Here is a 65621-nt window from a genome sequence, read left to right as displayed (position 1 = left end):
ACTCTAGTAGTGTCTCCATTTGGCAATATAATAGGGCATTTACAACTCTAATACAACACTCCAATTGAAAGTGTTTGGACCACTCTACTAGTGTCTCTCCATAGAAAGATAATAGGACATTTACAACCCAAATTCAACACTTCAATTGAACGAGTTTAGGGTACTCTAGTAGCATCTCTATATAGCAAGATAATATGGCATTTCCAATACTAATACAACACTCCAATTGGAGGTGTTTGGAGCACTCTAGTAGTGATTCTATATAGCAAGATAATAGGGCATTTACAAGCCTAATACAACACCCCAGTAGAAGGTGTTTAGAGCACTCTATTAGTGTCTACAGACGACAACATAAGAGGGCATTTACAACCCTAAAACGACACTCCAATTGAAGGTGTTTGGAGCAATTTAATAGTGTCTCTATATTGCAAGATAATAGGACATTTACAACACTAATACAACACTCCAATTAACGGTGTTTGGAGCACCCTAGTAGTGTCTCCGGATGGCAAGACAAAAGGGCATTTACAATCCTAAAACTACACTCCAATTAAAGGTGTTTGGAGCACTCTAGTAGTGTCTCTAAATGGCAAGATAAAAGGGCATTTACAACCCTAATGCAAAACTTCAATTGATGGAGTTTCGAGCACTCTAGTAGTGACTCTATATAGCAAGATGATATGGCATTTGCTACCGTAATACAACTCTCTCAGTGAAACACTTTAGAGCACTCTAGTAGTGAGTTGGCAAGATAGTAGGGCATTTATAACCCTAATACAACACTCCAATTAAGCACTCTAGTAGTGTCTCTATATAGTAAGATAATAGGGCACTTACTACCCTAATAAAACAATCCAATTAAAGGTGTTTCGAGCACTCTAGTAGTGTCGCTCTATAGCAAGATAATAGGGCACTTACAACCCTAATACAACACTCCAATTGAAGGTGTTTAGGCCACTCTAGTAGTGTCGCTCTATAGCAAGATAATAGGGCATTTACAACCCTAATACAACACTCCAATTGAAGGTGTTTGGAGCACTTTTGTAGTGTCTCCAAATGGAAAGATAATAGGGTATTAGCAACACTAAAAAAATACTCCAATTGTAAGTGTTTGGGGGCACTCTAGTAGTGTCTCTATATAGCAAGATACTAGGGCATTTACAACCCTAATAAAACAATCCAATTGAATGTGTTATGACTTGTTGTGACTCTATTTAGCAAGAAAATAGGGCATTTACAACCCTAATACAACACTCCAATTAAAGGTGTTTGGAGCACTCTAGTAGTGTCTCTACATGGCAAGATAATAGTTTGTTTACAGCCCTGATACCACACTCCAATTGAAGGTATTTGGAGTACTCAAGTAGTGACTCTATTTAGCAAGATAATAGGACATTTACAACTCTAATGCAACACTCTAATTGAATGTGTTTGGAGCACTGTAGTTGTGTTTCTATACGACAAGATAATAAGGCATTTACAACCGTAATACAAAATGTCCTATATTTTGGGTTGTGTCTCTACACTGTAGTTGTGTCTCTACACTCTCATTCGATTCATGTGTTGTATTTGGGTTCAAAATGTCCTATTATCTTGTCATCTGGAGACAGTACTAGGTTGCACCAAACACCTTCAATTGGGGTGTGGTATTGGGGTTGTAAATGCGCTATTATCTTGCCATCTTGAGACACTACTAGAGTGCTCTAAACACCTTCAACTGGGGTGTTATACTAGGGTTGTAAATGCCCTATTATCTTGCTATATAGAGTCACTACTAGAGTGCTCCAAACACCGTCAATAGGAGTGTTGTATTATGGTTGTAAATGCCTTATTATCTTTCCATAAAGAGACACTACTAGAGTGCTCCAATCTTCTTCAATTGATTTGTTGCATTAGGGTTCCAAATGCACTTTTATCTTGATATTTGCAGACAGTACTAGATTTCTCCAAACACCATCAATTGGAGTGTTTGTATTACGGTTGTAGATGCCTTATTATCTTGCTATATAGAGACACAACTACAGTGCTCCAAACACATTCAATTAGAGTGTTGCATTAGAGTTGTAAATGTCCTATTATCTTGCTAAATAGAGTCACTACTTGAGTACTCCAAATACCTTCAATTGGAGTGTGGTATCAGGGCTGTAAACAAACTATTATCTTGCAATGTAGAGACACTACTAGAGTGCTCCAAACACCTTTAATTGGAGTGTTGTATTAGGGTTGTAAATATCCTATTTTCTTGATAAATAGAGTCACAACAAGTCATAACACATTCAATTGGATTGTTTTATTAGGGTTGTAAATGCCCTATTATCTTGCTATATAGAGACACTACTAGAGTGCCCCCAAACACTTACAATTGGAGTATTTTTTTAGTGTTGCTAATACCCTATTATCTTTCCATTTGGAGACACTACAAAAGTGCTCCAAACACCTTCAATTGGAGTGTTGTATTAGGGTTGTAAATGCCCTATTATCTTGCTATAGAGCGACACTACTAGAGTGGCCTAAACACCTTCAATTGGAGTGTTGTATTAGGGTTGTAAGTGCCCTATTATCTTGCTATAGAGCGACACTACTAGAGTGCTCGAAACACCTTTAATTGGATTGTTTTATTAGGGTAGTAAGTGCCCTATTATCTTACTATATAGAGACACTACTAGAGTGCTTAATTGGAGTGTTGTATTAGGGTTATAAATGCCCTACTATCTTGCCAACTCACTACTAGAGTGCTCTAAAGTGTTTCACTGAGAGAGTTGTATTACGGTAGCAAATGCCATATCATCTTGCTATATAGAGTCACTACTAGAGTGCTCGAAACTCCATCAATTGAAGTTTTGCATTAGGGTTGTAAATGCCCTTTTATCTTGCCATTTAGAGACACTACTAGAGTGCTCCAAACACCTTTAATTGGAGTGTAGTTTTAGGATTGTAAATGCCCTTTTGTCTTGCCATCCGGAGACACTACTAGGGTGCTCCAAACACCGTTAATTGGAGTGTTGTATTAGTGTTGTAAATGTCCTATTATCTTGCAATATAGAGACACTATTAAATTGCTCCAAACACCTTCAATTGGAGTGTCGTTTTAGGGTTGTAAATGCCCTCTTATGTTGTCGTCTGTAGACACTAATAGAGTGCTCTAAACACCTTCTACTGGGGTGTTGTATTAGGCTTGTAAATGCCCTATTATCTTGCTATATAGAATCACTACTAGAGTGCTCCAAACACCTCCAATTGGAGTGTTGTATTAGTATTGGAAATGCCATATTATCTTGCTATATAGAGATGCTACTAGAGTACCCTAAACTCGTTCAATTGAAGTGTTGAATTTGGGTTGTAAATGTCCTATTATCTTTCTATGGAGAGACACTAGTAGAGTGGTCCAAACACTTTCAATTGGAGTGTTGTATTAGAGTTGTAAATGCCCTATTATATTGCCAAATGGAGACACTACTAGAGTGCTCTAAACACCTTCTATTGGACAGTTGTATTAGGGATGTAAATGCCTTATTATCTTGCTATATAGAGACACTATTAGAGTGCCCCAAACACTTTCAATTGGAGTATTTTTTTAAGGTTGCTAATACCCTATTATCTTTCCATTTGGAGACACTACAAGAGCGCTCCAAACACCTTCAATTGGAATGCTGTATTAGGGTTGTAAATGCCCTATTATGTTGCCATTTGGAGAATACTCTAGTGCTCCGAACGTGTTCAATTGAAGTGTTGTATTAGGGTTGTAAATGCCCTATATCTTGCCATTTGGAGACACTACTAGAGTGCTCCAAGCACCTTCAAATGGAGTTTTGTATAGGTGTTGTAAATGTCATATTATCTTGCCATCTCGAGACACTACTAGAGTGCTCCAAACACCTTCAATTGGATAGTTGTATTAGGATTGTAAATGCCTTACTATGTTGCCATCTTGAGATACTTCTAGATTTCTCCAAACACCATCCATTAGAGTGTTGTATTAGGGTTGTAGATGCCCTATTATCAAGCCATCTGGAGACACTACTAGAGTGCTCCAAACACCTTTAACTGGAGTGTTGTATTAGGGTTGTAAATGTCGTCTTACCTTGCTATATAGAGTCACTACTAGAGTGCTCCAAACACCTTCAATTGGGGTGTTGTATTAGGGTTGTAAATGGACACTACTAGAGTGCTCCAAACATCTTCAATTGGAGTGTTGTATTAGGGTTGTAAATGTCTTATTATCAAGCCATATAGAGACACTACTAGAGTGCTCCAGACTCTTTCAATTGATGTGTTGTATTAGGGTAGTAAATGCCCTATCATCTTGCCATTTGGTTACTCTACTTGAGTGCTCCAAATACCTTCAATTGGAGTGTTGTATTAGGGTTGCCAATACGCTATTATCCTTCTATCTGGAGAGACTACTAGAGTACTCCAAACACCTTCAATTGGAGTGTTGTATTAGGGTTGTAAATGCTCTATTATCTTGCTATATAGAGACGCTACTAGAGTGCTCTGAACACCTTTAATTGGAATGTTGTAATAGTGTTGTAAATGCCGTTTTTATCTTGCCAACTGAAGACACTACTAGAGTGCTCCAAAGAACTTCAATTTGAGTGTTGTAAATGCCTTACTCTCCAAACACCATCAATTGGAGTGTTTGTATTACGGTTGTAGATGCCTTATTATCTTGCTATATAGAGACACAACTACAGTGCTCCAAACACATTCAATTAGAGTGTTGCATTAGAGTTGTAAATGTCCTATTATCTTGCTAAATAGAGTCACTACTTGAGTACTCCAAATACCTTCAATTGGAGTGTGGTATCAGGGCTGTAAACAAACTATTATCTTGCCATTTAGAGACACTACTAGAGTGCTCCAAACACCTTTAATTTGAGTGTTGTAAATGCCTAACTCTCTTGCCATCTAGAGACACTACTACATTTCTCTAAACACCATGCATTGGAGTGTTGTATTAGGGTTGTAAATGTCCTATTATCGTGCCATCTGGAGACACTACTAGAGTGCTCAAAACACCATTAATTGGAGTGTTGAATTAGGGCATTTACAACCCTAATACAACACTCCAATTGAAAGGGTTTAGAGCACGCTTGTAGTGTCTCTAGTTGGCAAGATAATAGGGCACATACAACCCTAATAAAACACTCCAATTGAAGGTGTTTTGACCACTCTAGTAGTGTCGCTCTATAGCAAGATAATAGGGCATTTACAACCCTAATACAACCTTCCAATTGAAAGTGTTGGGAGCACTCTTGTTGTGTCTCCAGATGGAAAGATAATAGAGTATTAGCAACTCTAATAAAATACTCCAATTGAAAGTGTTTGGGCACCCAAGTAGTGTCTTTATATAGCAAGATAATATGGCATTTACAAGCCTAATACAACACTCCAATTAAGTATGTGTTAGGAGTACTCTTGTAGTGATTCTATTTAGCAAGATAACAGGGGATTTACAACCCTAATTCAATACTCTAATATAGAAGGTGTTTTGAGTATTCTAGTAGTGCCTCTATATAGCAAGATAACAGGGCATTTACAACCTAAATACGACACTCCAATTGATGGTGTCTGTACCACTTTAGTAGAAACTCTATATAGCAAGATAATAGGGCATTTACAATCCTAATACAACACTCCAATTGAAGGTGTTAGGAGCACTCTAGTAGTGCCTCTATATAGCAAGATAACAGGACATTTACAACACTAATACAACACTCCAATTGAAGGTGTTAGGACCACTCTAGTAGTTTCTCTATATACCAAGATAATAGGGCATTTACAATCCTAATACAACACTCCAATTGAAGGGGAAGCACGCTTGTAGTGTCTCTAGTTGGCAAGATAATAGGGCACATACAACCCAAATAAAACACTCCAATTGAAGGTGTTTTGACCACTCTAGTAGTGTCGCTCTATAGCAAGATAATAGGGCATTTACAACCCTAATACAACCTTCCAATTGAAAGTGTTGGGAGCACTCTTGTTGTGTCTCCAGATGGAAAGATAATAGAGTATTAGCAACTCTAGTAAAATACTCCAATTGAAAGTGTTTGGAGCACCCTAGTAGTGTCTTTATATAGCAAGATAATAGGGCATTTACAAGCCTAATACAACACTCCAATTAAGTGTGTGTTAGGAGTACTCTTGTAGTGATTCTATTTAGCAAGATAACAGGGGATTTACAACCCCAATTCAATACTCTAATATAGAAGGTGTTTTGAGTATTCTAGTAGTGCCTCTATATAGCAAGATAACAGGGCATTTACAACCTTAATACGACACTCCAATTGATGGTGTCTGAACCACTTTAGTAGAAACTCTATATAGCAAGATAATAGGGCATTTACAATCCTAATACAACACTCCAATTGAAGGTGTTAGGAGCACTCTAGTAGTGCCACTATATAGCAAGATAACAGAACATTTACAACACTAATACAACACTCCAATTGAAGGTGTTAGGACCACTCAAGTAGTTTCTCTATATACCAAGATAATAGGGCATTTACAATCCTTATACAACACTCCAATTGAAGGTCTTTAGAGCACTCTAGTAGTGACTCAATGTAGCAAGATAATAGGGCATTTACAACTTAATACAACACTCCACTAGAAGGTGTTTAGAACACAGTAGTTGTACAAATGACAAGATAGGTGGGCATTTACAACCCAAATGCAACACTCCAATTGAAGGTGTTATGTGTACTCTAGTAGTGTCTCCAAATGGCAATATAATAGGGCATTTACAACCCTAATGCGACACTTCAATTGAACGAGTTTTCAGCACTCTAGTAGTATCTCTATATGGAAAGATAATAGGGCATTTAGATCCCTAATAGTACATTCCAATTGAAAGTGTTTCAAGCCCTCTAGTAGTGACTCTATATAGAAAGATAATAGGGCATTTGCAACCCTAATACAACACTCTCATTGAAACTGTTTAGAGCACTGTAGTAGTGTCTCCAGCTGGCAAGATAATAGGGCATTTACAACCCTAATACAACACTCCAATTGAGCACTCCAGTAGTGTCTCTACATAACAAGATAATAGGGCACTTACTACCCTAATACAACACTCCAATTGAATGTGTTTGGAGGACTTTAGGAGGTACTCTATAAAGCAAGATAACATGGCATTTACAACCCTAATACAACAATCCAACTGAAGGTGTTAGGACCATTCTAGTAGTGTCTCTATATATCAAGATAATAGGGCATTTACAATCCTAATACAACACCCCAATTGAAGGTGTTTGGAGCACTCAAGTAGTGACCCTATTTTGCAAGATAATAGGGCATTTACAACCCTAATGCAACACTCCAATTGAGAGTGTTTGGAGCACTCCAGTAGTGTGTCTATATAGGAAGATAATAGGGCATTTACAACCCTAATACTAAGCTCCAATTGAACGTATTTGGAGCACTCGATTGGAGTCTCCAAATGGCAAGATAATAAGGCATTTACAACCATAATACAACACATCAATTGAATTAGTTTGGAACACTTTAGTTGTGTCTCTATATGGAAAGATAATTGCGCATTTACAACCCTAATACAACACCCCATCTGAAGGCATTTGGAGCAACCAAGTAGTGTCTCCAGAAGGCAAGATAATAGGGCATTAACAACCCTAATACAACGTATAAATCGAAGGAGTCTGGAGCACTCTAGTAGTGTCTCTATATGGCACGATAATAGGGCATTTACAACCCTAATACCTCCAATTGCATGTGCTTGGAGCATTCTATTAGTGACTATATATAGCAAGATAACAGGGCATTTACAACCCAAATACAACACTCCAATTGATGGTGTTAGGAACACTCTAGTAGCGTCTCTATATACCAAGTTAATGGGGGCATTTACAACCCTAATATAACACTCCAATTGAAGGTGTTTGGAGCATTTACAGCCCTAATACAACACTCCAATTGATGGTGTTTGGACCATTTACAACCCTAATACAACACTCCAATTGAAAGTGTTTGGAGGATTTACAACCCTAATACAACACTCTAATTGAAAGTGTTTGGAGCACTCTAGTAGTGTCTCCAAATGACAAGATAATAAGGCATTTACAACCCTAATACAACACTCCAATTGATGGTGTTTGGAGCACTATAGTAGTGACTCTATATAGCAAGGTAATAGGGCACTTACAACCCTAGTACAACACTCCAATAGAAGGTATTTGGAGCACTCTAGTAGTGATTTTATATAGCAAGATAATTGAGCATTTACAACCCTAATACAACACTCCAATTGTTGGTGCTTGGAGCACTCTAGTAGTGTCTCCAGATGGGAAGAGAATAGGGCATTTACAACCCTAATACAATAAATGAATCGAAGGAGTTTGGAGCACTCTAGTAGTGTCTCTATTTGGTAAGATAATAGGACATTTACAACCCCAATACAACACTCCAATTGCAGGTGTTTGGAACATTCTAGTACTGATTCTATATAGCAACATAATAGGGTATTTACAACACTGATACAACAAACCAATAGAAGGTCTTTAGAGCACTCCAGTAGTGTCTCCAGATTACAAGAGAATATGGCATTTACAACCCTAATACAACACTCCAATTGAAGATGTTTGGAGCACTCTAGTAGTATCTCCAAATGGCAAGATAATAAGGCATTTTCAACACTGATACAACACTCGAATTGAATGTGTTTGGAGCACTCTAGGAGTGCCTCCAAATAGCAAGATAATAGGGCATTTACAACCCAAATACAACACTTCAATTGAACACGTATGGAGAACTACAGTAGAGTCGCCAGATGGCAAGATAATAGGGCATTTACAACCCTAACATGACACTCCAATTGAAGGTCTTTGGAGCACTCTTGTTGTGTCTATATATGGCAAGATAATAGGGCATTTACAACCCTAATACAACACTCCAATTGAAGGGGTTTGGAGCACTCTTGTAGAGTCTCCAAATGACAAGATAACGAGGTATTTACCACCCTAGTACAACACTCCAAACTCTATATAGCAAGATAATAGGGCATTTACAATCCTAATGCAAGACTCCAATTGAAGGTGATAGGAGCACTCTAGTAGTGCCTCTATATAGCAAGATAACAGGGCATTTATAACCCTAATACGACACTCCAATTAATGGTGTTTAGAACACTTTAGTAGAAACTCTATATAGCAAGATAATAGGGCATTTACAATCCTAATACAAGACTCCAATTGAAGGCCTTTGGACCACTCTAGTCGGGACTCTATATAGCAAGATAATAGGGCATGTACAACCCTAATACAACACTGCAATTGAAGAAGTTCAGAGCACTCTAATAGTGACTCTATATAGCAAGATAATAGGGCATTTACAACTTAATACAACACTCCACTAGAAGGTGTTTAGAACACACTAGTCGTGTCTACAGATGACAAGATAAGAGGGCATTTACAACACAAATGCAACACTCCAATTGAAGGTGTTATGAGCACTCTAGTAGTGTCTCCAAATGGCAAGATAATAGGGCATTTACAACCCTAATGCGACACTTCAATTGAACGAGTTTTCAGCACTCTAGTAGTATCTCTTTATGGAAAGATAATAGGGCATTTAGATCCCTAATAGTACATTCCAATTGAAATTGTTTTGAGCACCCTAGTAGTGACTCTATATAGCAAGATAACATTTGCAAGCCTAATACAACACTCTCATTGAAACTGTTTAGAGCACTGTAGTAGTGTCTCCAGCTGGCATGATAATAGGGCATTTACAACCCTAATACAACACTCCAATTGAGCACTCCAGTAGTGTCTCTACATAGAAAGATAATAGGGCACTTACTACCCTAATACAACACTCCAATTGAATGTGTTTGTAGGACTTTAGGAGGCACTCTATAAAGCAAGATAACAGGGCATTTACAACCCTAATACAACAATCCAACTGAAGGTGTTAGGACCATTCTAGTAGTGTCTCTATATATCAAGATAATAGGGCATTTACAATCCTAATACAACACCCCAATTGAAGGTGTTTAGAACACTCAAGTAGTGACCCTATTTTGCAAGATAATAGGGCATTTACAACCCTAATGCAACACTCCAATTGAATGTGTTTGGAGCACTCCAGTAGTTTGTCTATATAGTAAGATAATGGGGCATTTACAACCCTAATACTAAGCTCCAATTGAACGTATTTGGAGCACTCGAGTGGAGTCTCCAAATGGCAAGATAATAAGGCATTTACAACCATAATACAACACATCAATTGAATTAGTTTGGAACACTTTAGTTGTGTCTCTATATGGAAAGATAATTGCGCATTAACAACCCTAATACAACATCCCATCTGAAGGCATTTGGAGCAACCAAGTAGTGTCTCCAGAAGGCAAGATAATAAGGCATTAACAACCCTAATACAACGTATAAATCGAAGGAGTCTGGAGCACTCTAGTAGTGTCTCTATATGGCACGATAATAGGGCATTTACAACCCTAATACAACACTCCAATTGCGTGTGCTTGGAGCATTCTATTAGTGACTATATATAGCAAGATAACAGGGCATTTACAACCAAAATACAACACTCCAATTGATGGTGTTAGGAACACTCTAGTAGCGTCTCTATATACCAAGTTAATGGGGGCATTTACAACCCTAATACAACACTCCAATTGAAGGTGTTTGGAGTATTTACAACCCTAATACAAGATTCCAATTGAAGGTGTTTGGAGCACTCTAGTAGTGTCTCCAAATGGCAAGATAATAGGGCATTTAAAACCCCAATACAACACTCCAATTGCAGTTGTTTGGAGCACTCTAGTAGTGATTCTATATAGCAACATAATAGGGTTTTTACAACACTAATACAACAAACCAATAGAAGGTGTTTAGAGCACTCCAGTAGTGTCTCCACATGGCAAGAAAATATGGCATTTACAACCCTATTACAACACTCCAATTGAAGGTGTTTGGAGCACTCAAGTAGTGACTCTATTTTGCAAGATAATAGGGCATTTACAACCCTAATGCAACACTCCAATTGAAGGTGTTTGGAGCAATCTAGTAGTGCCACCAAATAGCAAGATAATAGGGCATTTACAACCCAAATACAACATGTTTGGAGCACTAGAGTAGAGTCTCCAGATGGCAAGATAATATGACATTTACAACCTTAACATGACACTCCAATTGAAGGTGTTTGGAGCACTCTAGTTGTTTCTCTATATGGCAAGATAATAGGGCATTTACAACCCTAATACAACACTCCAATTGAAGGGGTTTGGAGTACTCTAGTAGTGTCTCCAAATGACAAGATAACATGGCATTTACCACCCTAATACAACAGTCTAATTGAAGGTGTTAGGAGCACCCTGGTTGTGTCTCCAGATGGAAAGACAAAAGAGCATTTACAACCCTAAAACTACACTCCAATTGAAGGTTTTTGGAACGCTATAGCATTGTCTACAAATGTTGAGATAATAGGGCATTTACAACCCTAATGCAACACTTTAATTGAAAGAGTTTTCAGCACTCTAGTAGTGTCTTTATATGGAAAGATAATATGGCAAGATAATCGGTATTTGAAACCCTAATACAACACTCTAATTAAACAGTTTAGAGAACTGTAGTAGTATATCCAGTTGGAAAGATAATTAATTAGGCATTTACAACCCTAATACAACACTCAAATTGAAGGTGTTTAGACCACTCTAGTAGTGTCGCTCTATAGCAAGATAATAGGGCATTTGCCACCCTAATAAAACACTCCAATTAAAGGTGTTTGGAGCACTTTGTAGTGTCTCCAAATGGAAAGATAATAGGTTACTAGCAACCCTAAAAAAAAAATACTCCAATTGAAAGTATTTGGAGCACTCCAGTAGTGTCTCTATATAGCAAAATAATAGGGCATTTACAACCCTAATACAACACTCTAATTGAATGTGTAAGGACTACTCTTGTAGTGACTGCATTTAGCATGATAGTAGGGCAATTACAACCCAAATATAACACTCCAATAGGTGTATCGAGTACTCTAGTAGTGTCTCCGATGGCAAAATAATAGGGCATTTACAACCCTAATACAACACTCCAACTAAAGGTGGTTGGAGCACTCTGGTAGTGTCTCTATTTGGCAAGATAATAGTTCATTTACAACCCTGATACCACACTCCAATTGAAGGTGTTTCGAGTACTCAAGTAGTGACTCTATTTAGCAAGATAATTGGGCATTTACAACCCAAATGCAACAGTCCAATTGAATGTGTTTGGAGCACCCTAGTAGTGTCTCTATATAGCAAGATAATTAGGCATTTACAACCCTTATACAACACTCCAATTGATGGTGTTTCGAGTACTCTTGTAGTGACTCTATTTAACAAGATAATAGGGCATTTACAACTCTAATAACACACTCCAATAGAAGGTGTTTGGAGCACTCTAGTAGTGTCTCTATATGGAAAGATAATAAGGCATTTACAACCCAAATACAACACACCAATTGAAGGTGTTTGGAGCACTATAGTAGTGACTCTATATAGCAACATAATAGGACATTTACAACCCTAATAAAACACTCCAATTGAAGGTGTTTAGAGCACTCTATTAGAGTCTCCAGATGGCAAGATAATAGGGCACTTACAACACTAATACAACACTCCAATTGAAGGTGTTTTGACGACCCTAGTAGTGTCGCTGTATAGCAAGATAATAAGGCATTTACAACCCTAATTCAACACTCCAATTAAAGGTGTTTGGAGCATTCTAGTAGTGTCTCTATATGGCAAGATAATGCATTTATAACCATAATACAACACTCCAATTGATTTATTTTGGAGGACACTAGTAGTGTCTCTATATAGCAAGATAATAGGGCATTTACAACCCTAATACAACACTGCAATTGATGTTGTTTCGAGCACTTTAGTAATTTCTCCAGATGGAAAGATAATAGGGTATTGGCATCCCTAATACAACACTCCAAGTGAACATGTTTTGAGCACTCGAGTAGAGTCTCCAAATGGCAAGATAATAGGGCCTATGCAATCCTAATAACACTCCAATTGATGGTGTTTGCAGAAATCTAGTAGTGTCTCTAGATAGCAAGATAATAGGGCATTTACAACCCAAATGCAACACTTCAATTGAACACGTTTGGAGCACTCGAGTAGAGTCTCCAAATGGCAAGATAATTGCGCGATTACAACTCTAATACAACACATCAATGAAGGAGTTTGGAGCACTCCCGTAGTGTCTTTATATGGCAAGATAATAGGGCATTTACAACCCTAATACAACACTCCAATTGAAGGTGTTTGGAGCACTCTAGTAGTGACTCTATATCGCAAGATAATAAGGCATTTACAACCCAAATACAACACACCAATAAAAAGTGTGAGCACTCCAGTAGTGTCTCCAGATGGCAAGATAATAGGTCATTACAACCGTCATACAGCACACCAATTGAAGATGTTTGGACCACTCTAGTAGTGTCTCCAAATGGCAAGATAATGGAGCATTTACAGCAGTAATATAACACTCCAATTGAAGGTGTTTGGAGCACTCCAGTTGTGCCTCCAAATAGCAGGATAGTAGGGCATTTGCAACCCAAATACAATACTTCAATTGAACACATTTTGAGCACTTGAGTAAAGTCTCCAAATGTCAAGATAATAAGCCATTTACAACCCTAATACAATACAACAATTAAAGGAGTTTGGAGCACTCTAGTTTTGTCTCTATATGGCAAGATAATAGGGTATTTACAACTCTAATACAACACTCCAATTGAAGGTGTTTAGAGCACTCTAGTAATGTCTCCCAAGGACGAGAAAATAGGTCATTTCCAACCCTAATACAACACTTCAATTGATGGTGATTGGAGCACTCTAGTAGTGACTCTATATAGCAAGATAATCGGGCATTTACAACCCTAATAAAACACACAAATTGAAGGTGTTTAGAGCACTCTAGTAGAGTCTCCAGATGGCAAGATATTAGGGCACTTACAACCCTAATACAACACTCCAATTAAAGGTGTTTTGACCACCTCTAGTAGTGTCGTTGTATAGCAAGATAATAGGGCATTTACAACCCTAATTCAACACTCCAATTAAAGGTGTTTGGGGCACTCTAGTAGTGTCTCTATATGGCAAGATAATATGGCATTTACAACCCTAATACAACACTCCAATTGAAGGCGTTTGGGGCACTCTAGTAGAGTCTCCAAATGACAAGACAACAGGGCATTTACCACCCTAATACAAAACTCCAATTGAAGGTGTTTAGACCACTCTAGTAGTGTCGCTCTATAGCAAGATAATAGGGCATTTGCCACCCAAATACAACACTCCAATTAAAGGTGTTTGGAGCACTTTTGTAGTGTCTCCAAATCGAAAGATAATAGGGTATTAGCAACCCTAAAAAAATACTCTAATTGAAAGTGTTTGGAGCACTCTAATAGTGACTCTAAATAGCAAGATAACGGAGCATTCACAACCCAAATACAACACTCCAATTGATGGTGCTTGGAGCACTCTAGTAGTGTCTCCAGATGGCAAGAGAATAGGGCATTTACAACCCTAATACAATAAATGAATCGAAGGATTTTGGAACACTCTAGTACTCACTCTATATAGCAACATAATAGGGTATTTACAACACTAATACAACAAACCAATAGAAGGTGATTAGAGCACTCCAGTAGTGTCTCCAGGTAGCAAGAGAATATGGCATTTACAACCCTAATACAACGCTCCAATTGAAGATGTTTGGAGCACTCTAGTAGTGTCTCCAAATGGCAAGATAATAAGGCATTTACAACACTAATACACCACTCGAATTGAAGGTGTTTGGTGCACTCTGGTAGGGCCTCCCAATAGTAAAATAATAGGGCATTAACATCCCCAATACAATACTTCAATTGAACACGTTTGGAGCACTCGAGTAAAGTCTCCAGATGGCAAGATAATATGGCATTTACTGTTAGATATGTGTTCTAAAAGTTATCTTATGTTGATCACTTTTACATGTTATGTTTATGAATTGAATGCTACATGCATTTTGTTCCATGAAATTTATGTTTATCTATAGAAGTGTTCAAGAAGATGTTCTTGGTCTTGAACCATAGAACTCTATATGATGACAAACATAAATCTCTAAAATGTTCACAGACTTGGTTATTAGCATGGAACACTAATATACCATGATAAGTTTGTCATGTTGATTAAAGTACATTGTAGTTCTATAAATGTTGATAAAGGTTTATCGTTTAATAACATGAGTATATGAAAGGTTTCATATATTGAACAGACCTAACGAATGAAAATATTATATGGGTTATGTTAGTGTCATTAATATTTTCATTGTGTCTCAGAATTCTAAGATATGATATGTATTTCTTTTTCACATGAGAAATATATAATGTAATTAGTATTAAAAGCTGCTTATCATAAGTGGTGATAAAAATATTAGTTCCTTGTATATAACTTGTGCGGGAGAAAGTTATATGTCAATAGTATCATTGCCCCTCATTTATAATGAGTGATGATATTTTGTGGGCCCCTTGGTAAAGTAGAATTATAATGCATGCAATATAACTGAAGTGCAGTTATATATTTATAATTTACTTAAGAGACCAAGAAACGAATATAATACAAAGATGACACAGTCCGACTTTGTATATTATTCATAATATCATGTGGCAAGGAATAGACACAAGTAATGTTATTTGTAACGTTACTTTAAAGGATCATGTATTGTAAAAATGATACTTTACATCTATGTTATTTGGTTAACTATAATGTATAGCTAGAATACCACTTATAGTTTATGGTAATAAAATGTTTTATGCCATTGCCAACATAACACAGATCCTCCATATAGGTCACACCAACTGAACGAGAAACAAGAAGGATATTTTATTTATATGATGTATATTGTTTCATATGACATGAAATAATATATATGTGATAAATAAATATCATGACTGATTAGAACGAAGATAAATTTATGAGAAGTGTGCATGTATATTATTTGGTATAATATGGTGCATATTATATAGTATAATATACATGACACATAATTAATAATGTGCAAAACATTGTTATAACATAAGTTTATTAAAACCCAAAATGAATATGAGTTGAGGCTGGTACTGTAGCGCGCACTGTAGCAGCGGCTAGAGTTGTCTCTTTTAATAAAGAGAATTATACTAGGCAGGGGCGGAACTAGAATTTGAGTATAGGGGGGCTAAACAATTATTAAAAAAAAAACAAATATATGATATAATATAACCCAAGATAATTAGATATTTCGCGTTTTAATTTCATAAAAATATACAATAAATTACTAACACCAATAACACACATATCTATCAAAATTAAACTAAAATTTTAATCGAATAAAAAAAAATAACATATTAACAATTTAGCATGAAAGTGAAATAAACCCTTTTGAATCTGGCATGATAGTGAAATCAACTTTTATCAAAAAATTATAATGAATAGTATTAATTAACAATTTGCAGATAGATACCAAAACCTCAATTCAAAACGTGAATCAATTTTAAAAGTGAGGTCGTAAATTTCGCATTGCTGCAATAGAGATAGAAATTTTGAAGGTAAATTTTTTTTGTCTTTGGACATTTGTTTTTTTCCTGTTTGCTATGAACGGTGAAGATATTTTTTCTTTCTTTTGTGTTACATTTTTTCTCACTGGCTATTTGCTAGATAATAGAGTTACATAGATTGTTCTTTTTCCATCTCATTGGGCACTTTCTTTATTTTATTTTCTACTATATTTGACCTTTCCAAGTTGGAAAGGGAAACGTTGGAATTTGGAATGGATGTCTTTCCTATTTTCACTGTGCTGGATTGGGAAATCAAAGCGTTTAATTGGAAATGAATGAGCAACCGTCAGCTATTCTAATTTCTACGTGTTATTTGTAAGCCCTTCAAATTTATTATATTATTTATAGGGGGGCTAATCCATATATAAAAAAGTAGTTAAATTTACAAGTACTTGGTAAACAAATTGTAAAATCTTGGGGTGGCTTAGCACCCCCCAGCTTGACTTAAGATCCGCCCCTGATACTAGGAAGGTTACACAATGGAAACCCTAGTATATTTGTATATAATAAGAGGTAGAGAAGGTATTCAACAAGTAAGCAAGCAAGAAATTTTCTGAAAATTTATTTCCTTCTCTTCCTCTCCCTCCTAGCCGCCATCCCTATTCTTCTCATATTATTGGTTTCTCTAATGAGAAATTATTAGAAGAACAAGAAGGGTTATTAACTAGGTTCTAAGCTTAGATTAGATTAAGATCTCTAGCAAGGTATTTCTAATCCTTGTTTAGTTCAAGGTGAACACTAGGAGGCCATTTCGACAAAGGAAGGTATCCAAGAGACCTAGAAGAGAATTCGATTTCTCTCTATTTACCAAATTGACATTTGGTAGAGGTATATCTAAATCACTTTTAGTAGATAAATTTGTGATGAATGAATGAGTAGATATCCATTTGCATGCATTTGAATTGCCTTAATATAATTAGCATAATAAAGTACATCCGTAGATGATTGTAAGAAGGTTAAAATTTTTGAATTTATTGCCTTGCCGCATCATGAAATCTTTCATTTACAACCCTAATACAACACTCCAATTGAAGGCGTTTGGAGCACTCTAGTAGAGTCTCCAAATGACAAGATAACAGGGCATTTACCACCCTAATACAAAACTCCAATTGAAGGTGTTTAGACCACTCTAGTAGTGACTCTCTATAGCAAGATAATAGGGCATTTGCCACCCTAATACAACACTCCAATTAAAGGTGTTTTGAGCACTTTTGTAGTGTCTCCAAATCGAAAGATAATAGGGTATTAGCAACCCTAAAAAAATACTCTAATTGAAAGTGTTTGGAGCACTCTAATAGTGACTCTAAATAGCAAGATAACAGGGCATTTACAACCCTAATACAACACTCCAATTGATGGTGCTTGGAGCACTCTAGTAGTGTCTCCAGATGGCAAGAGAATAGGGCATTTACAACCCTAATACAATAAATGAATCGAATGAGTTTGGAACACTCTAGTACTGATTCTATATAGCAACATAATAGGGTATTTACAACACTAATACAACAAACCAATTGAAGGTGTTTAAAGCACTCCAGTAGTGTCTCCAGGTGGCAAGAGAATATTGCATTTACAACCCTAATACAACGCTCCAATTGAAGATGTTTGGAGCACTCTAGTAGTGTCTCCAAATGGCAAGATAATAAGGCATTTACAACACTAATACACTACTCGAATTGAAGGTTTTTGGTGCACTCGGGTAGGGCCTCCCAATAGCCAGATATTAGGGCATTAACATCCCCAATACAATACTTCAATTGAACACGTTTGGAGCACTCGAGTAAAGTCTCCAGATGGCAAGATAATATGGCATTTACAACCCTAATACGCACACTCCAATTGAAGGTGCTTGGAGCGCTCTAGTTGTGTCTCTATATGGCAAAATAATAGGGCATTTACAACCCTAATACAACACTCCAAATGAAGGTGTTTGGAGTACTCTAGTAGTGACTCTATTTAGCAAGATAATAGGACATTTACAATCCTAATACAACAGTCAAATAGAAGTTGTTTGGCGTACTGTAGTAGTATCTCCAGATGGCAAGGTAATATGGCATTTACATCCCTAATACAACACTCCAATTGATGGTGTTTAGAGCATTCTAGTAGTGTCTCCAAATGGCAAGATAATAAGGCATTTACAACCCTAATACAAAACCCCAATTGAAGGTGTTTGGAGCAACCTTGTACTGTCTCCATATGGGAAGATAATAGGGCATTTACAACCCAAATACAACACATGAATCGAAGGAGTTTGGAGCACTCTAGTAGTGTCTCTATATAGCAAGATAATAGGGCACTTACTACCCAAATACAATACTCCAATTGAAGGTGTATGGAGAACTTTAGTAGGGACTCTATAAAGCAAGATAATTGGGCATTTACAACCCTAATACAACACTCCAATTGACGGAGTTTAGAGCACTCTTGTAGTGTCTCTAGTTGGCATGATAATATGGCACTTACAACCCTAATACAACACTCTAATTGAAGGTGCTTTGACCACTCTAATAGTGTCGCTGTAAATCAAGATAATAGGGCATTTACAACCCTAATATAACACTCAAATAAAAGTTGTTTTGCATACTCTAGTAGTGTCTCCAGATGGCAAGGTAATAGGGCATTTACAACCCTAATTGAACACTCCAATTGAAGGTGTTTGGAGCACTCTAGTAGTGTCTCTATATGGCAAGATAATAGTTTATTTACAACCCTAATACAACACTTCAATTGAAGGTGTTTGGAGCACTCAAGTAGTGACTCTATTTAGCCAGATAATATGACATTTACAACACTAATGCAACATTCCAATTGAATGTGTTTTGAGGACTCTAGTAGTGTCTCTATATAGCAAGATAATAAGGCATTTACAACTCAAATACAACACTCCAATTGAAGGTGTTTGGAGGACTTTAGTAGTGTCTCCAGATGGAAATATAATAAGGTATTGGCATCCCTAATACAACACTCCAAGTGAACGTGTTTTGAGCCCTCAAGTAGAGTCTCCAAATGGCTCGATAATAGGGCCTTTGCAACCCTAATACAACACTCCAATTGATGGTGTTTGGAGAAATCTAGTATTGCTCTAGATAGCAACATAATAGGGCATTTACAACCCTAATGCAATACTTCAGTTGAAGTAGTTTGGAGCAATCTAGTTGTCTCTATATGGAAAGATAATAGGGCATTTACAACCCTAATACAACACTCTAATAGAAAGTGTTTAGAGCACTCTAGTAGTATCTCCAGATGGCAAGATAATAGGGTCTTTACATCCCTAATACAACACTCCAATTGATGGTGTTTGGAGCACTCTACTGGTGTCTCTATATAGCAAGATAATAGGGCATTTACAACCCTAACACAACACTACAATTGAAGGTGTTTGGAGCAACCTAGTAGTGTCTCCGGATGGCAAGATAATAGAGCATTTACAACCCTAATACAACACTTCAATTGATTTTGTTTGGACTCTAGTAGTGTCACTATATGGCAGGATAATATGGCATTTACAACCATAATACAACACTCCAATTGAAAGTGTTTGGAGTACTCTAGTAGTGACTATATTTAGCAAGATAACAGTGCATTTACAACACTAATAAAACACTCCAGTTGAAGGTGTTTGGAGCACTCTAGTAGTGCCACCGAATAACAAGATAATAGGTCATTTACAACCATAATACAACACTTCAATTGAACATATTTGGAGTACTCGAATAGAGTCTCTAAATGGCAAGATAATTGCGCAATTACAACCCTAATACAACACATCAATTGAAGGAGTTTGGAGCACTCCAGTAGTGTCTCTATATGGCAAGATAATAGGGCATTTACAACTCTAATACAACACTCCAATTGAAGGTGTTTGGAGCACTCTAGTAGTGACTCTAGATGGAAAGATAATAGGGCATTTACAACCCTAATACAACACACCAATTGAAGATGTTTGGACCACTCTAGTAGTGTCTCCAAATGGCTAGATAATAGGGGATTTACAGCAGTAATACAACACTCCAATTGAAGGTGTTTGGAGCACTTTAGTTGTGCCTCCAAATAGTAAGATAATAGGGCATTTACAACCGAAATACAACACTTCAGTTGAACACGTTTGGAGCACTCGAGTAGAGTCTCCAGATGTCAAGATAATAAGGCATTTAAAACCCTAATACAACACATCAATTGAAGGAGTTTGGAGCACTCTAGTTTTGTCTCTATATGGCAAGATAATAAGGCATTTACAACCCTAATACAACACTCCAATTGAAGGTGTTAGGAGCACTCTAGATATCAAGATAACATGGCATTTACAATCCTTATACGACACTCCAATTGAAGATGTTTGGACCACTTTTGTAGAGACTCTATATAGCAAGATAATAGGGCATTTACAACCCTACAACACTCCAATTGATGGTGTTTGGAGCACTCTAGTAGTGTCTCCAGATGACAAGAGAATAGGGCATTTACTACCTATATAAAATACAATTTGTAGTAGATGAAAGACTACTTGAAGAAGATGATATGCAGCTTCAATAAGATGAAATACAATTTGTAGTAGATGAAAGACAACTAGTAGAATATGAAAAACAACTAGTATAAAATGAAAGACAACTAGAAGATGATTAAATACGAATAGAAGAAGATGAAATACAACAAATAGAATATGAAAGACAAAAATAAGAAGAACAAAAACTAGTTGAATATAAAAGACAAATAGAAGAATATAAAAGACAGCTAGTAGAAGATAAAATACAACCTGTAGTATATGAAAGACAACTATAAGAAGTTAAAATACAACTTGTAGAAGATGAAAGACAAAAAAAAGATGAAATACGACTAGAGGAAGATATACGACCAGTAGTACGTAGATGAAGGACAGTCAGTAGGACATGAAAGACAATTAGTAAATGTGGTATTTCGTCTACTACATGTTGTATACATGTTTAGTAGTCAGGGTGAATGTATTTGGATTTTCTAAATAGATTAAATGTTTAGGTTATATTGGGTTGTGCAATTCATGCACTTGATATTTGTGTCATGTTTAATTACATTTGTAATTGGGTTATCTAAATGATACATGTAGCATATAAATTGATATGTTGTCATTTGTAATTTGTAAGAGTAAAAGAATCTTGATAATAGAAGTTAATTTTCTTCCATAGAGTATTCTCTCTTACACTATTAAAAATTATTAAGTTTGTCTCTATATGAAATTGATCCTATCAAATTGGTATCAGAGCTCTAATAAGATAAATGAGGGTTTAACCATGACTAAGAATAAAAAAATAAAAAAAAAAGGTTATGCAAATTAGGTGGGATTTCCACGTGGTAATCACTGAAAAGAATAAAGAAGCACAAGTTGCTTGAAGAAGAGTTGCAAGCAAAGGCAACACTAAAAGAAGAGAAATTGGGTAGTGGTAAACAAGGTCAGGACGGTCATGGATGTCGCAATTATAGTCCTCGTAGAGGCCATAGTCGTGATGAATGGTCGTTGCGAATCAAGGCTATTGTTGATACTCATGGTTTGTGGAAGATTGTCGAGAATGTGATTGAAGATTTCGAAGATGATAACAAACTCATGGTAGGCGAGTTATATGCTTTAAAAAAAGAATGGATATCAAAGCACGCTAAGTATCATCCGTCAAGGGTTGGATAACGACATGTTCGAGAAGATTACCAATGAAACGAGACGTGGTTTGGATTTTATAAAGCGAAGAAGGTGGGCTCAAACTCGAAGGGTTGAGTTTAGGTCTATTGTGTTGAAGGAGAGTGATTATGTTGGAGATTATTTTACTAAAGTGGTTGTTGTGGAAGATGTGAGAGGATGAGGTGAGGTCCAAGGTAAGGCCTAATGCACAACTGCGAATATGATCGTGGGTGCAACTCGATAAATGATGAATTATGCTGATTTGATCACAGGAGCCCAAGGTGCAATATTAGACAATTGTAGATGTGGCGAATTATGTGATTAATGTTCGAGTGGGAGTTGTGCGATGATGAGTGGGCTCATGGCCGAGCAAGTAGCACGGAGTAGTGACTACGAGTATGCTTGATAGGTGATTCAGGTATGATGCTCACGGAAATAGTAAGTCTTGTGAAAAAAGTGACTGCGAAAATACTTGATGAGAGATCAAGTATGATGAGCGGACGACTCACTGATGTAACCCCATGATAATAATCGAGTTTGAGAAAGATGCTCTAAAAGAAGAATTATATTTTTAAGAAGGGATGTGGGAGATAGTAAACTTAATTAGTTGGTCAATTAGTCAAATGGTTAAGGTGAATGTATTTGAATTTTCTGGATAGATTAAATGTTTAGATTTTTTTTTTAGAGTCATATTGGGTTGTGCAATTTATGTACTTGGTATTTGTATCATGTTTAATGAAATGTATTTGAATTTTCTAGATAGATTAAATGTTTAGATTTTTTTTTAGAGTCATATTGGGTTGTGCAATTTATGTACTTGGTATTTGTATCATGTTTAATGATATTTATGTTTTAGTATATCTAAATGATACATATAGCCTATAAATTGATATGTTGTCATTTGTCATTTGTAATTTATAAGAGAGTAAGAGAATATTGATAATAGAAGTTAATTTTCTGTCATATAATGTCTTCTCTTCCACTATTAAAATATATTAAGTTTGTTTATATATTAAATCGATGCTATCAAGCTCAATAAAGAGACCAATTGGCCCAACTCAGGGGCAGTCGGCTCTACTCGAAGTAACACGATATTTTTAGCAGTCTACTTTCCATCTTTCTTTAACCCATGACATGTTAATTAACTAAATAATCAATATGCTATGCATTTGATATTAACCAGATGCTTGAATCAACCTTTTGACTACTGAATCTATCTTACAATACATGCTCTTTTATTCCTTGCCACAGAGATTTCATCACCCCGTGGAAAGTAGAGTGAAATGCAAACCTCCGCAAGATTGCATCACCGATCAGCGTACTTTACATCTTGAACATAAATTCAACAAGAGCGGCAACATAGGACTAAAACCTAAAGTCATCCCCAATTCAAGGTATTATGTACCATTGCATAAGCCTCAACGTCAGGCAATGCCACAGAAGATCTGAAGTCTTATGTATTTAAGTGTTATGTAACTGTTTGTGTATTGCTCTATGCTGCATATTCTGTTTTATGGGGTTGTATGATGTCTGAGAGTAGGCGGATTAGTTGCTCAATGAATAGAAACATTTATTACTAGTCGTTAATTGGTAATCATAATCCTATAACTGTACTAGGTCAGTTTTTGTAATGTTTACCTGTACCAGTTCTGTTGTTTATTTTCCTTTTCAATTTTCAGTTTCAAATTTAAAAGAGTAAGGCTACAGTGCTATGGGTTGCATAGAGGGATAAGCTGCTACAGCTCAATATTTGATTTTTCAAAATCCTAACGGTCAATTCGAACCGTTCATCTTGTTCTCCATATTAATATGTGTTTGGAGATCAAATTTTATATTTTTTATTTTTTTACTATTTTTTTTAGATAGGTAGAAAATCAAATATCTGAATGGTGCAGAATTTTTTAGATCAAGTGATTTTCTACCTATCTAAAAAAATAGTAAAAAATTTCCAAAAAATGTAAAATTTGGTCTCCAAACACATATTAATATGAAGAACAAGATGAACAATTTGAATCGATCGTTAGGATTTTGAAAACTCAAATATTGAGCCGTAGCACCGTAGTCCTCTATGCAATCCATAGCACCATAGCCTTACTCAATATAATTTAAAAATGAGCTTGGAAGTAATTTTGAAGCTAATAGATCCAAGGGCTGTATGGGCCTGATGAAGAGATAAATAAAGCCTCATAGGCCCATTCATGCCTTCTAGGCTCAGTCATGTATGAGCCTGGATCATTGGACCTTACCGTACCGACCGAGAAAGATAATATATTAGCATTGAAATTAACAACTCAACCCTTGTGGTAAGCCAAGTTTTTTCATGCTTATTACTTAGTTTCTTTCCCATATATTTACCAAGGGTAGAACTAGAGGATTTTTTTTTTAAATATAATTAATTTTAATTATTTTAATGAAACACGTATCATTAATTTGGTTTTAAAAAAAACATCTCCACCGATTCTAGAGACCGGGCGGGGGGGGGGGGGGGGGGGGGGAGGATAAATACAAATGACGATCGCATATTCCTTAAAACTAAATTTAAATTCTCCCTCTATCGATCCTAGGATCAGTGGAGCTGTTTTTTTTTATAAAAACAAAAAAAAAACTAAATTAATGATGCTTGTTTCATTAAAATAATTAAAATTGATTCCATTTAAAAAAAAAAATCAAACTACAGTGTTCTTAAACTCACCAATTCTTTGATGAGTATAACTTCAAAATTTATCAAAATGATTTCAATAACAAATCTAAACTGTTGAAACTGATCTACTTCATTAGTGACGTGTTTACATGTCAAATATATAAAGTTTCGAATTAATTTAGTATAAAGTCAAGCAATACAAAAAATTTAAAAATAAATAGACTAATTAACTTATAACTTTAACTGCTTGACTTTATATTAGAGTAGTGTTAATGGTGAATTACTTCGCTTTATTAACTTGTAAATTTTGGGAAGGAAGAAAGGAAAGGGAAGTCAGTTTTGTTTGTCTTCACTTCATTAATTGTTTGCACAGTCTCAAGATCAATGTTTTAAAATATGATTGTTTAGTTCATTAATTGTTTGCAGATGAGATCGACTAATTAGCCGATTTGCCCATTATATGCACTATATTGTATACATTGTGTTGTCTTATATGGATCTTTTCTAAATAATAATTTCATGAAACTTTATTAATTAACAAGGAAATTAAGTTAATAGCTAAGTAAGATTCTGTCATGTCATTCTCGTGTCTCAGGTTAATAAATCAAGCATCTGGCTTTGGTGTTGCTTGCGCAATTAGCATGGTCATGGTCCAGCGGCTAAATCAATTCAAAGAGAATTCAAAAATTGTATACAGAAAGCAACTTTAAACGTAACAGAGTTCCTAACAAAAAAAAAAAAAAACCCAATGAAAACGTAGTCTCGAAATTTAGACTTGATTTTATGATTCGATTAATATGATCCATTGAGCTATATTTTGAATAACTAAAAGGAGCTACAACATCAAAGAAAGAAAGAAAAAAAAAAAAAAAATAGACAGACATCCTGTTTATAAATTAAAAATAACTCTTCAACTAATTTTCAATTAAAGTTTATCTAATTTTATGGGAGAAATAAAAAATAAAAACAATCCGAACAGCACACAGCTTTCCACGTTGCTGTCTCTTTCCTTCTCCTTTCGTGTAAGTATCTTATAATGATTTCTTTCTTCCAATTGCAACTCCAAAAATGAAATTGATGCTCTGAGCTCTTCTAGATTATCTATAAAGTGTTGCTCTACTAAATATTTTATAAAAAAATTCAACTAAAATTCCTAAGAAAGCTTCCCAGATTCTTTCATATTATATATTTCATATGTATATACGATCGCCAATAGTATATTGCAGTGGGATGAGACGATTCTTAAAGTTCTTATTTATATCACCAAATTGCTTCACCACAAACCTATTTAATTGTAAGCCCAATTTCAATTGATCACCTTGAAATTTTGTTAAGGTACTCATGAAGATATTGCCAGATGATTTGTGGCTCCGAATATTTAAACTTGGAATAGACAACAACATATTGGACCAAACCGACATTTGTTCCGTTGCAATAACATGCCACCATTTCGATCAGATAACACAGGAACCTGATTTGTGGGCTGCACTTCTTGCGCAGAATTTCCTTTCCGGTGTTTTATTTGATCAGCATGCTTCAAAAGCCCTTTTCAGGACTGAGTATAAGTAAGCGCGCATTCTTGTAAATCCTTTTGTTCCTCTTTAAAGAAATTAATTATGGTGCTTTTGGTTATATACATGGTTTGTGGTTAATTATTGTCATGATTGTGTTAGGCATTCTTCGTTAGTCTATAGAAACACTACCAACGTCTGTTTTGTTGGTTCATTTTATCTTTCAACTTTTTTCTCCCTAATTTTGTACAAAATTTAATCCTGGAACTGAGTTTGCCCTTATCTCATTATTAATGAGCATATATGCTTAATTTATTCACATTACACAAAGCCAATGGCTTCATATCTCCAGCAGTGAGGTGCTACAACATCTAGTTAAGGATTCAAACTTGTTTGAGCACAAACTGTGGATGCAGGATATATATAACATTCATCTTTTCTAATATAAAATTTTATTATACTAAGCTGCAGCCTTTTTATCTGGGTTAATCAGGAAGATGAAAAAGAACGAGCGAGAAATGGAAGAAATGTTTGACGAGGTGATGGAGTTTGTGATGTGGCTAGATAATAATTTTCTAGATCAAGAGGAGACTTTCATGGAAGATGACGCTTTTAGGGAGCATACAGATTTTGGCAAAGAACCATCTGAAGATCAAGCTCATTTGACTAATGCGGATACGTCTGACAGAAATAGATCTAACCGTGCCTATCCAGAGTCCTATTGGACTACCATTTCCACTATTTTATTACCCAAAAGGCATTACCACCAGAGTGCTTGCAAGAGTCGACTTGGCAGTGAGCAAAACTGATCCCTGCAAATTTCATTCACCAATTGAAATTTGTAAATTGTGAATTATTTATACTTCACAAAAGTGGTTTGACCCTTGCAAGCAACATGGGTTGCATCCATTAATGAGCATGTCAAGGATGAAGTTATCTTCAACGACAAGCAGCACACTTCTTTGAAGAATGCAAAATTTGGGCAAGGAATTTATGACAAAAGCCATATATAATTCTAACCTCATCTAGTGATGAATAACGGGCTATGCACTGCAAATTATAGATATTTCTCCTTCTAATTATCTGATTCTTGTACTAATTCCAGGTCAATGTAAGTTTTTAGAGTACTCTGCTTCATAACTGACATTAACTAAGTACAGAAATAAATGGCATATTATAATCTAATGCACATCAATACCTCTTCAATAAACCCCGCAATACACTAGAATACTAGATGAACACAATAAAGAGAAGCACGAGAGTAAAATTCTAGTTTCAGTCTATTTTAATACTACTCCCGAGATACCCGGGTTTAGTATCAGGGTCCTCGAAACTCTGTTTAGTTTCAGTCTATTCTTGGACTTGAATGGACCAAAGGTACTCTGTTTTCTGGGACTCAAGAATAGTTCTATAGCTGTTCTGATTGACAACTCCCTGGATGCTTGTATTCGGTATTCCACCTTGTGGGCTATGGTACTATTGTGCTTCATCCAATTTTTTGGTTATATCGAATCGCTTCAGAAATCAGTATTGATTATTAATTATTAGCATGTTTTTGACAAAGGTCAGTTGGCATCATTCTTGTGTTCTGAACAACACAAATTTTGAAGCTGTAAATAACAAAATATCTATAGTTAGTTAGTTACAGTTAGTTTCAGAAACTCTACAGTTTTTTATATGTGTGATAAAACATAAAAGAAATACAGAACATCCCTCAAGAGATTACATTTTTTTTGTTTTCAAAAAAAAAATGCACAAGCCCATTTCATTGCTGAAATATAATAATTTCAAAAATCAGCTAACCAGCAACAACTGGACTGATCAGCAGAATAGATGAGACAAAATTTTATAAAAAAAAATATTTAATATTTGAGAATTTTATGGGTGATCAAGATGATATCTTAATTTCCTCTTTTATTAAAAAGAGTCATGGTAAAAATTAAAATCTGTTCCATAAAAACTAAATAAGTCCAGCTCTTCCATGTATTAATGCATTAAATATTTCAAATTGTGTACCGTTTAAACAAAATAAGCAGGTATTAAATAAGGGCAAGTATGGTATAATCAAACAAAAGTATTTCTTTGCAATTAAAATTACAATTTGAGCACTTAGAATAGCAAACTGATTATTCATTATTCCAACTTGGTAGCCACTACCAAGCAATTTCAAAAAAAAGATTATTCATTATTCCCTAATTGACTCGACTGGTCAATTTTACCGAAACAGAAACCGATAAAATTGAGGTTGAATCAAAATAATTGGTCAAATTATGCAGGACCCTGTCTTGTGGATCACTCTCCTTTCTCGTGATTTCCCCTCATCCTTCAATTTTTTTTAAATTCCTTCAAAATCCCTCTATAGACGAGCATTGATAAGTTCTTTGATTCTTTCATTGCAAGTTCATTGTAAGATAGTCAAATTTGTGAGGCAAACATATGACAAACACCGACAATTCAAATTTAACGTGTGAGATTGCGTCAGATATGAAAAATCAGCCCCGACGGAGTCAAACAGATTTTTCTCTAGTTGACTCGACTGGTCAATTTATGTAAAGAAACAGGTAAAATTGAGGCTGAATCAAAATAATCGGCCAAATTATGTTGCGATTTTGACCAATTTATCTCATATTTGACCGATTTTGGCGAAATTATGGTTAATAATTATCTCAATTTTAGATATCAAAAAAACATATCACATATCGGAAATACGGAAGTGAGAAAGGGGAAGAAACGAAGGAGCTTTCGACACTGGGATCATCAATTTAAACCAATGTTCTAAATAGCGCGCTATAGCGGCGCTATAGCGCCGCTATAGCGTTTTTCTTCCATAAAAGCTATGGCGCTATGTCCAAATAGCGCCGCTATAGTGCGCTATTTCGCGCTATAGCGCCGCTATTTGGGTATAGCGCAATTTTTTTAACCCGGTCGCTATAACGCGATAAACGCTATTTAAAACATTGATTTAAACAGATGTTATATAATATTTTAATGTAAACAGAGTCATCGGCCCAATTAAGGGACTGAAAATTTTGAGGGTAGGAGGCAAACTTGTCATCCTACATTTTCATTGATGAAAAAGTTAATTACAATAGGACTATTGGGTTTAAATAAAGTTCAATTTATATCCGCTATCCAGTAATTCTAACAAGTGAGCACTCTTTTTTTATGAATAAAAGTGGCTTAACACCACCGATTTCATTACCATAACAAAACCTACAAAGTTAGAATATTGGTACCAAGCTGGTACCAGTCTTTGCTATAGATCTACTTACATACAACCCAACATTACACAACCAAATGAACAACCAACACATTTCCTAATGATATCTATCACGAAACTACTTAACATCAAAAGAAAACACTTGTTCCTGGAAATTACCGTCATCAGTCTAATGCTCTAAACCACTTGTTTCAGCTACTTTCTCCTCTTACAATAGAAAATTATCAAAGAAAACAGACAATTGCATCAAATAAGTAGGTAGAACTAAGGATAATGTAACCCCTTTCTTTGGATTTCATCCAAAATTGTGCTAAAGAAATAATTTGAGATCCTATAAATCTAATATAAGTATGAATCCCTGAAAACAAAGCTTATTCCTTGTTAACCACATGACCCAAAGTACTGTCCCTCTCATGAGTCCTATCAAATACATATATTTAAAAGGAATATTAAAACATCAATAAACCACAATTCTTTTATAGTCATAATATCAAAGTACATTGCAAAAACAAGCTTATTGGATAGTTGTTATAATTAGCTATCCCATTCCAAATTGTTCTAAAAAAAGTACATTGTGAAAACAAGTGATCTATTGTTTCAGATGTCCCACAAAACAGACAAACTACATCTCCTAACCAACCTCGCTCGCTCAAATTCACTCTAGTCCGTATCTTTTTTTGCTTAACAAGGCAAAAAAAAAATTTAATCTTAAATGAAATCTTTGCTCTCCAAATAGTATCACAAGTAACAAATGAGCACTCAAAGTCTCAAAGTAAGAAAACTGTCTTAACCAATGGTTTAAATAGCGTTTATCGCGAAATAGCGTACGGATTAAAAAAATCGCGCTATGCTCAAATAGCGGCGCTATTTGAGCATAGCGCCATAGCTTTTTTGGTCGGAAAACGCTATAGCGCCGCTATAGCGCGCTATTTAAAACACTGGTCTTAACTCATCTCTTAACAGTGTTGCTCCCACTGTTTGACATCTATTACCGTCTAATTGATGAGAGTGAGCACCGGCTTTGATAACGGACTGAAAACTTGCTTATTATTATCCTTTTGAACAAAATTACACTATGGATCGCACTGATGCAAAAAAAAAAAAAAAAAATCATATGAGCAAATGGCTAGTATTTAATATAATAAAAAAAAGATTAATTCTTCTTTTTTTATCTATAAAATAAAAGTTTTATTTTATTGCAAAAAAAAAAAATGTTACTTCTGTTCTCTTACGTATTATTTTTTGAGTGAGTCTATGGTACTATGCATATTACGATTTGGCACCGTGTTACGGCTCTATATTCGAATTTTCAAATCCTAACGGTCGATCCGAACCGTTCATCTTGTTCTCCATATTAATATGTGTTTGGAGACCAAATTTTACATTTTTTGAAATTGTTTTACTATTTTTTTAGATTTATTGAAAATCACTGTTTTTGGATGGTCCAGAATTTTCAGATCAAGTGATTTTCTAAATATCTAAAAAAATAGTAAAAAAATTTCAAAAAATGTAAAATTTGGTCTCCAAACACATATTAATATGGAGAACAAGATGAACGGTTTGGATCGACTGTTAGGATTTGAAAACTCGAATATAGAGCCGTAGCACGGTAACAACCCGTGATATGCATAGTACCATAGACTCACTCTTATTTTTGTATCATATATGAAATATATATTTATATTTTTTTGTGTAAAATTAAATGGAATAAGCAAGTGCGATCTAGTTGTAATTTTATATAATCTAGTTTCAATAAAATTTATTGATATGCATTTTAAGTTTAACTTTAATAAAAAAAAATGTAATGTTTTGTTTTTGTTTGCTTTTTTCTACTCGGTGTGAGAATCCTTCAGGCTACATCTATAGTTTTGAATATTTCTATTTTGTCTTTTTTTTTTAAATAATTGGTAGAGGCTACCAATGTTTACATCCAGGTCCATAAATATACCGCCACTTAGAGAAGTTTCAAAACAACCCATTTGTTTACCAGTATCTCACAATTAGTCCTAGCCAATTCCCTGCCTATTACCCGCTCCACTACAATACTTGAACCACATGGCAGAGTCTTCTAAAATTGAGTCAGCCACCAAAAATGGTGGTTTGAACTTGCCTCTAAAAATTTTATCATTTCTCTGTTTCTAGAGATGTCACGAAACGCACATGAATAAGACAGCCCATCTCTTCTTTGGCATTGAACCTTCATGGCTAATCCTGTCCCATGACTTGTCCCATGTTTGTTGGACAGAAATGCCCCTTACCATGATCCTTCTACCCAGCCTCCTTGCAACCTCCTCCCACACTTGCTTTGCATACCGGCACTGGTAAAATAAGTGTATCGTTGACTCTAGTTGTACCGACTCGCACATAACGCATCGGATTTCGCACTGCATGCCTCTTCTAGTCATGACATCACGAATGAGAATTCTTCTTTTCAAAAGGAAGAAGGTAAAAACTTTAACCTTTGGTGGTACCGACATTTTCCAAATGAACTCAAACCTCCATGCAAATATTTCTATTTTGTCTTATCAATGATTATTTGAATGTAATCTTTTAAGATAAGATCGTTTTTTTGACAAAAATTTTTACAATTTTTTTAATACAAAACAAGTTTTTTTTAAAAAAGGTTTTGATCTTATTCAGCTAATTTACACTGATTCACTCAATTATGATGGATTGCTTCTTAAGCCCATCACACTCAAATTTGAGTTTGATGGACTCAGCTTCCGTCTGATCATCTTTCAGATTTGTGTGCGTACATTGGAATACTATGTTTATAAATCTTCCTTTGATGTGTAAATAAAGAAAATAAATCATCATTGATGTAAATTCCAATTAATTTGGTTCTGAACATTTTATATATGGCACCGGTTACAAATTTTCATTTTGCAAGTCTTGATAAGATTTCTGAATGTCACTATGTGTGTTCGGAATAAAATTTGATTTTGCAATTTTCTTTTGTGAAATCTTTACATGATTACATCAATTCTGAAATCAGTATTTTTTTGACATAACATATATAATAAATAATAAATATCCATGCATGTAAAGAATGATCAGATGTGAATTTTTTTGGCAGTATAAATTTGCCAACTTTGGTACCTAATGAAACCAACACTCAAATTTTATAAAATTCAGTAATAAGCTAGCTAAATGTTCCATCACAGGCATATAAATTGGATTTTTCTACCTTTATCTAATTAATTAACATATACTTGCGAAACTCTCTAAGTAAAGAATTAATGACATATTATAATTGAGTTTAATGCACATACATACCTCCTCAACAAACCCAACAATACACCAGATCAACACAATAAAGAGATGCTCACAAGTTAATTCTGCTTTCAGTCCATTCTAATACTACTTTGAAGTCTAGAAATAAGCACTCTAACTAAACAATTGGATTTGAATAGACAAAAGGTACTAGGTACTTCTGTTTCTTCTGCCTCAAGAGTAGTTTATGGCAATGCTAATTGACCGACCCCCCCCCCCCCCCCCCCCCCCCCCGGGAAAAAAAAAAAAAAAAAAAAATCAACTCAAACAAACTATTTAAAATATAAAAAAAAGGAATAATAGAAAACCATTTATTAAAAACAATTATTGCTATGATTGACTACGACTTCTTCTAGCTGCTATGGGTCAAAGTCGAAAAGTAGGTTTGAAAACAACAGCAATATAATCGCCCAAATTCATTTTCGTTTCCCCAAAGAAGTAACTTGGAAGACCAAAAATGGAGTCTCTACCAGGTGACGTTTGGTACCAGATCCTGCAAATCGGCATCCAAGCGAAAAGATTGGACCACATCGACCTCTGCTCTCTCGCAATTGTAAACAGCTACTTTAATCAGCTGACGCATGACCCTGCCTTGTGGGCTTTCCTCCTTTATCGTGATCTCCCCTCATCCTTGCATCTTGTTCAAGCTCCTTCCAAAGCCCTTTATAGGAGAAAGCATACCTGCATGAGTAAGTTCTTTAATTATTTCACTACATGTTCATTGTAAGATAATCAAACTTGTGAAATCTAGTATGATCTTTTCAATGATTCTCTCTCTCCCTCTGCAATCAAATCACCAGTTTTCTTTTTTTCTAATAAGTATGTCACAAGGGCATAGGAAGAACTTTAGAACAGGTCTGAATTCCTCTCAGGTCCATGACCAATACCTAACCAGTATGATCCATTCATTTGAACACTTCGAGATACGTGTGCACACTGATCTCGAAGTATTTGAAAGATCTATCATCTATGTACAAGAGAGGACATGTGAACTGTAGGTAATCCCTAAAGTGAACTCACCCAAGTTGCTGACAAGAGGGTCCCTTCTTCATTGTTGTGGGATTGAATTGTCAGCGACTTGGATACTGAGGTACATGCTTGAGCAATCATGAGGTATATGTAGCCACGGAAAAGAAGTACCAAAACTTAAAACCAGGCATAAAGCAAAACATATTCTAATTTGATGTTCTTATTTGAGAAAGGGGAGGTAGCACAATTGGCTAGGAAAATGTCCTAGAGTTGTTATACCCAAAGGTCGAGAGTTCGATTCCCCCTCACGAACCTTGGTAGCTACTACCAAGTTTTCAAAAAAAAATTTGATGTTCTTATTTCACAATTTTGAGAGCATAGATTGGAATTCAATTTAATTGGATGTATACTATTTGATAAAATTGGCTTGCTCCAATATGTTCTCCAGCCAATACTGAAGAATCAAATGACTATTTGATAAAATTGGCTTGCTCCAATATGTTCTCCAGCCAATACTGAAGAATCAAATGACCATTTATTTCTTAAATGGCAGTTTGTGAGCCAAATTTGGTGTTGACTAGGTGACAGTATGTGTATCAAACCTGAAACAGCTTGGATGATGATGTAAGCTATGCCTTGTCCAAACTAAACAATCAAAGTCAAGTATTTTATATTATTTTTAGGACATTTAGTTGGAGTATTTGGAAGACAAGAAATTTAATATATTTTCATTAAAAAATTATTGCTATTAGGTCTGCCATCCTAACTATTAAGAAAAATTATTGGACAGGAGAGCTAAAAGAGCAAGTTGAAAAACGCCTTGCCAGACGAATGCCATAAAATCTTGATATGATCCCTTTTCAGAGCTTGTCTCCTGTTAGGACATTATCAGAAGGAAAGATGGAGGATACCAGTGTACCAGTAGTACCACTGCTAACATAAGACTGATTTTACAATCTACATTGGTTGTTTTAACACTTTTATTTAGTTGCTTTAATAAGTTGACAGCTTGTGTGCTGATTCATTGTGATGCTTGTGGTCTGGTTTTGTCTGAGATATATATGTTTTGATGGTAAACTGGTAGGATTTTCAAGGCAATAAGTTTGAGTGTTGTTAGCAACATTTTAAGATGAGGCAGGTATTACGCAAACGGTAAACTAAGAACTCTCTGTCTTAGACTTCAAATTTGAATATATATTAATAAGAAAATAAGGTTGTGATAATAAATTCCATATTAAAAAATATGACGCATAAGCCATTCATTTTATTTAAAATTTGTAAATTTGTCGGAGGAGCCCATATCTACTAGACCACATTTCCAAGTCATCGCAAGTGTATTCACATCTTTAGGAAAAAGTAACAAGCTCTATCATTTGCCTGCTAGTAAGGATGTAAGTTATCCTCAACGACAAGAAGCACACTTCTTTTAAGAATTCAAAATTTGGAAAAGGAATTTATGACAAAAGCCATATATAATTAGAGGAGGGTTCAAATGCCTTCATGTTTTTGTGCCTCCATCATGTCTTCATCTCTCTCCATCATTTTTAAAGTTCAAATAGTCGATCCGAACCGCTCAACCGAACCTCCATACTAAAATATGTTTGGAGACCAAATTTTATATTTTTAGGAATTTTTATACTATTTTTTTAGATAGATACAAAATCAGTAAATCTGAACCATCTAAAAACAGTTTTTTTTTACCTATCTAAAAAAATAGTAAAAAAATTCCTAAAAATATAAAATTTGGTCTCCAAACATATTTTAGTATGGAGGTTCGGTTGAGCAGTTCAGATCGACTATTTGAACTTTGAAAATGATGGAGAGAGATGGAGGCACAAAAACATAGAGGCATTTGAACCCTCCTCATATAATTATAACCTCATCTAGTGATGAATAACCTGCTATTCCTGATCAATGTAACTTCTGAGAATAATCTGCTTACGAAACTGACATTAAGTACAGAAATAAATGGCATGTTCAAATCTAATGCGCATTAATACCTCTTCAATAAACCCCAACAATACACTAGATGAACACAACAAAGAGATGCTCCCAAGTAAAATTCTAGTTTCAGTCTATTTTAGTACTACTTCGGCATCTAGAATACCCGGGCTGAGTTTCAGGGCCCTCGAAATAAGAAAAAACTAACACCTAGAGGGGGTGAATACGATGACTTAAGAACATTAAACGTTTTTCGTAAATGTAGGTAAAACAAACAAACAATTGCAATCAATCAACAATGTAAAGTAAATAGATAGAGTAAGAGAGGTTGACACGCGGGATGTCAACGGAGTTAGGCTTAAAATATGTACGTCTCCGAGGCAAGGCAACCTCGTCGGCGCTTTCCATTTACCCAATGAAAAAAAAAATACAACTCGTGACACGTGAGCTCAAACAAAGGTGAGATGTCACAACCTAATTCTTGTACAAAGTTGAGCCTATATATAGAAGCTCAAGTTGGAGAGTTATACAAAGATAATCGTTACACAACTATAGTTAAATAAGCCCTTGATGCATATTCTTATCACATATAAAATAGGCTAGCTAAATATTTCATATCACACATACGAATTTCTCTAAACTTATTATATAATTGTCAATAGACCATAATCCTTATATCTATTTATGCATATTCTTCAAATATTATATGTTTTAAATGTACAACAACTTGTATAATTTAGTCACGAGTAGAACTAGGGTGTTCTTTAATATGAACTCAATTCTAAAATCTACCAAATTACAAATCCGAACTGTTAAAATCCATCTACCTTACGAGTGATGCGTCTACATATAAAAATTTAAAAATTTCATATTAATTTTATAAAGTTAAGTGGTAAAAAAGGTTCAAAAAATTAATGCTTTAAATTAATTTATGCATCTCCTAATTTTGACTATCGGCTTTATACTAAATTAATTCAAAATTTTAAAATTTTTGCATGCAGATATATCACTTGTAAGATAGATGGTTATTTAAAGTCAATTCGATAAATTTTAAAGTTGAATTGCAGGAAAATTTGATGAACTTAAAGAACACTCTAGTTCTACTCTTTTGTCACCTCAAAATAACAAACATTGATAAAAGGGACCATAAAAAATGAAAAATTAAAGGAGTGAGCTACCGGCTTAATTAGAAGCCCGTTTATTTTCAGCTTGCTTCCAATTTAGGAAATAAATAAATAACTGAAAAAGAAAAAGTCGGAAGGGAAAATCTAAGTTTTCCAATTTAGAAGCTCTTTATTCGGCTTGCTTTTAATTTAGGAAATAAATAAATAATTAATGAAAAAGGAAGTCCGAAGGGAAAAAGTAAAGTGCAATTTTTCAAAGAAGGGTGCTATTTTAAGAGCAATAATTTCAATAATAAGAACTGAGAAAAAAATTATTATATAAATAACTAATTTGCCCTCCTTTTTTAATACTATATCTAAGTATGTAATTAATAAATAACTAATAAGAAAATTATATAAATCTCAAATATCTTTCATCTCTTTTTGTTCATATAGAATGGAAACTAATTCTTCCTAGCCGGTATATCTGTCATGTCATTTACAACATTCACATATCTGATTATATTATTTGACTCATGAATTATACCACTTCCTAGAAGAGTGGATGTATCAGAACAGATCAATTATAATCACTGATTTTATATATGAAATGAAACCTAAGGGCAATTGAGTTGTTAAAAAAAAATTCGAAATTTTTATTAATACCCAAAAATATAATGAAATTACTGAATCTACCTAATTTTTGAATGGATTTCAAAAAATAGCCCTTCCGATTACTAGATAACCGGACTCAAAATACCTTTCCTCTGAGCTAGTCCCCGGATGCATGAAAAATACCCAGTTACTAAGTAATCGGAAATTATCTCTATGTCTGGTTACTAAGTAACCGAACTCACTATTTTAATTACAAAGCAGATGGAAAGTTGTGCTAGTTATTAAAAAGCAGATGCAATTTTTGGCTTTTTTTTTTTACAAAATAGAAATTAAAAAAAAAAAATTTGTATTGAAATATTAAAAATGTTGAATATATTTCTTTGAAAATAGATGGAATACAATATAATTTGATTTATTAGAAAGAACACAACAAATAATCCGGATCAACATTTTTCAGGCCGAATTTCTCGCGGCTGTAAGAAAAATTAATATATTTATTTGTGTTATTGGAAAAAAAAAATGCTTAGATTCTGAGTTATTGATCCCGGTTCAAAAGTCACTTCTAGGTAAATACAGAAAATATTGTCATCCTTCTAGTATATTTAATTTCTAAAAAGTTGTATCTATTTTTGAAAAAAAAACTTTAAATTATTTAATGATTGTTATTAAAAAGAATTCTCAAAATAGATACAACTTTTTAGAAACTAAATGTACTAGAAGGATTACAATATTTTATGTATTACCTAGAAGTGACTTTTGAACTACAATCAATAACTCATATTCAAAGCATATTTATTTATTTTTTCCAATAACACATAAAAAAATATATTAATTTTTCTTACAGCCGTGAAAAATTCGGCCTAAAAAATGTTGATCCGAATTATTTGTTGTAGTCTTTCTAATAAATCAAATTATATTGTATTTCATCTATTTTCAAAGAAATATATTCAACATTTTAATATTTCAATACAAAAAATAAAAAAATTTAAAAAATTTATGTTTTGTAAAAAAAAAAAAAAAAGGCAAAAATTGCATCTGATTTTTAATAACCGACACAGCATTTCAATTAAAATAGTGAGTCCGGTTACCGGACATAGGGGTAATTTCCGGTTACCTAGTAACCGGGTATTTTTCACGCATCCGGAGACTAGCTCAGCGGAAAGATATTCTGAGTCTGGTTATTTAGTAACCGGAAGGGGCATTTTTTGAAATCCATTCAAAAACTGAGTAGATTTGGTAATTTCATTATATTATTGGGTATTAATAAAAATTTCGGAAAAAAATAGAAACCAATCTCATTATAATTTTATTTTAATTAACGATCTCATTATAATTTTTTATAAACTTTATAAAACATTTTGTTTAATGGTATGAAAAGTATCTATAAACTTTATATGTCTTAAGTTTGAAATTATATCTAAACCACGAACTTATATGAGATTCGTATTATAATTTCATACAAAAAAATAACTTTATATGAGATTCATGTATGAGACAAAAAAGATGAAACATATATCTGAGAAGGACAAAGTAGGTATCAGAATAAGAAATATTTTGTCAGCTTTCATTATTGAAATTATTGTCCATAGAATAACACACTATCTTTTTCCAAAACTTTTCCAATTTTTATCAAGATTTCACAAAAAGAAATAACAAATATTTGCGCACCCAAATTTAGAAGTGTCAATGGCACCCTTTTATCCGCCGATCTATACTGTATTTGATAACACGAATACGAATAAAAGAAAATTTCATAAACTTATTGAATATGAATAAGAGTAAAAAAAAAAATTATTAACTAAACGGATAAAGATACAGATAAAAACTATTTCATATTCAATACTCGATTGGATAATTATAAAAAAAATTATAAATAAAATATATATTAATAAGTATTAAAAATAATACTGTAGAGAATAGCGAGAATAGCTACTGTTGAGAATAGTAAATTAAAAATAGCGAGAACAGCTACTATTTAAGAATAGCGCTAACTCAAAGCTATTCGGAAGTTGTTTGGATTGAACATTTAGAATAGCTATTGTAGGGATTGAGGGTTTGAGAGAGTTCATTTGCTATTCCATGTTTCTGTAGGAATAGCGAGAACAGCGAGAACAGCGCTATTCTCGCTATTCCTGAGTACGTTTGGATGGATGAGAATAGCGCTGTTCTCGCTGTTCTCGCTATTCCTACAGAAACATGGAATAGCGTATTTATTTTAATATTTTATTCAATAAATAATAAAAATAATTATTATATCAGTATTACCCGTTATTTACTCGTTATTGTTTTGTTATCAAATCGTTATCCGATAACTATAATGGATAAAAATAAAATATAAATAAAATAATTTTTAACAAATAAAAATTGAATACAAAAATAATAACAATTGGTAATAAATTCAGATAAATACTTCTGTCCAGTCTTTACCGCACTGACAACAGTCAAATTTGAACAACTCTTTGACCAAGGTGGTTCAACTTCGGCGCTAATAAGAATACGATACCAGGGGCACAAAAGGAATTTTGACTGCCTAAACTTCTGCCACGTGTCAGGGTAGTCCTTAAAAAAGCCACATCATCAGTAGCATCCATCCCACGTGTTACAAAATATCTCCCGGAGACAGTCAGGACAGAGCTTCAAAAGTTCAACTTTATTTTTACTACTTCGTCACAAATTTGTTTTGTTCAGAAACACTCTTCCTTTATCAATTTAATATATATTTATAAAAATAATATATGTGCGATAAGATATACGGATGTATAATTAGTCTTTTTCAAAATTTATGAACGAAATAAAAAATAGAGAATTTTAATCCAAATAAAATATATATAGAAAAATATTAATATAATCTGATTAATTAAATGATAATATTGTCATCAATTTTATATGTCTAATAAATGACTTGTGTTACTGTGTATCTAATAATATATATATATTTTTTAAATACTATTAAATATGTGGTACATTTTTCTTCGGGCTTGTACATTTTTAAACTGGAACTAATGGCATTTATTGAGAGAATAACGGGTAGATACGGGCCTATAACAAGGTAATAATATGGATGTTTACAAATAATATATTTTAAAATTTGGCTTTAAGCTTTTCCAAAGAAGTCAAGTCAATCTTTCAATAAACTACTATTTACATCAAAGTGATGCTAAATTGTAAAATTTTAATTGATTATTAATTTTTCTGTAAATAATAAAACTAATCCTCCAATTTTATATTTATTTTTAAAGTTTAAGAATCAATTCGTACAACTGAAAGTTCAAAAAATAGTATATATCTTTTTACAGCTTAAAATCTAACATATTTTTTTATTCAAAGTTCAAGAACTATATATATACTTTTTAGGAAAGTCTAAAATAAAAAAGATATTTTTTGCCTTCTAAGATTTACGGAACTTTGAGGGAATAACTTAGAAATTGTTTGCTATACCTATTTATTACTACGTACGTCATATTCCTTCCTTATTAAGCAACTTTTTGCGGCCAGAAATATCGAGATAAACATAAAAATAAATAAAGCGCTGTTTCGGCTTGGTCCCCAAGATTGCGCTCGATATAGAAACAGGCTGCCTATTTATAAGGAGGTACGGAAGGCCGATAAGGAAATTTCTCCGATTGAGACTTGTGCAAAAAGGAAGAAACAAGAAAACTCAGAAAGTTTCTTTAGAGTTTCGCTCTTCTCTAGTTCCATGGCACCGAAAACTTCAAATCGTGACGAAGGTGGCAATGCAGACACATCAAGGTAAATTCCCTTCTTTAGAGTAAATTAAGATAATTAAGCAGGAGGAAGAAGAGGGATTTTTATTTTTTTTTTTGGTTTGCTGGGAGAGATTGCGCTAATTGGCCCTGTTAAGCTAATTTAAAGTCTTTACAAAAGTTGGTAGCCAGAAAAACAAGAAAAAAGTTCCCAACTTTAACAAAGTCATGTGTTTGAATTAGAATAGAGACCATAACGGGATTAACATGTACCATGTGGATGCTTCTACAACCTACTATGGCATGTTTCATGCAATTAGGATAGCTGGTATCTCTGGTGTTCCGATTTTTTAATATTGCTCATCATGTACCATAGGTTTGTGATGCATAATATGGCTGTGTTCAAACTCTTTACAAAAGTTCCCAAGTTTTGTCAAGTTTTGTCAGGGTCATTTGTTTGAATTAGAATAAAGATCAACGTGATTAAATATATGTCATGTGGATGCTTCTACAACCTACTATGGCATATTTCATGCAATTTTGAAATTGACCAATAAGGATAACTGCCATCTCTGGTATTCCAATTTTTTACAAAGAAATGCTAAAAAGAAATCAGAGGTATTTGATATAAGAAAATAGCAAACGAGGATGCATGAAATAGTAAAATCCCCAGGTTCCCAAAATAATTAACCTAAATTGGCTTAGCAGTGCTTGATCCTCATTAGTCATTGCTGCATCATGTGTAAAAATAGGTACTTGGCTTTCCAACCCGCTAGATGCTAATGCAGTTTGTTAAATGATAGGAATGTAGTCCTGTTTGTTAGGTTTTCATATTGTTAGTGATAGTCCCAGATATTTAATAGCAAGACCTTGTTAAGGACACCCCAAGATGGTTTGTACCACATGGTACAGGATATCTAACAAGGCTATCGGAAGTAAAGGATTTCGGATTAGATTTATTGATTATTCTGTGAGTTTTTTTTTGTGCAAGTCCCTTAAATTGCAGGGAGAATTTTGTAGTTCCTTGGGTTTGCATCACAGAGATGATTACCTGGCAGAATCCTAATTTCCTATGATAGAAAGTGTCGTCTTGGATCCCATTGACCATGCTGTTATTTCCTTCATACATATTAAATTAGATGGTCCCAACTCCCAACCAATATTATTTATGAAGAATTAGTTTTTATTTTCAAATGATACAGCTCCAGGTGTTGAGATGTGCTTTTGTTCGTGAATAATGTCAAGTTCCATTGTGGTAGTTCAAATAATTTTTGTGTTATGAATAAACTTCTTGGTTGTGTCCATAGTTTTTGAAATAATTTTACAATTAAAATCTTACTAACTATTTTTTTGTTTTCCAGTAAGAAGAAATTGCGACCATGCAACAAAACTGTAGCAGAGATCCTGGCCAAGTGGCGAGATATCCACCATTCCAAGAATGTGACAAATATGCAAAAACCCAAAAAAGCCCCTGCAAAGGGATCAAGAAAAGGTTGCATGAGAGGAAAAGGTGGCCCGGAAAACATCAAATGCAATTACCGTGGCGTGAGGCAACGCACTTGGGGCAAGTGGGTTGCTGAAATCCGCGAACCCAATAATGGGGCCCGCCTTTGGCTGGGGACCTTTAACACCTCAGATGATGCCGCTTTGGCCTATGATGAGGCGGCTAGAGCTATGTACGGAGATAGTGCACGTGTCAACTTCCCAGTAACTGATGCTAGTGCAACTACAGCTAGTGTTTCCGGCATGGAGGAGGCGGAAATCAAGTTGCCAAAAGTGGAGTTGCAGGATGATGATATATTCAAGGCATGTGACTTGCCGTCTTATATGTTGGGCAAAAGTTTTGATGATGGCCATGATATAGTTGAATACATCGATTTTGACAGTGGATTTGATCTATTTAATGTTGATGATCTAATTAATGTTGATTAATGGGCATTTTGCGATTAGTTTAGGGAAATTCTGTTGTAAATTCAAGTGTTCTTTGGGTCACTAACGTAGTAGAAACTTGGGGTTTATAGTATTTAGAAGTAGATGCTTAGAACAGGAGTTTCTGCATTGCTTTGTGTTTTTGTTAAACCAGCAGATACTGACTATTTGATTGGATCAAGTTATAGAATATTAATTTTGTGTAAAGAGCATTCATAAGAAAAAGGCCTCTGTATTGTTAGACGAAGTAGACAAATTAATTTATTTTTTTGCTGAAATGAAAAAACATCCATTTGTTCTAACAAATGCAACATTTCTTTAGAAACATAATTAAATAAGGAGAAATAGTACGAATGCTACCTTCTGGAGTTCTGGTAAATAACTCTGTCAATTTAAGACAGGAAATATATGTCCTAAGCCTAATTGTATTGTTCTTTATGCAATACTGCCACCCTGAGATCATTACTTTCTTAGTTTTGAATTGTAGTTCCTAAGAAGTTGATAAGAAGGTACCAGGAATTTCTTCAAAAAGCAAAGTATTTGCTACCTCAATTGAAAGTAGATGTTGAATTTTATTTCCCATTAACCTGAACAATTGAGGAGAAACTCCTAAAAGACTAAAGCATTGACAGATATGTTTACTATTATTAGTTTAAAATCTGAGGAAATAATTGGATTCAGAAAAAAGATTTGCGTTTTCAGATCTTTCGTGTTCTTTTGCACAACTACCCTCCGAAAAGTCTAATCTTAGATGATTAATGTACATAGGTAATTTCAGCGGTTAAAGTGCATCATTATTCATGAATTACATCTGTACTTATCCTAAGCAATCTATGGCTACTTCTGTTCCTGTAAAATAAAGTTTGTTATATTAAACTAGTTATTTTGAAGAGATTATTAGTTTTCTAAGCAAATCATGTATAATTGAAAACATTTAAGGATACTTATTTAATTAGGAGTACAAAATGTAAAAATACCAAGTCTCGAGGGATTATTATGCAACTTTACGAAACCGCCACTATTATTCATGCCTACAAAGAGCAATTTTTTCTACATTGTGTATTTCTCCATTTTTCTTGGATTCTCTCCATCGTCATTTTATTAGGTGATGAATATTTTCCACTTGAAGATAGAGAGATCTCGTTTGGAAAATCACCATGGAAGAATACAGAACAAAAGCAAATCTTTAGAATAAAAATAAGCTTTAGAATTCCCACGTTGGCTAAGAGAGGTGATTAAACAAGAACTCAAAATTCTCCGGGAAAATGGATTTGCAATGCTATAGAAGCCAAGATGAGAGCACATTCAATGTTGGCATTTGGGAAGGAGCGAACCCGCTCACCTCATCGCTCTCGCTTCTATCCATGCAGCTTGTTTTCATCATTGTTCTTACTCAACTTCTCTTCTACGTCCTCAAGCCTGTCAAGCAACCCCGGGTTGTCGCTGAGATATTGGTACATATTCCATTTGTCTCATCTTAAATTTATTAGAACAAACAATTTTTCAACGTTGTTGAATTTGTGCTTCAAACTTGAATTTTTTTTTTGGATCAAATTTGTACCATTTTCTGTGGTGCAGTTTTGGTTTTAGCCTGCAATTTATTTTCTGGATTTCTAAAAATGCATACACACTAACCCAAGATTCTTATTCAACTCGTTCCTTATTTTCTTTTTTTTTAAATGTCTTCTCAATTTAATTCAAATAATACCAGGAGTGCGCGCACTATTCAGTTTTGTTCTTTCAGATAAGTTGGTTTATTTGACAAATGTCTTTCTCCCATCAGGCAGGCATTATATTAGGCCCATCATTTTTGGGAAGTAATAAGACATTCAAGAAGATTTTCTACCCGGCACGGGGCGAACAGATTCTTGAGACACTTGCAACATTTGGCGTGATGTTCCTCATTTTCCTCATTGGGGTCAAGACCGATCTCCGCATCCTCTTTCATGCTGGTAAAAGGGCTCCAATTTTGGGCATGTCTGGCTTGATTGGTGCTCTTGCAATCATATTTCCAAGTTGCCTGATGAATATGAAATCACTTGAGCCGGATATACTCAAAGTCCCCGCATTCATGTTCTCTATGTCTGTTTCTCTTTCCATGAACTCTTTTGTTGTGATCGTGCCCATCCTTTCCGACCTCAATTTACTCAATTCTGACCTAGGCCGGATTGCCTTGTCTGGGTCTGTGACAAATGATTTTGTTGGATGGACTATGTTAGCTAGCATTATCATTGGTGATGCTTCAGCTGTCTCTGCTCAGACAGCTATTTGGGCGGCTTTCTCCATCGTTGCATTGGTTTTGTTTATTGTGATTGCTGTGCGGCCATTTGCATTGTGGGTTATTGAGAAAACACCCCAGGGGAAGCCAATTGAGGAGGGGTATATCTTTGCTTTCCTACTCCTAATACTCCTAGTGGCCTTCTATACTGACATTATAGGCACCAACTCAATGACTGGTGCTCTTGTTCTAGGCTTGGTGATACCGGACGGACCACCACTTGGATCTGCATTGACCACGAAGATTGAAATCATCATGAAAGGGCTTATCGTGCCATTGTACTACACCGTGGCAGGGAGTAAAATAAACTTATGGCACCTGACTTTTGCAAAGTTGCCCGGCATCATCTTCTTGGGGGTGCTCGGGAAAATTGCAGGAACTCTTCTACCTTCTCTCTACTACAAGATCCCCTTTCTTGATGCACTTGCTCTTAGCCTCTTTATGACCAGCAAAGGGATTATAGAGGTTATGACTTATAACTTTTGGATGAGCAATAAGGTATATGTAACTCCAAAAAATTAATTAAGTTGTTGCTCTTACTTTTCATTGAACTTCCATACCTTGCTTATTTGTTACAAGTCTTGTTGCTTAAGAAAAAATTTCTCTTCAATTTAGAAATGATTTCTCAAATGACTAGAAATGTCATATCTAACTTACCTCTCTTGTTTTTAATTCAAATTATTAGCTTATTGAGAAGAATACCTACAGCATCCTGATGCTCTCAGTCATCCTGGTCCCAGCTGTGTGCGTACCCATAGCAAGCACACTCTATGACCCGGCACGATGCTACGCTGTGTACAAGCGGCGAACAATACAGCACCTCAAAACAGAAGCAGAGCTACGCATCCTTGCATGTGTATCTGACCAATCACATGTGCCAGGCATGCTTAACCTCCTTGAGGCATCTTATCCTACCATACAGAGCCCCATATGTGTGTACCTCTTGCAACTTGTAGAGCTTGTGGGTCGTTTGGTTCCAGTATTCATCCCGCACAAAATTGACCGGGCCAATATGGCGGATGGTAGTACTGGTTTTGAGGCTGACCCAATCATAAATGCATTTCTATTGCATGAACAAACCAACCAAGGCGTGCTGTCAGTAGCTCCATATACAACAATATCACCCTACGCATCAATGCATGATGAGGTCTGCAGGTTGGCCGTCGATAAAAGGGTGTCACTGATTTTGCTACATTTCCACCAAAGGAAAGATATAGCTGGACATGTCAGGGCAAATACCGGTCTCCGCAACGTTAATCGCAAGGTAACAATAAAACTTCTCTTATCAAGTCAATCAGAAACATGCATAAAATTCAAAAGAAAAAGAGAAAACAGGTAGAGGAGGGTTCAAATGACTCCATTTTTTGTGCCTCTATCATGCCTCCAATTTTTAAATGTTAATAACTTAAATTTAAAACTCATATATCAATATAAAATCGTTAGATTTGATGTATATCATTTTCTTTATGCACATATAAAGATTTACAACATTTTGACTTTGTTTTGACCAGTATCAAGAGCTTGCAAAATATATAATACATTGATATGTGGATAAATTCTGGACGTTGATTTTTCAACTTATTGATTCATATAACAACAAAATCAAAGTGATCATTTTTTTATGTGCTTGTAGAGAAAATAGTATAAATCACATCTAACGGATTTATTTTGTCGTATAAGTTTTAGAAATTTCATTATTAGAAAATTAAAAAGTGGAGACACGATGGAGGCACAAAAATTGAGGCATTTGAACCCTCCTCGAACATGTATAACTATTATCATTACTCTGCCTGGTATGATTAACAATTGATTCACAGGTCATATCCAGTGCACCCTGCTCTGTTGCGGTGCTAATAGACAGGCAAGCAACTGACACAACAACTGTCACTACCGAATTCATGCACCAAGTGGTAGTACTATTCTTTGGTGGTGGAGATGACCGTGAGGCACTAGCATATGGTGAACGCATGTCGAGGCATCCGGGTATCAACTTGACAGTGATCCGGTTTTTGCCTAGCCGGGGGATCAAAGATGATCAGGCTGAACGGAAACTGGATAACCGCATTCTAGATGACATGAAAGCAATAGGGTTGAGAACCAGGAAAGTGAAATACAGGGAAGAATTGGTAGGCGACATGGAGAATATAGTTCAAGTGATAAGAGCATTGGATCAGGAATCCTATGATTTGGTCATGGTAGGGATGAGGCACACATGGAATGCGGTCATGTTGGCTGATAGGTTGTCGGACTGGAGCGAGTGCCCTGAATTAGGGGTGGTAGGAGATTTCTTGGCAACCGCAGAATTCGACTCAATGTTTTCAATTTTAATATTGAAGCAGCAGGATCAGGGTGGAATGCTGTCAGTGACTGCATATAATGTGCCGGTGAATGCAGAGGAACCACCTACACATTAACAGGATTTATTTTTTATTCACATTATTGATATTATGAGCTAGAGAGGTTTTTCCGTTTATTTAATGTAGATTATTATTGTAAATGAAAATAGCATTATTGTTATTAAAGAATATGTTCTTTTAATGTAGGACAAAAGGGACATAAATATTTTTTTAAGTTACTATTGTAGACAGTACAATGCTAGAACATTCTTTTTCTTGCTATATATGAATATGAAAATTTTGTTGTTCCTTGGCTGGTTTTTTCTTTCTTTAGGTCACAGAAACTACTCACAAGTTGAAAACGTTTACATTTTCATTTTATATTCAAAATAATTAAAATGCAATTGGCAGTTAATCCTACATCTATTTCTTTATGACAGAAATGTTCACTAAAATTACGGCAAATATGGAGGCATCCAATCAACTTTTTTTTTTTGGGAGCTGCAACAAGAAACAGAGCACTGGAACCCTTTATTGTCCTAATGTATATCACTAATTTACTAATTAACAATGGTGCACTAAAAATTCCAACCTAAAGAAATCCTATTAGTTACTCAAATCTCTGCACGGTTGGACCACATTATAAAGGGACCCAACTGCATCGCCTATACAAGAAAAAAAAGGCCAATCCCTTCCAATGGCAACTGGTCCTCTTTTCATATCAATCCTTCTTTTTTCACTTGTTATTACTGTCAGTAGCAATAAACCAGAGACTAAAGCACGTAAATTTACGGCCTTGTTCTACTTCGGTGACTCCGCTCTAGACACTGGTAACAATGGTTACATCCCCACAATTATCAACGCAAATCACTTCCCATATGGTCAGGACTTCCCTGGAAACAAACCGACCGGTAGGTTCTCAAACGGGCTTCTTGTACCGGATCTCCTAGGCACAAAGCTTGGCTTAGCAAATTTTTCCTCTCCTTTCTTGGATCCTAGCTTGTCAAAAGATGATATGAAATTAGGGGCCAATTTTGCATCAGCTGGGTCAGGTTTTGACGAAGCCACGTCCCACCTGTGGAACACAGTTCCTATGTCAGGGCAAGTGAAGATGTTTAAATCCTACCTCACAAGGCTTGAAATATTTGTGGGGAAAGAGGAGGCCTCTAGTATTATCGCCAATTCGTTGATTCTCATCAGTGCTGGTGCCAATGATTTTACAAGCAATTATTATTGTGCATTCAATAAAAGCAGGAAAAGCTTAGGGGAGTACCAGGATTTTGTACTCCAAAAGGTGGAGACGACTCTCAAGGTAAATTCTTCTCTTACTGTGGTTTAGTTCACTATAATTATAGTTAGCTTTTATTAACAGAAAATTAAGCCATTTTTACAACTATCCTTATTTAGTACGACTCGGAATAACAATGTCAGTGGTGTTTATCCCTCGTGCCAAAATCTTGAGTCAATTGCCAATGGTGGTTCGACAGAATAGTCAAAAAGGCAACATAAAGCAGCTCACAAGAAGAGCTAGGAGAACTAACTTCCAAAATTACACTATTATTTATAATTTGAATTGTCACTATCCAAAAATTTTCATGCTGAGCTAGACTGCTCAGTTTCACAATGAAGATTGTGTATCATTTCTGACCGACATTTACCGACCGGATTTTCAACACTGTTAAGCTAGAGCAAAGCTAGGGTGTGATGTGCTCACCATGAAGATTTGATGAGTATAATTTCAAAAGTATATTGAATTGATTTCAAATGCTGAATATCTAAACCGTTGTTTTACAAAGAAATAAATATTGAAATCTCTGTACTTCACAAAGAAATAAACATTTTATAAGTTAATTTATAAATTATTTTATATATTGATCTTTTATTATTTCTTTGATCACTTTTATTTCTTTGACCACTTGATCTTTTATTATTTCTTTGACCACTTGATCTTATAGCAAATAAACTCAAAATTTTCAAAATTTTCTATGTACATGTATCACTCATGAAGTACATAAATTCCAACGGTTTAGATTCAACTTTTAAAGTCAATCTAATATACTTTTGAAGTTGTGCTCACCAAATTCTCTTGGTAAACACATCACACTCTAACTTTGTTCGTTAAGCTATTATTGAAAAATTGTCCACTTTCGCCGAGTAAAGAAATGCATGACCAGTTCGACAATTAAGAAATCAATCCTTTTAAGCAATATTTTGCATCGTTTCCGTGTTTCTTGTATAGTGAATAGTATCCTTAACTGCTTGATGCATTTATCCAAATCATTGTATCTTGAAAGGCTATTTCCCTACTTTAAAGGGGTAAAATCAAATGTACTCTAAGAAAAAGGAACTGAAACTATTATACAACAGGAGCTCTATTATCTTGGAGGTAGGTCATTTTCCGTTGCGAACCTCCCTCCATTCGGTTGCACTCCTCTCCAGATAACACTGAGCTTCAAGGGCATAGAAGAGCGAGAATGTGATAGTTATTTGAACAATGATGCAACACTTTACAACTCTAAGCTAGGAAACCTATTGCATGATTTGCAAGAGAAGCTCGATGGAAGCAAGTTTATTTACATCGATGCATACAGTGCTTTCATGGATATTCTTGAGCATTCATCTCTTCATGGTAAGTTTAACAGACATGATTTTCAGTTTGTGCATATTACTGTATTCCAAATTAAAAATCTTGCACTTCTGCTTTTCATGCATTTATTATTATTTATTACATACAAGGCCTTATAACAAATTAAACTAAATAAACCAACCTAACAAAAGGAAAGTGGTTGTGGTGGAGTTTCTGTAAGAGATGTACCAGTATTTTTGGGACTACTTTTCTTTTTTAATAGCGAGCCTCACTGAACTAAATCCTAGAGATTCTTTGTCTATGCCAGGCACCAATTTATATAAGAACTCGGCTCTTCCTAGCTAAAGGACTCATGGGTATTCTATTTGTTAAACCCCACAACTTAACTTCCGGCCACTCATAAACAGTTGCCAAACAAAAACAAATATATAAGTAATACATTCTATCTTGCACCGAGTTAAGTTACTGATAAAAGCAGGCTGCCCAGTTGTCTGCCCTGACATGTCTCGGTACAGAACCTGATCAGTTCAATACTGATATATGAAAGTGAAATTTACTGTCCAAATGAAATGTCATCAGTAGCATAAGTATCACCATGAGAAATTCCTATTGTGAATATTCAGATGTCCCGAGGGTAATGATGTGCAAACGAAGAAGTCAGATCTATATAGCTACTTGAGCATTATCGGTTTCCATCTTTAGTTAACAACTTGCTTTCTACATGAAAAAAGTAGCAACCAACAGCTCTTTCCTTTTTCAAATCGACTTTTTAAGAAAATAAAAGACACAGACTACTCACAGGTTTTCAAGAGACCAAAAGAGGATGCTGTGGTACTGGACTGGCAGAGGTGGGGCCGCTTTGCAACATCCTGACTCCAATCTGCAAAAATGTTTCGTCCTACATATTTTATGATGCCGTTCATCCAACCCAACGAGTTTACCAGTTATTAACTGATTCAGTCATGAAGACTATTATGCAACTACTCTAGCCCCTTGTTTGATTGAGTATTTCCTTTTTACACAGAAATGAGGACATTGCTGTTTCTCAATAAAATGGAATGCGGGAGTTTAAAGCTTTCTTCTAGTTCTTAAAGAAACAATGATATTTTGATAACCTGATCATTTGTTTCTCTCTGCATGTGAAATATTGTTGATTAAAAAAACTGTCATAGTTATCTTACCAGATTCCATTTTCAAGTTATACCCTAGATATAGGCCTGCCAAGATGCATCCGCAGTAGTTCATAATAAGATTAAGCATAAGCCTTTAAAGACCTCAGCTTATACTGAAATGAAGGTTTGTCTTTCTTTTTTCTTAATGAATGGTTCCAGTCAACCTCCTATATTAGTCACCACAAAAAGAAGGAGATGGATCTAGTAAGTAGTAAGCATTAGCTGTCGGTGTTATAAAAGTTTGGTCATGGTTATCTCTTTTTAGCAAAATGTTGCACATAGTTTATTTATTGCTTTTTTAAGCGAACACCACTCGACCAAAGCTGGAGATAGTTGGTCAACCTTTAAAATAATACTCAATATGCAAGGTTAAATGCCTTTAATATGCAGTCAATCTTGCTAAAATAAAGCATTTTATTCTAGTTTTGGACCACAAAAAGTGGTTAATACCATGGATATTTTTAATCTACAAAGAAAAGAAAAAACTTCAATTTGATCCTTTGCAGTAGAGAGAGCAAAGTATAGCCTGACGAAAGGACTTGCTTGCAGCACGAACTTAACCAGATCTTCTATTAAAATCAACTACCCAAATTTTACCTGAGCAACCTACATCAGAACCAGCTAGACCCAAGCTGACGTGTACTCTGCATAGACCAAAACTCCACAACTGAGCGCACTACACAAAAACTCAACATAATTTGAATGACCCGATTTGACCCAAAAAAAAAGGACCCAACCACTGTTTCATAGTTAATTTTATCAAAAAGATAACCCCCAAAAAAAATTTGACCGAAACCCAACAGTCCAGGATCAACAGCCTAGAATCCAAAACAACCCCAGATTATGGATAACCCAAACCCCAAAGACCCGGGACCCAAAACAAGCATGTATTAAGTTAGTTAAGGTAAAATATGAAATGATAAGACAGTACCAAACACATTTACAAAATTGAAGCATTAAACAAAAAGCTGGCCCAAGAGAGTTCTGAACTGATTAGTAAAGATGCATTTAAGATATAGAGAAAGCACATGAGTTAAATTCTTCAGTATCGCAGAAACAAAATAAACATAACATAAAATTGTTCCAGCTAGTAATAAGATATATGGGGAAAGCCTAAACTCAATATACAAAACACCTGAAACCGACGGCTTTAGCTCAAACAACTAACATAAAAAGTACACAATATTACACACATTCCTAGATGATACAACTACATTTCAAGCAACATAGTAAGAAAACCAATAGGGGACCAAACAATGAGAGAAAAAGGGAAGCTTATCTCTTCTCAGCGCCTTGGAATAACTCTCCAATCCATGCCTCCACATCCTCTGGTGTATACTTGACATACATATCTCGGCTATCTGAAATGGCTTTCAACCTCGACAGGAATGTTCTATATGCTGGAACCACAGAATCCATTATGGACATTCGCAAATCAAGTCGCATTTGCTCATCTGCAATCACCCACTCAGTTTGTGTCTTGCAATTCTCCTCCAAGTAGTTATTGAACACCCGCAACTTCTCTGGTCTGACCCCACCATCATTTATCTGTAACACACTGACGATCTTGGCCCACACACGGTGGTACTCCCGGGTCCATCGTCTGACCTTACTGTTCATTTGCTTGCTCCATTCCTCACCTAACAAAACCCCAAGTTCACTATCCTTTACCTTCTGGAGAATGTACTTCCCATTGTTCATTAGAAAAACACAGCTCAGAGCAGGTTCACGATAAACCTCTGATTTTGCGTCGAGGTTTTTCTGCAAAACATCCATGATCCATGCAATATGGATGGCCAAAGATGAGGTTGGACGGTCAGGATCAACTGGTCCTACTGACATGGCACCAAATTCCCCACCTTCCATCACTTCTTCAAGAGTCTGACGAGACCCACATGCAGCACGGAGGTAATTCATAACATAACGGGTTATTGGGTGTAAACCACCACCATGCACAGGTACAGACATACGAACAGGGTCACGCCTGATCAGGTTCTCTAATTCCATAAATATACCCTTGATGGATGACCCCACAGCACTGCACACAGTGGCAACCTCATTTCGAAGAGCACAAGAGTACTCATCAGAGAAAATGGTTTCAAGCTCTGGAAGCAAGTCCCGTGCAGACTCATACATGTCAACTACACGAAAAAGCCGCTCAGGTGTGCGACTAGCAGCTGCCACAGCATCAGCAAAGGAGAGAAGTTGTAAAGCCGGTGATCGGCTGGCTCCAGCAAAGGCCATGTCACCATAAGGAAGAAGCCCGTCAAAAAGACGGTCACAGAGCCGGCGCTCACTTGGAATCAAAATTTTAAAAACCATATTAAAAGCCGGGATCCACCGTGCAATATCAAGCTCAAGCTCATCCCAAGGGATTGACTTCACCTCCTCTGCCGTGCGGAGGCGAAGCCCGAGCCTTGCCACGCTCTCCTCAAGGAATCCCTTACGAGCTACTACGTATGTCTCAGCGCACTCCCTGCCAAATCCAGCAGCCACCATTCGCCGTGCAATTTTGTGAAGATCTGAGACAGATCCCGGTGGAAGGGCATCAATAACCACGTCATAGTCAGTGACTGGTCGTGCAATTGGGATTCGTGCATCCTCAATGTCTTCATCATACTCGAACTCATCACTCTCATCCGAGTCAAATCCAGTTGGCCGGGAGGGGGCAGCCGGGGCAGCATCATCAGGCCGCTCGATAAGGGACTTGAACTCGCGCTCCAGTCGAAACATGCACTTCTGGAGCAAATCGTCAGCTCGATCCAGCAAGGGTTGGTTGTTTCCATGAGGGGCTGCTTCGAGATCTTTGATTGTAGCAATTAGATCATCCACAGCTTCGAGGAAACCCTCTGCTGCATCCGAATCAGACCAGATCAGACGTTCCTGGTTTATTACCTGAGTTACCTGACGGTCGAGAGTGCGTAGAGTACGCTCAAAAGAGGTTATCGGCACGTGCTGCTGTTCCTCACTTGAACCGCTACCTCCGCCGCCGCCGGCAGCGTCACGCTTCCCATGGAGCTTGTCAATCGACAATCGACCGTCGTAGTTGGAAAATACTTTGAGTATGTCTTCAGTCATCGAATCCGTACTTCCCAAGGTCTTAATAATATGCTGTACGGTCGCGATCAGCTTGTCTTCACCGTTCTCAGCCATGGCCTCTGGTTTGAGAACAAATCAAGAATCAGGTGTGGATTTACAGAGATCCTTATTAGGCCATCTAGGATCGTTGTTCGATGGGAGGTTTTGAGGAAAATTAGGGATAAGTGAGACACAATGCTTTGGTCAGAAGAGGTTGGGGGAGAAAGAGAGTACAACGCGGAGGACAGTGGGAGAGAAAACGACTGATGACGAGCCTAATGGCAGTTTCGTAATTACAGTTTCGGTTATGACTAGTTAATAAAGCTTGCTGGCGCGATTAGCCTTTTGACAATTATTTAAGACGAAGAAATGGCATCATTTATAAGGACAGAAGGGTGCCATGCCATGGAGAGAATTAACGGCCAAGATGGGAGAACAGGAGGAGTGCGTTTCCTCTGAGATATCTCAACTTTTGCGTGACCGACGTGTCCGGTGCCTATTCGAGGGTGATATAGGGGGTCAGTATTATGTGCTTTGAGATTCGTGTAGAATGTATTTAAACGGTTGGGATTTTCCATAAAGTCACGCAAAGTTTGAGATATCTCAGAGGATACGAATTCGAACAGGAGGCAGGGCAGCGAACGATGAATCCGTATCCTCTGCATTTACTCAGAATTTGAGTTACTACATCTCAGCCGTCCGATCAGAATTCGGGCCAATTCGGTCCGAGATGAAATGCATGGTGTTTAATTAATATTCGTGCCAGAACCGATCGGACGGTCCTGATTTATTTCTTATTAACTCAAATTTTAAGTTATTGTAGACATACGAATTAGAGACGGGTGCCTCAGACCTCAGGGTCGAATTTAGATCTCCCAAGTGACTCAAATTTCGAGTTTCGATTCTGACCGTTCGATCTGTTCTGGCACGAATATTAATGGGTCCTTGTGCATTCAACCTCTGTTCGGAAAACGGTCCCAATGTAAATTCAAAATTTGGGTTATTTTAGAGAATCCGGACTCAGCGTGTTCTAAGACTCGGGATTGGATGGACTGATTGCCCTAATGTAACATAAAATTTGAGTTTAAATATGAACCGTTAGATCAGAATCCCGGCCAATCCTATCCGGGATAGAATTCACGGGATTACTTAAATATTCTTGTATATCCTGATTTGACGGTCCAGATCAAACTTTAAATTTCGTATTACTTGAGCGGATATGAATTCGGAATTGGGCTGGCTTCGCTAATAAGAAAAAGACGAAATCGCATCATAGAACGAGGAGACACGACAGCGACGGGACACGGACAGGAAACGGCTGGCAATTACTAAGAATCCAAGATAGAAAAGGCGTTACAGCCGTGATGGATGGTTCTTTTAGTTGACCGGTCAAGTAATGTTTTTTTTTTCCACGTCGATTCTGTCAGAAAAAAAATAGTATTAAAACTTATTATATAGCTTTTTTCAAATTTCGAACAACAAATTTATAGCTGTTAAGAAAACTTCAAATTTATTTTTTATTCCTTTTATGTTTAGTTTAATGACACTTTTAAAAATTTCAGATTCATCCTAACAATTGTTAGAAATCACGAAGTTATAAAAGTTAGACTTCTATAAAATCGACATATAATCGTTAGTTAAATAACTACGAATGAATATATATATATATTTTTTTTTGTCAACAAGGATTTAATTTACAAGAAAATATTATAATTTTAATCTATAATTTTTCCTCGTGATTATCATTTTTCCCTAGTACCAAATATTTCTTATTTAGCAATATACATACATGAGAAGAAAAAAAAATACATTGGGGAGCTTTTCTGGGATTGATAAAAAGAAAATATGATATTTGAATTATTTGTGAAACTTTTTTGTAATTTTAAAGTTTAAAACATGAAGTTACAATTTTTATTTTCTCTTTATTGAGCTAGCAAACGATATTGCATTCGGACTGTTTAAATCCGCTACTTTAGTCTAACCTTTTTTTTATTGAAAAAAAAAAAAAAGTCAAAAGAGAACACCCAATCCAATGTAGAATAAAATTTAAAACAAAAGGAAAAAGTCATGCTTGCAGCTTCCTTCAAGATATCCAAAAGATCCAAAAAAAAGTGTCATGTTATCGGTGAAATACTAATAATCTAATTCATTCTTTGTTGGATTTATTGTCAACCTCGTTGAATTTAATGCCAACATTGAACATATATGTAATCTAATTATGCATTGTTTATTGTCATATATGATTGTCAATTAAAGTGATCAAATAAAGAAATAGACAATCAATATATTCATTAGGATGTGGTCCACAAATGTGTAGAACAATTTAGGTAAAAATCAAATCATTGATAGACTGATTCTGAGATTTGCAATTAAAGAAACAGATTTTTCAGCAGCTGCACGGATTTTGATGGGACTGCACGGTTTTTGATGCAATAGCACAAAATACCTTTTTTAAGTTGGCATAAGGCCAGAAAATCTGTTTAGGATTAGGGTTTGGCAATATGCCAACTCCTCCTCTCTATAAATAGGTTGGTCCCCAAAGCACAAGAATATACGAAAAGTTGCAGAATTTTCTAACCGTCATCTAGTCAATTCTGTGGCCTTCTCTACTTCTCCCCATTAAAGAATAGAGATGTGAGATCATTAAGAAATTGTGAACACGATCTCACAAGGGCAGTCTTGTAACTTTGGAAGGCTTTATCCTACCACTAAGGAGGCCGCCGACGCTTCAACCTCTACATCGGCACGAAGTTTTTCTTGCCGCTATCTTACAAGTTCATCAATCGCTTTTGAGAGAAGCTTTGCATAAATACGCTAATGGAGTCAGGTATTGCGTCTGCTCCCTAAGAATTGATGAATTTTGCATGATGACCATTTTGGCATAGGTAGATCAATAGTGGCATATAGAATTGAATTGTTTATGTGTAACAATAAGGTTCCAACAAGTGGTATCAGAGCCACTCCTATGCCAATTTGGATTATTTGTTTAGAATTGATTTAGAGAATAAGAAATTGATTGTTGATTTTTCAATTGCCTTGAATTGCCTCCATGAATGATTGCTATTATGTCCAAAATTGTATATTGCATGTATTTCCTAAATGGCTCTATTCTGTTTTGATTTGATCATTTGTATTCAAATTTTTCGAAAATTTAAATATAATTTTTATTAATGGTCCAAATATAATTTCTGTTTTGATTTGGCCATTTGTATTTACATTTTCTGAAATTTTCGGAAATTGCTCTCTGTTGTGTGTTGATCAAGATTTGAGAAATAAAAAAAAAAAAAATTAGAATTAATGGATCAAGGCTACGTTACTATGCCTTGAAATATTACTATGTTTTAATTGGTTGATATCAATTAGTATAAGTCCATATCGCTAGTTTGCAAATTATTTTGGTATTCCGCTGCTATTTTTTAGACCACAAGAGTATGCAATAATTTGATTACAGAATAAAGCCAAATTTTGGAAACTGCAGATTATTGCGAAGCAATTAAATTTTATCCTTTTGCGTTAGTTTGATTGCACATTTAGATTATATAATTAGGGTATAAATTATTATTCTTTTAAAGGCAAAGGGATATGTAATTTGGATTTGAATTAATTGATTCCTAATTGTACCCAAAGGTACCTCTTTTGATGAGGTTAATTCAAATGCATTTTACGAATGAAGTTAAGGTGCAATTAATGGATGTAATCATTATCGGCCCAAATGAAGGTAATGGTTACAAAAATTATTTGTGCAAGTGAGTAATAATAAAGTATAGTGATGATCAAATATTTTACACATATGTCAACATTGTCGGCTCAAAGGAAGGCATGTTGTTCAGTATGTTTTAGGTTATCAATACTTTATTATTGCGCCAAAGTATCATAAGAAATTGACCCGTTACTCAAAGGTAGCCGCTTAATGGAAAACGATACTTTGGTTTTATGATGATATTAAGACTCATAAAATATTTGGTGATTTATTGAGATAAGTTACGATACTATGAATGTAACAATGTCGAGGAAAGTTCTGTCTAGGCAAGTCGGAATTCGAAGTGTATCCTTAGGGATCCCTGACTTACCTGGGAACTTACCTGGTTGTGAAATTCGTGTGTATAGTAACAAAAGGGAAAATCATCTCATATATTTTGAGCAAGTTGGGCCTTTATTTGAATGTAATTTATAAATTCAGATTTTTTATTCGTGTTGTTCTTTGTGATTTTTAGTTTGCGATTTTTCAGTTAGTATTGTTAAAGGCCTAAACAACATTTTTTTTATGTTGAATGGAACTAACTTCAAATTTTGACATGAGAACATAGTAATAGTTCTCAGTGTCATGAATCTGGACCTTGCGTTTAGAAAAACTTGTCCCACTATTACGGATACAAGTACTTCTAATCAAAAGAAGGAAAAGGAAAAGTGAAACAGGTCTAATCGCATATGTCTTATGATAATGAAGAGGTTCATGGAGAGGCATTAATGAGCACTCAAGGGGTTATAAATTTTATAATCCTACAGAACATCCAGTTTTTGAGACAGAAAATGCAAATTATTTTTTTTAGGATGTTGAGTTTGTGGGGGGTGAGAAAATAATTGATTTCGAATAGGAATATGCAAATATTCCGTTAGGTGTTGCGAGTTTTGTGGATATAGATCCGAGTTTTACTCAAAACACCTATACGGACGAAATCATTATTGAAATTCAAACTCAACAAGATGAAACAACATAAAATAAAAATCCAGAGACGGGTGCAGGCCACTCAAGGCTGCATGAAGTTTTGGAAGATGTTGTTTTAGGCCAGATTGTTTCAGACAATACTGGAAGCCCTCAATAAAATTCAGAAGTGCCAATAAAGAAAAATATAAAGCTCGTCTTGTCGTCAAAGATTTAAGAGATTTTTTATTTGATTTCATTTAATGAATGCAAGCATTAACCCGCCCAAAGGAAGGTTAATTATTGTTGAAATTATGTGCACATAGAGTATAGTGATAATTATTATGTTTACATATAATTAATATTGTCGGCCCAAAGGAAGGCATATTGATTGATATGTTATTTGAATCATCAATACTCTATTTTTAGAAGTCTCTTTAAAAATCATATTGGCATTGGTTATGCATTTTAATTTGGAGATTTAGTAGATGGATATTAAGACAGCGTTTCTAAATAGTGACATTAATGAAACAATGTATATGGTGCAACTAGAAACCTATGTGTCAAGAGACGCAAAGTCTATAGTGTGCAAACTTAAGAAATCCATCTATGAACTAAAGAAAGTGTCTCAACAATGGTATTACAAAATCATAGCGAGATTATCTCGTTTGGTTTTGAGATAAATTTATTGAATGATTTTGTATACTTTAAGTTCTGTGGGAGTGAGTTTGTATTTCTGGTTTTATATGTGGATATCATATTGCTTGCCGATAACGATATAAATATGTTGCAATAAACTAAAAACTTTATGATAAAGAATTTAGAGTTGGAAGGTTTTAGTGATGCATCATTTAGCCTAGGGATTGAAATACTAAGGGATAAAATCCAAAAGTATTCTAAGTTTATCCCAAGGTTATCCTTAAGTATGACAAGCAAAACAATAAACCAGAAAATAAATCTCAATAGGGAAAGGAGACAAATCTAGTCTCAACAAGTGCTCAAGTATTATTCAGTTAATGGAACAATGCTAAAATAAAGGAAAGAGTTCAGAATGGTGAATTGAGAATAGAACATGTAGAAACAGACTCTATGTTAGAATATCCTCTTACTAAGAGATTGACACCTTCTAAGTTTGAAGAGCATGTTGCTCATATGGATGTATCTCTATCGAGAATATTCAGTTTTAGTGGGAGTCTATTATTTGATATTTAATGTTCTATTTTTCATTGTAATTTTGGATATATAACTTGTGACATGTAACAAGTGTTATATATATTATGAAGTTTTGACATTTTGTTTCTCATTTATGTTTGAATATTCAGTTAATTTATGAAATTCAGTTTCAAGATTTAAGTGGGAGACCAAGTTAGAAATAGGCATGTGAAGATCACAATTACATGTAATTTCTATGCTACACATCCACATCATGATTCATGTCATTCAGCTGTATTAGTAATGTGATTATTGAGGGTTTAGTTGCGAATAAATGCGACGAATGCCGCTTTAGTCCTTTACTAGTATAATTGATAGACCGAATTGGTTTGGGAATATATAAGGAAGACAGTAAAGAAATGTGCGCACATAAGGAACACAATGCATAATTAAAAAGTCATGACATATTGCTCAAGTGGGAGATTGTTGGATTTATTGCCAACCTCGTTGTATTTAATGCCAACATTGAGCATATATGTAATCTAATTATGCATTGTTTACTGTCATATATGATTATCAATTAAAGTGATCAAATAAAGAAATAGACAATCAATATATTCATTAGGATGTGGTCCACAAATGTGTAGAACAATTTAGGCAAAAATCAAATAATTGATGGACTGATTCTGAGATTTGCAATTAAGGAAACAGATTTTTCAGCAGCTGCACGGATTTTGATGCGACTGCACGGTTTTTGATGCAATAGCACAAAATACCTTTTTTAAGTTGGCGTAAGGCCAGAAAATCTGTTTAGGGTTAGGGTTTGACAATATGCCAACTCCTCTCTATAAATAGGTTGGTCCCCAAAGCACAAGAATATACGAAAAGTTGCAGAATTTTCTAGCCGTCATCTAGTCAATTCTGTGGCCTTCTCTACTTCTCCCCATTAAAGAATAGAGATGTGAGATCATTAAGAAATTGTGAACACGATCTCACAAGGGCAGTCTTGTAGCTTTGGAAGGCTTTATCCTACCACTAAGGAGGCCGCCGACGCTTCAACCTCTACATCGGCACGAAGTTTTTCTTGCCGCTGTCTTACAAGTTCATCAACCGCTTTTGAGAGAAGCTTTGCATAAATATGCTAATGGAGTCAGGTATTGCGTCTGCTACCTAAGAATTGATGAATTTTGCATGATGACCATTTTGGCATAGGTAGATCAATAGTGGCATATAGAATTGAATTGTTTATGTGTAACAATAAGGTTCCAAGATTCTTAACTTCTTGGTTTCTTACCCATACAATATATTATTTCTTCCTTTCTTTTTGGGGGTCTCTTCCCCAAGCTTACACTTCATTACGGATAGGGGGTGGTAACAAGCTGAGGTCGGTTTGAATTCGTCACGAACTAGTTTGCTCGAGTTATGAACAAACTAACTTTAGAAGTCTGAGCTAAAATCTTAATTTGAAATCGTCATGAGCGGGACCGTGCTAGCTCATGAGCTGGCTCGTTGAGTCTGACTGTATTTTTTTATTCTACAAACTTTTTGAGCCGAGTTAAACCGAGCTGGACCAAGCTGAACAGTATAAATGCACACAAATTCATATAAATTCACAAATTGATGCATAATCAAGGTAGCTGACGAACAAGTTACGCTCAACTTGAACTCGTTAATTTTGAACCGAGCTAGTAACAAGTTAGCTTGTTAACAGCTCAATTTAATAACAAACAAGCTATTAGCGAGCAAGTCATATACAAATTACAATCGAGCCACGAGCTATAAGCTTTTTTGCCACCCCTATATAAGGATGAAAAGCTTTTCTCAATACAAGAATCATTTCTTATATATGTCTGTTCCTTTGAAATAATTATCATCTTATTTTCTCAACCTCACAACTTCTCTTTCAATTCAAACCAAAACACTGTCCATCTTTTTTGTTTTTGTTTTTCATTATCAGGTTGACTTCCTTCATTCATCAAAACCTCCAATTTATTTTTATAAAATTTGTCTCTCCTTTCTTTTCTAATCAATTCACGCAGGAACAATAAGATGAAATTTAAACCAAATTGTTACCACAAGCTCTGCATGTTCCTTTCTATACCGTGGTAAGAAATTGCAAACTCAATCAATCTCAACATCCCATGAATCCTCAATATACCTCTCAAAAGGAATTCGTATCCTCTGCATTAACTTAAAAGAAAATCTTTTGAGTTAATGAATTATGATCATCCGATTTACTTTAAGATTCGTGCGGACTAGATCTGCACTAATATTAAAGATTCCATATATTTTAGGCAGAGACCGAATTAGCTTCGTTTAACATCAGATGGTTGAGATTCATTAACTCAAAAGATTCTCTTTTGAGTTAATGCAGAGGATGCACATTCCTCTCAAAAGACGAATCTTCATGTAACTCCTCGCCAATGACAATCAATTGTTTTAAAAGCGGTAAAAACTTATCGGAAATGCTACTATTCAGAATAGCAATGTGCATTCAAAGAAATAAAAATAATATTTCTACTATTCGAAATAGTTAGAATAGCTGTTATTTTCTATTCTCTGTAAATATTAAAATAGCTATTATTCGGAAGTGTGAAGAGAGAGAGAAAAATGTTTCCTTCTCGGATTTTCGTCAACAGTCTCAAAGTGACAAAATTGATACTAGTTATGTTATTTCTGTTGGGGTTTCGGCGGTGCTGTAACCAAAACCCGTTTAGGCTTAAGGTGCGGAATGACCGTAGAACAAAAATTTCTACAGCCAACTTAAGCTCAGGATTAAACGGGGTATGTCAGGAAACTTTCCAAGGCGGTCCACCTTCAGTATTCCTTTAGCATCAAAACCCAATTTAATCCTTTTACAGATCTACTCTATGATTGATTTCTAAAACTTTAATCTACTTACCAATTAAATAGATTAATATAACATGTTTATACCTTGTTTCCAAATCACAGTTGGAATGCAGACCGAGCGAGTAGAGCCTCACCAGGAAAGGAATCGACTCGGAGTATCACACGTGTGATACCTTTATCGGTTATCCACCAGGACTAACCAGAGAGCGGTTTATTTCTTTTGCCAGAAATACTATAAACCGCGGAATTCTGCAAAAACACTATTCACGGGGAAAAAGACGAAAACCCGTAAACACAAATTTTCGGTTACTCAGTTTCATCAAATGAGCAAAACTGACATACCGCGAAATTCGGTAAAACACTATTCATCAATCCCGTAAATATTCTCCACAACAACCCGCAAGATTATACGTCAACTACGTATAACTTTCTTTTCTCAACCGAAACACTATTTGGGAGAGAAACCGAGAAAGAGAGAAAATACCGATTCGATTCTGCACGAAACGATACAAGTGAATTAGTGATTTTTCTCTCTACCCCTCCACCCCTATTTATAGGGTTTAGGGTCGGTTGCCAAATGACCAAAATGCCCTCCAAGTTCGGCCTATTTACAAGATATGCCATCGAATGGATAAGGATGATGACATGTGGATAAGATCGATGACACGTCATGCGGATAAGCACGAATCTGAAAAGACCCGAATGCCCTCGGCCCGAACACAAATAATATTTGTATAATTATTCTGAACAATTATATATATTTTTCTGCGGTTGTTTGTTTCGGTATCGATGACGTGTCATCTGGATAGGATCGATGACATGTCATGCGGATAAGACGAATCTGAAAAGACCCGAATGCCCTCGGCCCGAATACAAATAATGTTTGTATAATTATTCTGAACAATTATATATATTTTTCTTGCGGTTGTTGTTTCGGTAATTTATACAACGTGTCCTGCACATTTATAAATTAACCGGTTAACTTTTATACAACGTGTCACACGCGTTTATAAATTAACCAATGTTTTTGCTTGTTATTTTTACATAACATTTATAATTTAATTATAACACGTATAATTAATTATAACCATCTTACTATTGATCATAACCAATTTATAATCAATCACAATAAGATTCTCCGATTAACTCCTATATGGTGTGACCCAATAGGATCTGTGTTATGTTGGTAAATAGAGTTAAAACTGTTTTAACTTCTATAATCATGAGCGGCATCTGACAACACATCATGACCATCCAATTACACAGATGATGCTGTACAGTACAATATCACGATCCAGTAAACAATTTACTTGTGTCAGTTCTTTTGTCACATAGCTATCAGATTAGTTTCAAGGTAGGTGTGTGTCATCCTTGTAAACTTAATCTTTTCTTAATCTTGAGCAGATTATCAAATATGATTACTCTTGTAATCATACCGCGCGCTGATAATCTTACTCTATCAAGGGGCCCAGTGATGCTATAGCTCGTATAGAGATACGAGGGACAATAGTACTTTTGGTAAACCATCACTACCTCAGCTAAGCCATGTATACCGAAGAGCTACCGTTATAACTGCATTTTACCGACAGCGTTCGATAACAATCACACATATACATTTCTTAGTAGCAAAGATGAATACCTCATACTTTAGAACTTAACACTGAATGAAAGCATTAATGACACGAACACAATTCCGTATAATGTTTCATTCGGGGTCTGTCAGATATCATGTTCCTGGAACATATATCTATGTGATTAAAATGACAACTCCTTTTCTATGGTCTGTAAAACTTGACCATCATTTAATCCACATACTAACCTTACAGCGGTAATTAGTGTTCCTGCTAATTACCTTGGTCAGTGACCTTTTAAGAGTATATATCATCTATATTATGGAGTTTCACAATTTCAGTCATGAACTCGAAATGATCCATAAATGCAATAATACTCAAGGCAACAAAATGATATTAATCATCCAATTCATGAACAAAGCTTTATGATAAATTATCGTATTATTGACTTCTAGATTATTACACTAACAATCTCCCACTTAAGCTAGGAGCCAATCATCATAGGCCCTACTTATATACAAAACTCTATATTCTCTAAGATCTCGCAGATCCTGAAAAAATCACACAGCCAATCTTCTATGTGTTCCAGACTCATAGAAGCATTAAGCATCTCGTGCTTGGCTTGAGGAAGAGATTTTGTGAGTGGATCAGCTGTGTTGCTGTTTGTGTCAATTTTATTTTTGCAAACCTTTACATCAATTTTATATTAATTATATCTTTTATAATTAATTATAAACACCTTATTATGTTTACGATCTCTCGTATTAGGTGATAACGTTGTAGACGAGAAACAT

At 35.2% G+C, this 65621-nt stretch overlaps 5 protein-coding genes and 2 long non-coding RNA genes across 7 annotated transcripts; 5 read left to right on the top strand and 2 right to left on the bottom strand.

The window, feature by feature from the left end:
• The first annotated feature begins 26077 nt into the window (after nt 1-26077).
• LOC144550255 (uncharacterized) lies at nt 26078-27519 on the top strand. The gene is made up of 2 exons (XM_078298536.1): nt 26078-26461; nt 26901-27519. Exons 1-2 carry the CDS (start codon nt 26238-26240, stop codon nt 27214-27216), a joined length of 540 nt encoding a protein of 179 aa, XP_078154662.1. The 5' UTR covers nt 26078-26237; the 3' UTR covers nt 27217-27519.
• A 5704-nt stretch (nt 27520-33223) lies between these two features.
• LOC144550059 (uncharacterized) lies at nt 33224-34872 on the top strand. Its single transcript, XR_013510053.1, has 2 exons — nt 33224-33589; nt 34660-34872. It is a non-coding gene; the product is annotated as an uncharacterized LOC144550059 (long non-coding RNA).
• Nucleotides 34873-41143: 6271 nt separating this feature from the next.
• On the top strand, nt 41144-43192 carry LOC144575207 (putative dehydration-responsive element-binding protein 2H). Its single transcript, XM_078325322.1, has 2 exons — nt 41144-41278; nt 42594-43192. Exons 1-2 carry the CDS (start codon nt 41226-41228, stop codon nt 43162-43164), a joined length of 624 nt encoding a protein of 207 aa, XP_078181448.1. The 5' UTR covers nt 41144-41225; the 3' UTR covers nt 43165-43192.
• Nucleotides 41335-42587, bottom strand: LOC144575214 (uncharacterized). Its single transcript, XR_013518375.1, has 2 exons — nt 41748-42587; nt 41335-41525 (listed from the first exon to the last, which is right to left on the bottom strand). It is a non-coding gene; the product is annotated as an uncharacterized LOC144575214 (long non-coding RNA).
• A 951-nt stretch (nt 43193-44143) lies between the features above and the next one.
• LOC144550043 (cation/H(+) antiporter 15-like) lies at nt 44144-48030 on the top strand. Its single transcript, XM_078298517.1, has 4 exons — nt 44144-44615; nt 44945-45937; nt 46125-46703; nt 47257-48030. Exons 1-4 carry the CDS (start codon nt 44427-44429, stop codon nt 47851-47853), a joined length of 2358 nt encoding a protein of 785 aa, XP_078154643.1. The 5' UTR covers nt 44144-44426; the 3' UTR covers nt 47854-48030.
• Nucleotides 48031-48282: 252 nt separating this feature from the next.
• On the top strand, nt 48283-54798 carry LOC144575230 (GDSL esterase/lipase At2g31540-like). The gene is made up of 3 exons (XM_078325342.1): nt 48283-49087; nt 50143-50404; nt 51164-54798. Exons 1-3 carry the CDS (start codon nt 48473-48475, stop codon nt 51349-51351), a joined length of 1065 nt encoding a protein of 354 aa, XP_078181468.1. The 5' UTR covers nt 48283-48472; the 3' UTR covers nt 51352-54798.
• On the bottom strand, nt 52521-54687 carry EXO70B1 (exocyst subunit exo70 family protein B1). Its single transcript, XM_078325331.1, has one exon. It carries the CDS (start codon nt 54685-54687, stop codon nt 52810-52812), a length of 1878 nt encoding a protein of 625 aa, XP_078181457.1. The 3' UTR covers nt 52521-52809.
• Nucleotides 54799-65621: the final 10823 nt, after the last annotated feature.

The sequence above is a fragment of the Carex rostrata genome, chromosome 2 (genome assembly GCF_964058835.1).
Source record: "Carex rostrata chromosome 2, lpCarRost1.2, whole genome shotgun sequence".
NCBI classification, from domain to species: domain Eukaryota; kingdom Viridiplantae; phylum Streptophyta; class Magnoliopsida; order Poales; family Cyperaceae; genus Carex; species Carex rostrata.
This window is presented reverse-complemented; position numbering and strand designations above follow the sequence as displayed.

Coding starts and splice junctions, on each gene's coding strand:
- EXO70B1 (XM_078325331.1), bottom strand. CDS start 54,687: ATGGCTGAGAACGGTGAAGACAAGCTGATCGCGACCGTACAGCATATT.
- LOC144550043 (XM_078298517.1), top strand. CDS start 44,427: ATGGATTTGCAATGCTATAGAAGCCAAGATGAGAGCACATTCAATGTT. Junction 45,938..46,124: donor ACTTTTGGATGAGCAATAAG/GTATATGTAACT, acceptor TCAAATTATTAG/CTTATTGAGAAGAATACCTA. Junction 46,704..47,256: donor TCCGCAACGTTAATCGCAAG/GTAACAATAAAA, acceptor ATTGATTCACAG/GTCATATCCAGTGCACCCTG.
- LOC144575230 (XM_078325342.1), top strand. CDS start 48,473: ATGGCAACTGGTCCTCTTTTCATATCAATCCTTCTTTTTTCACTTGTT. Junction 49,088..50,142: donor AGGTGGAGACGACTCTCAAG/GTAAATTCTTCT, acceptor ATTATACAACAG/GAGCTCTATTATCTTGGAGG. Junction 50,405..51,163: donor TGAGCATTCATCTCTTCATG/GTAAGTTTAACA, acceptor GACTACTCACAG/GTTTTCAAGAGACCAAAAGA.
- LOC144575207 (XM_078325322.1), top strand. CDS start 41,226: ATGGCACCGAAAACTTCAAATCGTGACGAAGGTGGCAATGCAGACACA. Junction 41,279..42,593: donor GGCAATGCAGACACATCAAG/GTAAATTCCCTT, acceptor TTTGTTTTCCAG/TAAGAAGAAATTGCGACCAT.
- LOC144550255 (XM_078298536.1), top strand. CDS start 26,238: ATGAAGATATTGCCAGATGATTTGTGGCTCCGAATATTTAAACTTGGA. Junction 26,462..26,900: donor CTTTTCAGGACTGAGTATAA/GTAAGCGCGCAT, acceptor TGGGTTAATCAG/GAAGATGAAAAAGAACGAGC.